The sequence below is a fragment of the Convolutriloba macropyga genome, chromosome 7, assembly GCF_964194025.1.
Source record: "Convolutriloba macropyga chromosome 7, txConMacr16.3, whole genome shotgun sequence".
NCBI lineage: Eukaryota > Metazoa > Xenacoelomorpha > Acoela > Convolutidae > Convolutriloba > Convolutriloba macropyga.
In genome coordinates, this window is record NC_134474.1 from 24,746,922 (window position 1) to 24,819,010 (window position 72,089).

Consider the following 72,089-nt stretch of genomic DNA (forward strand, 5'->3'; position numbering starts at 1 on the left):
ACTACTACTACTACTACTACAACTTCTACTACTACTACTACCACTACTACTACAACTTCTACTACTACTACTACTACTACTACTACTACTACTTCTACTACTGCTACTACTACTACTACTACTACTACTACTACTACTACTACTACTACTACTACTACTACTAATACTACTACTACTACTAGTACTACTGTTACTACTACTACTACTAATACTACTACTACTACTACTACTACTACTACTAATACTACTACTGTTTGAACACTTAAATTCCATAAAGGAATAAAGGAACAATGACAATAAGTACAAACAAGTTAATAAAATGTATATAAATTATATACATTCGATCGTCATTCATCATCAGGACATGGCCAAACGATTTCAACCGTTTAATCATGATCATTGAAGAAAGTGTCGACACACGTGATCTAGCCAGTACTTCTTCATTTGTCACCCGAAAAACATAGTATCCTTCGCAGACAACTGGTGTGGAAGCTCTCAAGTTTCCGTTGCGTTGATTTATTCATGGTCCACGTTTCAGAGCTATATAAGACCACTGATAAAACAAGAGCTCTGTATAACTTGCATTTGAGGTTAATACTAAGCTGTTTGCTTTTCCAAAGCTTCTGAAAGCTCGCAAATCGCTGTCTCCCTTCCGCCAGTTTGACATTGATTTCCTTTATATCACCATGTTGCAAGCTCACTAAAGAACCGAGGTACTTGAAAGCTTCTACATTTTCGAACTCCACTCCATCTCAATCGTGGAGATTGCAGGAGAAAATTCAAGATCTTCCAGCCTTTTCTCTGCCGCAGTATTGTGACTCGTGAATTCGTCGGCCTTTCACAGTCGCGAATTTCCTAGTGCACTTCTGACAAGTGAGACTTTCCTCTAGCCCAACAAACTTTGACGCACTGTCTTTGACACTCTTCGAATTCTTAGACTTGCAGAATCTGGCTTCATGCACTTTGCAGCCTCTTGCAGTGTCGAAGCGGCGTTTACAACCTGAACATACACAACTCTCGTCATCATAGACCGCAGATGATCTGTTGCTCGCCGTAGACACTAGATCAGCAACCACTGACCTCTCGTCACTGCTAACTGTCACAAGCTCAGCCTCCGCTGAACATTTCAATCTCAGTTTCTCGCCAGCTAGTGTCTCGAACCAGCCCGCAATCTTCTTCTTGCCCACCAGCACCTCCCTACCAATGAGTAGTCGGGATTGGTTTTGCGGCCTCAATGAGAGTCCCAAAACGGCCTTTGTGGTTTCCTGTAAGAACTTCTACGTTTTTTTGAGCAATGGTACACTGGCTCCGGGTTTTTCGCATTTAACACCCATATTCTTTGTCTTCCCAACATTGATCATTAGGCCAACAGCCTCGGCTGAAGATTCAATTCTGTGTAGATTTGCTTGAACTTCGGAATCAGAGACGCCCAATAGGACAACATCATCGGCGAAGTCAAGATCAGCAACACAGCGTCCAATGTCAATTCCTCCTTGAACTGAATTAGCCAACACATAGTTTATCACAAGGCCAAAGAGAATAGGCGACCATACATCGCCCTGGCAAACACCAGTTTTTACGTGGAACATTTGGCCCTTCTTGCCCTCTGTCTTGACGCAGCACTTGAAACCTTCGTAACTGTTGCGGATGACATTCACAACTTTTTGTGGGAGCCCGTAATGTTTCATTATCTTGTACATCATCTCGCGGTCCACCGAATCGAATGCAGCGCGGAAACCAATGAAACAAAAACTGACATCCAGTTGGAAGGCCATGCATTTCTTGCATTTGCCTCAACGCAAACAATTGGTCAGTGCAGCCCCTGCTTTTTCGGAATCCGCATTTTTCTTCTCATAGCACTTGATCAAGTGCATTTTTGCATCTATTCAGGATGATTGATGCAAAAACTTTTCCCGGTACCGAGAGAAGTGAAATTCCGCGATAGTTCCCACACTCAGATCTTTTTCCTTTGTTTTTGTATAGCGGGACAACTTCTGCTAACTTCCAGTCTTGTGGAAGATTTTCTTCAGTCCAGCACTTGTTCACAATGTCCCACAGCCATTCAGCGATTCAATTATGCGACTTTAGCATTTCGGCAGAAATATCGTCTGGTCCACTTGCTTTACCGTTTTTCAGTTTACGGACGGCATATAGAATTTCATCAAACCGAATTGGACCTAGGTCTATTTCAAGGCTCTCGGATGCTTCCACTATGCTCAATACAGAATTACCGCTTGTCGTGGCTGGATTTAACAGATGCTTGAAGTGCTCGGTCCAACGTCCCAACCTTTCTTCTTTTGTTTTCAGAGGCTCGCCTGTGGTTGAAACTAATTTACTTATATAAGGACTCCACTTCCGGCATAACTGTTTTGACTCCCCAAACACTTCTTTCAGGTCACCTTTGTCTGAATGATCTTGTATTGTTTCACCTTTGTCTTTCAGCCACTGTCTTTTGTCAGATCTTAACGCTTTTCGTACTTCTTTGCAGCAATTAGAGAACACTAGCAGTGCCTCCGCGCTACTATGCTTCCTCAACTGTAACTCGGCTCGTTTCCTAATCAAAGCCAGCATTTCAACTGTAATCCAGGGTTTGTGCACACGCTTTTCGGGGGTGAGTAGTTTTGTTGCCGCTGCATTAAGAGCCGTTCGGAAATTTGCCCAAAATTGTTCTACGCCTTCAACAATATCGCTCTCATCAAGATAGCGTTTCACTTCTGCGCGGAAAGCTTCACGCGTGACTTCATCGCGCAACTTGGCTGAGCAGACGTTCGGTTGACTGCGTGGCTTCTGTGCCACTAATTTGAATCGCACTTCAGCAATGACCATTTCGTGATCGGTGAGAGTGATTTTTCCCCTCCTTGTCCTAACGTTGCGCAAACAGCTCCTGTGCCTCGAACCGAATAAGATATGATCTAACATCTTCTTTCGCATCTGTTGGTCAAGTGGTTTAAATGTATACCGAAGCACTAACCGGTGTCGAAACCAGGTTCCACCAATCAACAGGTCATGAAAGACACAAAAGGACAACAATGTTTCTGAGTTATCATTCTCCTCGCCCATTCCAAAGGGGCCTCGGAGAGGCACGTTGACAACAGTTTGTTGACCAGGTTCCGCATTGAAGTCTCCGACCAGGCAGACTCTCTCCCTTCGTTGGAAGCTGGATACCAAGCTGCTCAACTGATCCCAAAAACTGTCTTTTGCTAAGTCGTCAGCTTCATTTGTGGGCGCATAACACACAATCACAACAAGGTTAGCTCGTCTCTGAGCTGCAAACTTCACATAAGCCATTCGCTCACTAACAGCAACTTGCTCAATTATGCTACCGGCAAGTCTTTTTGACACTGCAATACCAACTCCTTCTTGTCTCGCTTTTGCGGTCGAAAGCCAAGAGTCAGTGACGAAGAGATTGTGGTCGCCAAGATCTATTTCCTGCTCCTCCAGTCTTGTTTCTTGCATTCCCAGAACGTCCGAATTGTACTTCTTCAGGTCCATTTTCAGGTTTTCTAGTGAACCTGATTGAGCCAGTGTCCTGACATTGAGGGTTTTAATTCTGAGATTTCTATTCCACGGGAGATTCTTCGCACCCCTTAGCCGGGACTCGGGGCCCTTTGTGTTTGAACTCATTGCATTGGGTTTTAAGGCTAATATACAACTAGTCGCGCCACCAACTAGAGAACCCTTGCCTCGTTAGCTCGGTGGTACTATGCATCTGTCCTACGGGCAGCTGCTGCACTACTTACCCCAGGGGACACCACGGGGAGGAGAGGTTGGATATTGCCCCCAATACTACTACTACTACTACTACTACTACTACTACTACTACTACTACTACTACTACTACTACTACTACTACTACTACTTCTACTACTACCACTATTACTACTGTTTGAACGCTTAAATTCCATAAAAAAGGTACAATGACAATAAGTACAAATAAATTTTTGGAATGCGTTTAAGTTTGAGTTTATTTAATCCAGGAAATGCTGTTCGACCTAACTGTTGACGCGGGATTTAGACTCTTTTTTCTTTCTGTCGTAGGATGATGAAGTTCATGTTGTTCCTTGAGCAGTCCCCTTCAAGTTGATCTAGCCACGTCTTGCATTGACCCCCTGGAGCTCGTTTAGCATAAATATATTTTTCTGTCGGATCCCTGGTGAAGGCTCGGAGCGCTAGACGGTCGTCGTTCATCCTCAGGACATGTCCAAACCGTTTGAATTGTTTAATCATGATTATTGCAGAAAGTGTGGACATACGTCATCTATATAGTACTTCTTCATTTTCCAACCTCTCCAGATATGATATACATAGTATCCTTTGCAGACAACTGCAGTGGAAACTCTCAAGTTTCCGCTGCGTTGATTTTTTCATGGTCCACGTTTCAGAGTTATATAAGATCACTAAATACACTAGAGCTCTGAATAATCTGAATTTGAGGAAAATACCAAATTTCTCTACTAAAGTTTCTGAAAACTCGCAAAATGCTGTCTCTCATCCGCCAACTTGACACTGATTTCCCTGCAAGCTCATGACAGAACCAAAATACTTGAAAGCTTCTACATTTTCGAATTTCACTCCACCTCGACGCTGGACTTTGCAGGTGAAAAATTGAGATCTTCCAGCTTTTGCTCTGCCGCAGTATTGTGACTCGTGAACTCGTTGGCCTTTCACAGTCGCGAATTTCTTAGTGCAGTGTTGACAAGTGACGCTTTTCTCTCGCCCAAAAAAAATTGACGCGCAGTCTGCGACATTCCTTGACTTCTTAGACAGGTAGAATCTGGCTTCATGCACTTTGCAGGCTCTTGCTGTGTTGAAGCGACGCTTTCAACCTGAACATACACAACTCTCATTCAATGAAACAGATGAAACTGTTGTCAAATTGGAAGGCCATGCATTATTCTAGTATTTGCCTCAACGCAAACAATTGGTCACTGCAACCACTGCTCTTTCGGAATCCACATTCCTCTTCTTTTAGCACCTGATCAAGTGCATCGTTGCATCCATTCAGGATGCAAAATCTTTTCCAGGAACCAAGAGGAATGACATTCCACGATAGTTTGCACAATCAGATGTTTTTCCTTTGCATTCGAATAGGTTGACAACTTCTGCTAACTTCTAGTCTTGTGGAAAAATTTCTTCAGTCCAGCACTTGTTGACAATGTCCCACAGCCACTCAGCGATTCTATTATGCGACATTACCATTTCGGCAGAAATATCGTCTGGTCCACTTGCTTTACCGTTTTTCAGTTTACGGACGGCATTTAGAATTTCATCAAACCGAATTGGACCTAGGTCTATTTCACGACTCTTGGACGCTTTTATTATGCTTGATACAGAACTGCGCTTGTTGTTGCAGGATTTAACAGATGCTTAAAACGCTTGGTCCAACGTCCCAATCTATCTTCTTTTGTTTTCAGAGGCTTCTCTGTGGTTGCAACTAATTGCTCAGTTCAGGACTCCAATTCGGGCGTAACTGTTCTACTTTGTTTTCTTGTATTCATTCTCCTTTGTCTTTCAGCCACTGTCTTTTGTCAGATCTTAACCCTTTTTTACTTCGTTGCAATAATCAGGAAACACTACCAGCACCAGCGCGCTACTATGCTTCCTCAACTGTAACTCGGCCCGTTTCCTAATAGGAGCTAGCGTTTCAACTGTAATCCAGGGTTTGTTCACACTCTTTTCGCTGATGAGTAGTTTTGCCGTCACTGCGTTAAGAGCAGTTGGAAAATTTGCCCAAGATTGTTCAACGCCTTCAACAATCTCGCTCTCATCAAGATAGCGTTTCACTTCTGCCCAGAAGACTTCAAGCGTGTCCTCATCAGGCAACTTGGCAGAGAAAAATTTTGTTCACTGTGTGGCTTCGGTGTCACTACTTTGAATAGCTTTTCAGCATTGACGATTTCGAGATTGGTGAGAGTGATCTTCCCTCTCATTGTCTTAACGTTGTGCAAACAACTCCTGTGCCTCGAAACGAATAAGATATGATCTAACATTTTCTTTCGCATCTGTTTATTAGATGGGTTAAATGTATACCGGTGTGCTAACCGGTGTCAAAACCACGATCCACCAATCAACAGATCGTGGGAGACACAAGACAACAACAATTTTTTTAAGTTAGCAAACTCCTCGCCCATTGCAAAGAGGCCTCGGCAAGGAACGGTGACACAAGATTGTTGACCATGCTCCGCAGACGAGGCAGACGGTCTCCTTTGTTTGAAACTGGATACCAAGCTGCTCAACTGATTCCAAAAATGTCTTTCGCTAAGTGTTCAGCTTCATTTGAGGGCGCTTTACACACAATCACGACTAGTCTAGCTCGTCTCTCAGCTGCAAACTTCACATAAGCCACTTGCTCACTAACAGCAACTTGCTCAATTATGCTACCGGCAAGTCTTTTCGTCATTGCAATACCAACTCCTCCTTGTCTCGCTTTTGCGGTCGATAGCCAAGAGTCAGTGAGGAAGAGCTTGTGGTCGCTAAGATCTATTTCGTGCTCCTCCAGTCTTGTTTCTTGCACTCCCAGAACGTCCAAATTGTAATTCTTCAGGTCCATTTTCAGGCTTTCTAGTGAACCCCATTGAGCCAGTGTCCTGACATTGAGGGTTCCAATTCCGAGATTTCTATTCCACGGGAGATTCTTCGCAACCCTTACCCGGGACTCGGTGCCATTTGTGTTTGAACTCATTGCATTGGGTTTTAAGGCTAAGATACAACTAGTCGCGCCACCAACTAGAAGACCCTTGCCTCGTTAGCTCAGTGGTACTACGCATGCGCCCTGTGGCCAGCTGCTGCACCATTTACCCCAGGTGACGCCGCGTGGAGGAGAGTTTGGATTTTGACCCCCACTACCACTACTACTGTTTGAATACTTAAATTCCATAAAGAAATAAAGGAACAATGACAATAAGTACAAATAAGTTAATTAAATGCATATAAATTTGAGCTTATTTGCGTTTGTTTAATCCACGAAATGCTGTTCGAAAAAACTGTTGAAGCGGGATTTAGATTCTCTTTTGGTTTTCTGTCGTAAGGTGGTGTAGTTCATGTTGTTTCTTGAGCAATCTTCTTCAAGTTGATTCAGCCACCTCTTGCGTTGACCCCCTGGAGCTCGTTTAGCATAAAGATATTTTTCTGTCGGCTCCCAGGTGATAGCTCGAAGCGCTAGACGATCGTCATTCATCCTCAATACATGACCAAACAATTTCAACCGTTTAATCATGATCATCGCAGAAAGTGTCGGCACACGTGATCTAGCCAGTACTTCTTCATTTGTCACCCTCTCCATATATGAAAAACATAGTATCCTTCGCATACAACTGTTGTGAAAGCTCTCAAGTTTCCGTTGCGTTGATTTATTCATGGTCCACGTTTCAGAGCTATATAAGACCACTGATAAAACAAGAGCTCTGTATAACTTGCATTTGAGGGTAATACTAAGCTGTTTGCTTTTCCAAAGCTTCTGAAAGCTCGCAAATCGCTGTCTCCCTTCCGCCAGTTTGACATTGATTTCCTTTAGATCACCATGTTGCAAGCTCACTAAAGAACCGAGGTACTTGAAAGCTTCTACATTTTCGAACTCCACTCCATCTCAATCGTGGACATTGCAGGAGAAAATTCGAGATCTTCCAGCCTTTTCTCTGCCGCAGTATCGTGACTCGTGAATTCGTCGGCCTTTCACAGTCGCGAATTTCTTAGTGCACATCTGACAAGTGAGACTTTTCTCTAGCCCAACAAACTTTGACGCACTGTCTTTGACACTCTTCGAATTCTTAGACTTGCAGAATCCGGCATCATGCACTTTGCAGGCTCTTGCAGTGGTGAAGCGACGTTTTCAACCTGAACATACACAACTCTCGTCAGCCACGACCTCTGATGATCGGTTACTTGCCGTAGACACTAGATCAGCGACCACTGACCTCTCTTTGCTGCTTAATGTCACGAGTTCTGCAACCGCTAAATTTTTCAACATCAGTTTCTCACCAGCTAGCGTCTCGAACCAGCCCACATTTTTCTTTTTGCCCACCAGCACTTCCGTGCCAATGAGTAGTCGAGATTGATTTTTGGCCTCAATGACTGGCCCAACACGGCTTTTGTGGCTTTCTCTGAGAAATTCTACGTTCTTTTGAGCAAAGGTAAACTGGCTCCGGGTTTTTTGCATATCACACATATTGTTTGTCTTCCCAACATTGATCTTTAGGCCAACAACCGCGGCTAAAAACTCAATAATATGTAGACTTGCTTCAATTTCGGAATCAGAAACGCCCAATAGCGCAACATAATCGGTGAAGTCAAGATCAGCAACACAACGGCCGAAGTCGATTCCCCTTGAATTGAATTGGCCAACACATGGTTTATCACAGGGCCAAAGAGAATAGGCGACCATACATCACCCTGGCGAACACCAGCTTTTACGTCGAACATCTGGTTTTTCTCACCCTCTGCCTTGACGCAGCATTTGAAGCCTTTGTAGCTGTTGCAGACAACGTTCACAACTTTTTGTGGAAGCCCGTAATGTTTCGTTATCTTGCACATCATCTCGCGTTCAACCAAATCGAATGCAGAGCAGCAATCAATGAAACAGATGAAACTGATATGTAATTGGAAGGCAATGCATTTTTCTAATATTTGTTTCAACGCAAACAATTGGTCACTGCAACCACTGTTCTTTTGGAACCCGCATTGTTTTTCTCTTAGCACTTGATCAAGTGCATCTTTGCATCTATTCAGGATGATTGATGCAAAAACTTTTCCAGGTACCGAGAGCAGTGAACTTCTGCGATAGTTCCCACACTCAGATCTTTTTCCTTTGTTTTTGTATAGCGGGACAACTTCTGCTAACTTCCAGTCTTGTGGAAGATTTTCTTCAGTCCAGCGCTTGTTGACAATGTCCCACAGCCATTCAGCGATTCCATTATGCGACTTTAGCATTTCGGCAGAAATATTGTCTGGTCCACTTGCTTTACCGTTTTTCAGTTTACTGACGGCATATAGAACTTCATCAAATTTCCCCTCCTTGTCCTGACGTTGTGCAAACAACTCCTGTGCCTCGAACCGAATAAGATATGATCTAACATCTTCTTTCACATCTGTTGGTCAGGTGGGTTAAATGTATACCGGTGCACTAACCGGTGTCAAAACCAGTTTCCAACAATCAACACGTCATGAGAGACACAAAAGGACAATAATTTTTCTGAGTTATCAATCTCCTCGCGGAAGTTTTCCGGAAGTTTTCTTTTGTTATCGTTCTTTTCGGAAGTTTTCTTTTGTTGAGATCAAAAATTTTTAAACTTTTCTTTCGTTTAAATCATAAATGGTTAATTGAATTAATGATCTTGTACTTTATTGTTGAAAAGTTCTTTATAACTTTATACCGTTTTGTTAAGGGTTTAGAACCTTCCAAAGTGTTTTTTCCCTGTTATGTAAATTTCAAAAAATGCAACACGACTACTGTTACTTAGTTTTTTTAATGTAAACTCTAATGGCTTCTGTTTTCTTGTGTTCAGCAATTGATTCTACTGCGCTATATGTATCGCTTTGGGAATCTAAACTTTTTATTTTATTGCACTAATCAATTTTACGCCAAACAAATGCGCGTGAGGTGCCACAACATTGGCTTGCGTGCTGACCTACAAAGGAATCTCTTTTTAAAAACGCGTTGTCAAATGTGTGCAGATTTGCCCGAAACTGTTGAAGTTGCATCCACCACAATTAATTTTGTACATCCAGTGCAGTTTTAGATGCCGAGCGAAACTAGACATTGATGATGATGAGCAGCTTTTGAGCCTCCTTGTTGTTTAAATCACTCTAATATCGTTTATTTTCCAGCATAATTGGCCTCTATGTTGTAGAAAAAGTCAGGGCATCTTCTTTCGAATTAACCTATTTTTTCCACGTGCTTTCGCTCTAATTTTTGCGGTACTTTTTGATTCGCCTACATTTTTCCCAAATTTCTGATTTAAAATGCTTGAGATCAATTTTCTGGATAACTATTTTCCGCCATTTGGATTTGTTGACTTTAATTTTATCATCAAGGTGTTGCCAGTTGCTTGTAAATAAAAAAAAAACGATAAATAAAACACTTTCAGGCTTGATTGGTGCGTAGGAAACTTGGAGTTGTTTTATAATCTGTTGGCTTCTGGTGCCATTCACTCGAGACCTTTCTCGGTTCGTCATTGTATGCTAATAATATCGAGCAGAGTATCTGCCAATATCAGTTCATGTTTTTGTTCTTTTTTTTCTTTGTGAACTTCAAAATTTTTTGCAAGTTATATCCTAGTTGGATTAAATGTTTGTGTTTGTCTTATACTATGCAAAAAGTGTCGTCTACATATCTTTCAAAAAATTTTTCTTTTCCTACTTTGTTTTCGGCTAGTGTATTTTCAGATTAAAAAAATTTTCAAGCAACATCCCCTTTTTCATAATGTTCTTTACATGTGATTCGAAAATTCATGTGATAGATTCACATTTTTCGCAATCAACCGCCCTGCTATTTCGAACCTTTTATGTACGGCAGTCAAAGCTTTTTTGCAGTTTTTGTCTCTCCGGGGCTAATTTTGTTTTCAGCGCTTTATTGATCTTCAAATGTTTCAATCCAATTTTGGTTAAGATGACTGCAGGGAAGCGCTCATTGCCATACTTTCTTTGTGACGGTACCAGTTACCATTGCTTTTAAAATAAACGTTTTTGACTATCAGTTTAAGTAAGAGCTTAAGTGTTGATCTTTTAGTGTCGGGAGGATTGTCACATGAGTAAAGAAACCAAAAGCAAATTCGATGGCTTTCAAGAAGGGACATTATTAGATGAAATTTTAATATCTAGAGATAATAATTGCACATTTTCATCAACAGTTTCAAGTTTTCGTTTCGCTATCAGACTCACAATTTCTATATTAACTCCCGGAAAGTTCACGAAAAATGGAGTAGAAAATTGGTTAATTTGTGATAAGGACTTCTTGGAAGAGAGCAAACCGGGTGCATTGGTGTGTAAAACTGCTAATTTTGTTAATCAATTATGCAACTTCTGGTTGATTACATGCGTTTGCTCGCGTTGTTGAGATTTTGGTCAAATATTACTTAAATCACCTTCATAGATGACTTCTCCCCATTCTTTCAAATTGAGGGCAGGTGAATTGTAAAAGAAGTTAACTTGAGAGCTGATGATAGAAACTGCTGTTGGATTTCAGAGTGCAGTTCTGCGAAGCTATCGTAGCTAGTTTCTGGCAAGCGCCCTAATATATTGGTGATTGCGTGTTTATAAACGCTACTTGTTTTGCCATAGATATTTTTTAGTTTTATAGAAGTCAGCTTACAATTCAGTCTGTTCTAGAAAATTTGTGATCTATAAGATCTCTTTAAACGGACAGGATTTATAGTTCAAAGTAAAATTTTGACAATAAACAGACTGCGAACTACATTTAATTCTTGTCTCAAAAAGCGAATTTCATTAGATCATACTATCGTTTGACGTAACGAAACCAAAGTGACCAAATGGTCTCCCTCCAATGTCCCTTCAGCTCGTCAAACCAATGAAGATCTGCATAAACTGCTCAGGTTAAATAGAAGACTGAGAAAAATTCCGACCAGTTGGAAGGTGGCCATGATAACGCCGTTTTACAAGAAAATAGATAGGAATTGGGAAGAAAGCTATAAGCCGGTGTCCTTGCTGAATACTGGCTGCAAGGTCTTGGAGAATTGTATTAAAGCGTCATTGTATAATCATTTTTCATGGCATCTTCTCGCATGGTTTGTTTACGCAAACGCTCGCTAAACTCAAACAAGTTGTGATGTCTACAGAAAATTGATGAGGCATTGACAAAACAGTACAAAGTACCAACCAGATCGTGGCCTTTTAAACAGATTTCTCCAAAGCTTTCAATCGGGTGCCTCAGTTGGAACTCCAGAAGAAAATTCTACAAACTGATGTAGGGGATGTCTTCTAGGGATGCTAATGGACTATTTGTCAAATTCGAAACCTTTTGTGTGAGTGGATTTTGTCAGATCAGCGGAATGAGAAATCACAAGCAGGATTTAAACTGTCAATAGTTTCAGTTTAAATATGATATACGGGGCAGCCGTGGTGGCCCCCTGACTTTGCTGATGATCATATTTGGAGCAAGTTCACTGCATCAACTTATTGTAGCGACACCAAAAGACACCCGAAAGAAGCTCAGACGTTGGGTATTCACTAAGCCTGGCCTGAGTCTCAATATCAGAGCAAACAATCAGAAGAAAGTTGTTCAAAATATCTGGCAATTAAACGTTTTTCGAAAAGAAAAAGCTGTTATTTGGCACGATACGATCAACAACTCAATATCCCCGCATTCCAGCAACAACTATCACCCCCTCACCACTGCTGAGCTCATTGCCGATCTCAAGATACTTAAGCCCCACATTGCCGCAATATTATATGTCCAACGCGAAGGAGTCCCGAACATAAAGGAGGAACTTTGCAAAACAGGAATCCTTATTATCGACATCATCAAACACCTGCTACCGAAGCGGCAGGCTAAGAACCCCATCTTGACTAGGCAGTACCGACAACTGCACATTGGCCGTTTCTTGGAACAGAGACTCTCTGGAAAAGTCTTAGCCCATCTTCGACAACTCCAGGATCTTCGTCCCCGCCGAAACAGGAGGAGGAACAACCTGTCACTGAGACGACGGATTACAAGACAGAGACAACAATCGCCCGAAAACAGTGGACTCACAATCACTATTCAAAACCCCTGAAAAGTTTTAGCTGCTTACTCTTAGTCTTTCACGTGACCGTCTCTTAAGTGAGTTCGTGTTACCGAAAGGCTTTTTCTTTTTGAGCAGTCTTTCACGTGACCGTCTCTTAAGTGAGTTCGTGTTACCGAAAGGCTTTTTCTAAGCAGTTTTCTTTTCTTTTTTATTCTGTCCTGCATCTGTTCTCTGAAAATTAAACTTTTCATGTGAAGTGAGTTTGAGTTGTCAGAAAAGCTATACTTTTCAGAGTTAAGTTTTCAGTTTCACGTGACCGCCTCTTAAGTGAGTGTGTGTTACCGACACTGCCTATTAAGTTATTCATCAACAATCCGTTAAGACGAATCAAAATCTTTTGCATGTGCTAGCCAAAATGTCCTCAAGAGTTATCACGTGCCAATCTTGCAATCACAAGATTGCAAAGAAGGAAGCAAAATTCTCATGTGCCTACTGCAGCAAAGAAATGCACATGACACCCGACTGCACAGGCTTCGAACAGTCCAGTATTGAAGTCCTTGTCAAGTTAGAAGCAAATCTGCTTCACATCTGTAACGAATGCAGTGAAAATAAGACACATAAGTCCATCTTAAAACCTGCTGAACAGTCGAAATTGGAAGGCGATCTAACAGACCTCCGAGAACAAATGAAAAAGTTCCAGCAAATCATTGAAAACTCAAATGCAATGATCGAAAATGTGAAGAAAGACTTGACCGAATTAAAGTCAACTGCGCCCAAGAGTTATGCACAAGCTGTTGGAAAACTGCCCGGTAGCACAATTCGCGACGTGTCAAATGCAATCAACATTCCCGGTCTGGGAATTCGAATAAGAGGTATACCTGAGAGTAGAACCAAAACACCAGACGAGCGTATGCATTCCGACATCGAATCGGTTGAGCAAATCCTAGACTTCTTGAAAATCAAAGACAAACGCATGAGCAAAATTCATCGTCTCGGTAAATTTGACCCTGACAAAAAAGGGGCACGCACTATACTTGTTTGCATGGAAAACATCATAAGTAAAGACCTGATTCTGAAATCAGCTCACCTGCTAAAGGCCTACGAACAACCAATCTTCATAAGTCCTGAGCTGTCTGCAACGGACGCGAAAAAAGAAAATGAATGTCTGCGCATTCGCCGTGATCTCATTGACAATCATAATTACAATAGCAGGCAAGTTCGTATTAGAAATCTCAAGGTGGAGCATAAAGTTGGAGACAATTGGGTTGTCTTTGAAAACGCACAAAAAGAGAATACTGGTATCAACTGGTGACTATACACACTCGAAATGCTTTCGTTCAATGTAAGGAGTCTGATGAAATTTGAGCGTCGCCTGAAGTTCTCAGACTGCTTGTCAACGCGAAGCTATGACATTTTATGCCTCACTGAAACATGGCTGACTCCTGATGTTCAAAACTATTCGCTCTTCCTACCTGCATACACGATCTACCGAAATGACAGAATACCATGCGAACACGAAACGAAACACGGTGGCGTACTTATAGCAATCAGATCGACTAATATGCACGAACAAATTTTGATTGACCTACATCTTGAGGATTTTGTGGTGATTAGTGTACAAACAAAACCACAGCCGACTCTCATATGCTGTTTGTACAGCCCCCCATCAGACAGCGACTACACCTGGTCGCCGCAACAGTTAGAAATTCTGCTCTCCAAAATATCAAATCATGCTAAAAGAATAGGCTACCAAGGCGTGTTCATTTGTGGAGACATCAACTTCTCCAAAACAGACTGGAACAACATGAGCTCCAATTCCGAGTGTGAAAACGCTGTTCTGGATGCTCTTTCGGAATACAATTTCCTGAACTACTCAAATCTTCAGTTAGACGTCATTCTGGCCAACAACCCTGACCAGATTGTCAAAACTGATCTTGACACCAATCTTTACAACTTACGCACTAAACGGCAAGCCATGTGCTGATCATCTACCGGTCAGTGTTACAGTAAACGCATTCCATAGCGAACTATACATTCCTCATCAAGTCAAATATGCCTTTAAGAAAGCGGATTGGGACGAATTGAATAAGGCTATAGTAGACAGTCCTTTCAACCCTTACTGTTTCAGTAATCTCGATTTCCTTGTCAAAAAATGGTACGAATGGATCTTCAGCCTCATCGATCATTTCATTCCGAAAGTTACAAGACACAGGTTAACGCTTCCACCTTGGGTATCCAGCCGTACCTCACACCTGATGAAGAAGTTAGCAACAAAAAAGAAGCAATGGGTCTCTCCGGTCTTGTCAAAACTCCTGAAAATGAAGAAAATGGAGCGTCAAATAAAAGAAGCCACAAATGAAGATTTGAAAATGTTTGAAACCGAAATCTTTCAAAGTCGACAGTTCAGCAACATCCAGAAGTACCTACGTTGTGTTCGCAAGTCACCAAACGTTCCTCCTGTTGTCACTCTGTCCACTCAAAAAGCCGAAACTGACCAAGAAAAGGCCAAATTATTCAATCAGTTTTTCCAAAGTGTTTTCAACGAGAAGCAACATCACTGCATAACTTTTGAGAACAGAGGCCTCAATAGTCTCCTTTTCTCCGAAACCGAAATCCAGCACATATTGGAACACTTAACTCTGAACAAGTCTACGGGACCTGACAACATCGGAAACATTGTTTTGAAAAAGTGCGCCTTCTCACTCAGCAAGTCACTTCTATTCCAAACAATCTCGAATAAAGGAATCTTCCCCAGATACTGGAAAATCAGTCAAGTTACGCCAGTGTTCAAAGGGGGAAACAAATCAGACACTACTTGTTATCGACCGATTAGTTTACTCTGCTGTGTGTCAAAAGTCCTTGAGCGTCTCATCTTCAACACACTATACAAGTTTTGCCAACACCGCCTACACGAAAACCAATATGGATTCCGAAAAAATAGGTCAGCAGTGGTACAATTGTTGGTCTACCTTGATTCAATTTACCAAAAGTACGATGACTCCACAGTAGACAACCTGACAATTCTGTATCTCGACTTTGCTAAGGCCTTCGATAAAGTACCGCATGACTTGCTTATACTGAAACTCCAGTCCTTCGACATTGGCGGAAAGTTGTTGCAACTCATAAGCTCCTACTTGAGCGACAGGGAGCAATATGTTAAAATAAATGCGGAAACATCCACTCCAGTAAGTGTCAGCAGTGGAGTTCCACAAGGCTCCATTCTCGGACCACTGCTCTTTCTGCTGTTCATAAATGATCTACCAGCTTCAGTGTCAAATTGTGAAAGTTTTGGATTTGCCGATGATTTCAAGATAATTGCACTGACTCAGAGCCAACTCATGATTGGTGCCATGACTATACAGAATTGGTGCTCCGAAAACAAAATGCAACTGAACACCTCTAAATGCAAGCTCCTCAACATAAAAGGCACTTTGACAGCAGCAATAGACAACCTTGAAATTGAACCGACGAATCTTCAGCGCGACCTAGGACTATGGATCACCTCAAATCTCACGTGGAACGATAACTGTACCACGAGAACGAAGAAGGGATTAAGTGCACTGTTCCAACTGAAACGAAACGTGTCTACAAACAGCACGCGAAACAGCAAGCTAAATTCTTACGTTGGTTACGTTGTGCCAGTCCTGACCTACTGCTCTCAAGCATGGCAGCCGAACAAGTCGAATCTTGCGAAGTTTGAAAGGGTGCAGGAAATTGCTACCAAGTGGATACTGAATGCAAGTTTTGAATACAAAGATCGACTTCTACAGCTAAAGCTGCTGCCTCTCAGCTTATATGTCGAAATGCACAATCTCCTGCTTCTGATATCATTGGATAGAAACGAATACGACGTTGTTGTTGATCTACCTAGAGTCACCGAAGATAAAACTCGACAGCATACAAGAGGAGAACTGACGATCGGAACGAATCGACTCTACAAAACCGATGAAAACTTCTTCCATCGTACAAAATTATTATACAATATTATCATCAGAGTGTACACCAGCTACGGAAAATATCTCAATAAAGACACCATCTCCAAAATCTTCTGGGACTACTTTCTGAGAAAATATGACAAGAGGGACAAATGCACTTGGCGAATTGTTTGCAAATGTGACCACTGCAATAACTGGAAAAAACTAGACTAAACTAAAACTACCTTTGGACTGAACTCATGTGGGCCGAACAAACCCTTGGATTTATGTTTAAATCCTAAAGCCTTTACTACTACTACTACTACTATTGTCCTAGGGTAAGGGACAACACGGAGGAGCTGGTCAACAGAGGCAACAAACCTACAGACCAGAATACTCGAACTCGAACAAGCAGTGTTTAGCTAGTCAAGGATCGCTCTTGAGTCTTTGTTTGTTTTGCGTACGTATCGACGACCGTCCAGACGTGCGGATTCTCGGAGCCCCTTTTGCGGATAACCTAAAAATCCTTTCAATCAACAAAATGGCAGAAGGGATCCAATCTGAGATGCAGTCGAGAGAAGTAGGTTGAAGAAAACAAAATCAAGCAGTAGAAAAATGAATGAAAGCAGCATTCAAGGGCGGAAAAGAGGAGTTAATATTGAAACGCATGGTTACTAATCATGGTAAGGAAGTCCTAGATTTGTGAGTCCTTGTGGAAAAGGACAAATGAGAAAAAGACAAATACAGTTTTGGAGGAATGTGGCTTCTACAGTTAGCCGCGAATTGAAATTCGAACTGTTTAAATCTTTTGGAGCTAGTTCAAAAGAAATTGCTAAAAGTGATGACAAGCTAGAATAACATTGACTATGCAATTAAACTGAAAGAGATAAACCTGCTAGCACTGAGGGTGTTTATGCAATATTCTACTTCTCAGAAAACTGGACTCTGAAGAAATCCCAATTGATCTGCAATAAATTGTGCAGAAAACGAGAGCCTCTATTGTATTTAACTTAAAGACGAAGGGAACAGAAATGGAGAGAAGTAAATTTCTGTTCTGTGTATGCAGATTTCAGAACAAAAGTGCTTTATTACGTCGACATATTGGACACCAACGGTCTGAAAAAACTATTAATTGGTTACCGAGACAATGTGGAAGATCTTGAGAAAAAAAATGAAAAGCAACAATTGCACTTTTGCATCTTCTGTGACTGCAATGAGTGCAGAGAAAAGTGCACCTTTTTCTAGACAGCCGATTGGGGTCGCGTCGCTCAATTGTGAATTCTCAACAACAACAATGTTGCGGTCAGAAATTGTTTCATTTTATTACTCTAATTTAGAGTACAATTAAGTGCTTTATGTGCTTATCATTTATATAGCTGATAAGTATTATATTAGTTGTCATTTTTCCCAAAATGTGCTGTTACTTTACATGTGATACCCTAACCTTTTCTTCAAAGTGAAATTTGACCTTGAAGATAAAGTTGAAGTTGAAGATGGCAACATAGGGGTGGGAGGATGATTTTGACGCCGATTTGCGACGAGCTGCGCAATAATACCATTGCATTGACCAGACTGCAACAAAATTTTTTGAGAAGAAGGCGTATGCGAAAATCTTAAAATCCGTTAAAATTTTGAAATTTTTAGCTGCGACGCTAAAATTTTTCATTTTTATTTCATTTTAGTGAACTTTATGGGTGCCAAATTGTCACCGTCAATTGTGCCAAATTTTACATTGAAGTTTCCGGTGTTTGACATTTGCTATTGGCTACTTTTAGTCTCAGACAAATTTAATTTTTTTAATTGTGTTCAATTTCATAAAAATTGTTCAAATTTTTAATTATGTTTAACCAACCAATCCGATTATAAAAGTTATATCACCGATATTTTGGGCAGTTTCCATTCTAATACCATACCGTGCTTTCTGTTGAATTTAGTAATGTTTGTTTATCCAAAAGCAAACTGTTAAAGTTTTACGCTGTTGTTAAATTATATTGTAAACATTGTTCCGAGTCTTTAAAATTAAGTTGTTCTGATTGCCGTAAAAATCGGTGCCATTGTTTCTATGCAATTGGTGGATTATTAAACAAAACTTGAATACAATTTCAATTAAAATTTTTTCCAACGAGTTCTAATTTGCAGCCGAGACAAAAATCTGAAATAATGTTTGATTGATTTTTTAGTCGAAAATCCTGGACCTAGAAAAGTTACGAACCAGCGGCTTAAAGTTCTTCCGGAAAAGAAGTCGTAGGAAACAAATTTACTTTCAAATTTTGGAAACAATAGTTTATGCTGAAAATAAAATCAATTCAAAAACTTGCTATTAAGTTTCAATCCTGTTGATGCTGATCTTCCGCCTTCTGACATCTTCCGCATTCTGACGGAGCATTTCAATCAGCCCCGATTCTAACGATAGACGTAGTCTATGGGAGGCCTGTTGAGAACCTCGCTCCAGTACTACCAATTGAAGAACGTGCTTTCTCGGAGGAAAACGGGCCGGCGATGAAGATGAGCTTTCGTAACTTGCGTAGGAAAAAAACATCAGCATGGAAACTGAGATAGGGAAAACTCTTGTGTAATGGGCGATTTTCGTCATAGTGATAGTCTAACTTTTAGTTATAGTTTCTAGTACAGTTATAGTCACGTGGTGTGGAGAAAAAGGGGGAAATAACCTCCTGCAAACCAACAAAAGTCAACAATTTTAGCCTTAGCAAAAGGCTTTTCTAAACATCAGCAAATTATTGCAAAAATAAGCTAACATGAGTAGTAAATAACGTGTTACTGTGTCCTGCGTTTTAAATATTCGTGAGCAGTAAATTGTTACTGTGTCTTGTTTTTTAAGGTGATTTTGAGCAGTAAATTATTTTTTACTGTGACCTGCATCCACGAATTATTTAAGCTGCAATTCAACTGTTACGAACCCTGCTTTTCAATTTCAACTCATGAGTACAAAATGCAAACCCAACATAAGGTTTAAGTTCAAATAATTTTGCATTAATAGGTGATATATCTTTGTGTTCGTTTTGTTTCCCTATTTGATTGAACTGGTATACATACCTCATTGTGTGATATATAGCAACCCAGTCCGATTCGATGTTTAAAAAACTAATTTTAGCAGGTTGTCAAAACGAACATAGCGAATATATAGTTACAAAAAACTGAACAGGCGAAATATCTGGACAGATTTTAAACCGCTGAAACGAACTGGGCGGTGTAATGTTTTCCTCGTTGCAACCGATTGGGAGAGCAACCGTTAAAAATTGACTTAGATTAAAGTTATAAAGCTTTATCCATTTAATTTGCATTAAAGTCCTATTGCGATTTTAATATATTGGAGCTGTATGAAAGTTCAAAATTGGAAAGAGCTAATACGAGCTAATTGGAAAGTTGAAAATCAAGAAAAACAATGTCCTGGAAGTTAGAGTCGGCTCTGGCACAAACTCAACGTTTTTTTGGCATTTGTCTGGGGTCCTTTTGTCTGAGAGTAATCAGTAAAAACTGCTGGATTTTCAGCGCTGTCTGCCTACATTTGGGGTACAGTTGAATAGCATGCTTCTCCATGGGCCATCTGAACTAGTGTAGCTTGTGGTTTTTTTCAGATTTTTGCGTCTTTAAAAATCCACATCATTCAGTCAAAATGGTGAAGGGAGACAAGCGAACCTGGAAAAATGAGCGATTCAGCAGGCTGAACGAGTGCTTTGAAGAGAATGACCGATTGTTTATTGTTGGAGTCGATAATGTCCAGTCAAAGCAAATGCAGGATATTCGTTCTAAGTTGCGAGGTAAACAAACTCTTTTATGCCTTTGAATGTTTTTTTTTATCTCTATGAAGCCTATTGCCGGTCAATTTAGTCGGTGAATTTAGTAGACTCTAAATTATAAAACTTAATTTGTTTCTAGGCAAGGCTTTTCTTCTCAATGGAAAGAACACCATGATCAGGAAAGCACTGAGAGGTTTGATTGCCAACAACCCGTCTCTGGAGAGAATGCTACCGGCAGTCAAAGGAAACATCGGGTTTGTGTTTGTCAAGACCGACTTCATTGACGTTCGGAAAGTGATCACTGACGAGAAGAAACAGGCGCCAGCTAAAGCTGGAGCCATTGCTCCGTGCTCAGTCGAAATCCCGCCTCAGGCAACCTCTCTGGGTCCCGAAAAGACCTCTTTCTTTCAAGCATTGAACATCCCGACGAAGATCACCAAGGGTTGCATTGAAATCTTGAATAAGGTTGATCTGCTCAAGGAAGGACAAAAAGTGGGAGCGAGCGAAGCTACATTGCTCAACATGTTGAATATTTCACCCTTCTCGTATGGTCTCATTATACAGGCTGTATATGACCAGGTACAAGATTCATTTTCCTTTTCTATTTAATCGAAAGAAAAACACTCGAATGTTATCTCATAGCTTTACAGTGTTATCTTAATGTTTCTGATTTAAATGCCAAATCTGAACTGCTGATTTACGCAATGCTATTTGCCATTTTAAGGGATCAGTGTACGCTCCTGAGATTTTGGACATCACCCCCGAAGACATTGCAGCCAAATTTGCCGTGGGTGTTGCCAACCTGACCAGCTTATCCCTCGGAATGGGATACCCTACCAAGGCTTCATTGCCTCACTCAGTCGTTAATGGCTTCAAGAATGTCATTGCTGTCTGCCTGGAGTCAGAGTACACCATTAAGCAGGTACAGTTTTAGAGTTGTCAGATCTGTCACGCGAGTTGGCAGAATTTGAGATTATTTATAATTATTATAACTTCCACAAAAGTGAGGGACTGCTCCCGCAAGGTAAATAATATAGATGAATCATACTAGTTTAAGTTAGTTTAGTTTATTTCATTCGAGGACCGACATTTTTCGCAGAGACAGATAATTGTTATGGAACACGAATTTCAAGTATTTTATATTAGGTTTAATTTTCGATTTTTGAGGTCGGCACTACCGATGGTGTTTGTTCTGTATGTAGCTTGATAGACAAAATTCGCCCGTTGAAACTCCTTTTTGATTTTAGGCAAAACAAACTGATAACTTGATCGTCTTTGCACAATATTAATATGATCGCTGATACTGAATGCATAAAAATTGTTTACTAATTGATAGCCGCAAAGCGATAACTGGGTTTGTTATTGGTTTTTTTGCGATCAAAAGTTTGGGGATTCAATTGTGTGCTGCCTTTTTACGACTCGAAGAGTAGTATTGGTGGAGCGTCTTCTTTTATCGATAATTTTTTGGAGTGTATTTAAAACAGGATGAAACAGTCAATGCCGCACGTGAAAACTAAGTGTTTAGGTCAAACGGCTGAACAAATTGTTACTTTTTTTCGGTAAAATGGTTGTTCTAAAGCAAATTAACATTGATTGTTGGTTTGGGAGTTTTTTTGACCATCGCAATCATAAATTAAATATTTTTTGTCATTTCGCCGTTTTGGACGACTTTTTTAGCGGTTTTTGTACTCTTTTCCAAGTTTTTAGTGCTAGGAGTAATTTTATTTTCGTTGAAATTAGCTTTCCATGTAGTTTTGCATGTATTTGTGGTACTTATTGCTGTCTTATCACTTATCAATAATGACAGGTATTAAAGGTTGGTTATGATGATATAACAATTCTTTCAGTTCGTAGTTAATGCTTTAGGTGGCTATTATACTGTTTATGTTTAAAAAATATGACAATTTTTGCCAAAGTTAAAATTTTGATTTTTTTTTGTGTTAGTGTTTTTTGTGTTGTGTGTTAGTTTATGCTTTTTCATTGTTTGGGTTTTCTGTGTCAGTGTTTCTAATTGTACTACACTTATCTTTCTAGAATGTGAAGAGTTTTTTGTCTGCCTAAAAAAGACAGCATATTTTTTGGTTCAAACAGTACAGGTAATTTTCCCCAATGCATACAAGCTGCTTTCGTTTACTCACGACAATTTCTCAGACGAAATGTAATTGTCGTTTTTGCAACCTTGAGAGGCATGTCAGAACGATGCACCGCAAGTTGTAACTCCCATGCACCACAAGACTCGCGCGACCCGTCTTTTGTATCGAGCATTCCCTTCTTTTAACTGTTTGTCTTGATAGTTGATTCAAATCAGTCTTGGCTTTTAACAACTGTAATCTTATGAGATTGCTAAATATTGGTGAGATTGAAAAATTAAGAATGGAACTTAGTGAGGTTAACTTTCTCTAGAGTGTGATCTGGTTTCTGTCCGGAGTCGTGTTTTAAGATTATTTTTGAAGCCTGATTTTTACAAGTTTATTAATAGCGGACGTGGTCACGTACGGCTTTTTCAAAGTAGTTTTTTTTTAGTTTTAACTCCCTTGTTTCTGTTGAAAGATATTTAATAGCGGTGTCAGCCTCTCGGCGGCGATTATTTAGGCGCTTTCCTTTTTTAAAAAATTGACTTTACCTTTTGATCATGTTTTTCAGTTTTTGGTTTTACATAAGTCGCGTTTTTCACGTTTAACTTCTGACTTACCTCACTCATTGTTTCAACTGAAAGGATTTTGAATTCCATCACGCATTGAACTACGAAATGCAGTGAATACTGTCTAAGTCAAGAAGCGTGTTAACCGATGAAGCCCGGTCCTTAAGTCAGTCCATTAGGTTATAAAAGTTCATTAAAGCGATTGCTAGCTGGCATTAGTATTATGCTTATTAACCTTCAGTTTAAAGCTGAAGTGTAACTTCAGGTTTTACCAGAATATGCCGAATTTAGAAACCAAATAAGATCACTTTGACACTAAAGAAAATTTCTGTCAATTTCTATCTTTAATTTTCTGTTTCAATCCCAATGTGCCTCAAGCGGGTCAACGGTGGCTATTTTTGGGCAATTTGCCCGCTATGCCTCGAATTGGTTTATTTCGTCTTATTAATTAGCCTTTAAACCGTGTTTTTTTTGCGTTTGTTTAGTTAGACCTGTTTTGCTATATTCCTTTGCTCATTTAATTAGTTTGGACGGGAAATTTGCCATGTAGCTCTTGCCAAACAGCCGTTGAACTTTATGAGTCATCATTTAGTACCATCATCAGGATAGTTTCATGTATATATGTCTGATTAATTAGCCTTTACACCGTAAATTTTTTTGCGTTTGTTTAGTTTGACATGTTTTGCTACATTCGTTTGTTCTTGAACTAATTTGGACGGAAAATTTGCCATATAGCTCTTGCTAAACAGCTGTTGAACTTTATGGGTCATCATTTAGTACCATCTTCAGGATAATTTCATGTATATAATGTTTCTAATGCAGTTTTGGACCACCGATGTGCAAAGTAAGTTGTTACACAAGTAAACAGTAACAGATATTAAATCAGTCGAAATCTAATGGCAATCTAATGACTTTGCGTCCTCTGAAAGGATTGCTTTAAAAAGAGTACAAAAATTCTTATATCAAAATTTTGTTGATTTGTTTTAAAATTTTCAACTCTGCGTCTTGTCAACTCTTCCCTGTACTTTAATCAATTTGTGCATGAAAAACATGTTCCCATAAAGCAATTCAATCGAACGTCTGACAATTATCCAATTAAATACGAGAAAATTTCTGAATTTTTGAACTTAAGGCTTGAAACGTTCGCTTGAGTTGTGCAGCTCTTAAGGTGCATTGGAAAATTTTGCGTCATGTGCTGTATTTCGGGGTGGAAAAGAATTCAGTTATTTTTTTAAGTGTAATTGCGAGCTTTTTCTCCTATGCAAAATCTGATTGTCGTTATTTGTTAGGAGCTGTAGACTTTGAATTTTTGTAAGAGTTCGTACCGGCAAAGCTTTAGATAAAAATCTTTTAGAGAATATTAATATGATTTTGATAGAATCAAACAGGTTGATGGGGATGAGAAGAATATAGCCACTATTTGCTTTACTTCTGACTCACCTCACTCGCTGTTTCAGCTAAATTGGTTTTAAATTCCATCAAACATTGAATTACGCAATGCATTGAATACGGTCAAAATCAAAAGAAGCGTGTTAACCGATAAAGCCCGGTCCTTAAGTCAGTCCATTAGGTTATAAAAGTTCATTAAAGCGATTGATAGCTGGCATTTGTGTTATGCTTAATAACCTTCAATTTATAGCTGAAGTGTAACTTTAGATTTTACCAGAATATACCGAGTTTTCAAACCAAATAAGATCACTTTGACACTAAAGAAAATTTCTGTCAATTTCTATCTCTAATTTTTTTCTGTTTCAATCCAATATGGGTCAAGCGGGTCAACGGTGGCTATTTTCGGGCAATTTGCCGGCTATGTCTCGAATTGGTTTATTTAGTCTAATTAATTAGCCTTTACACCGTATATTTCTTTGCGTTTCTTTAGTTTGACATGTTTTGCTACATTCGTTTGCTCTTGAACTAATTTGGACGGAAAATTTGCCATATAGCTCTTGCTAAACAGCTGTTGAACTTTATGGGTCATCATTTAGTACCATCTTCAGGATAATTTCATGTATATAATGTTTCTAATGCAGTTTTGGACCACCGATGTGCAAAGTAAGTTGTTACACAAGTAAACAGTAACAGATATTAAATCAGTCGAATTCTAATGGCAATCTAATGACTTTGCGTCCTCTGAAAGGATTGCTCTAAAAAGAGTACAAAAATTCTTATATCAAAATTTTGTTGATTTGTTTTAAAATTTTCAACTCTGCGTCTTGTCAACTCTTCCCTGTACTTTAATCAATTTGTGCATGAAAAACATGTTCCCATAAAGCAATTCAATCGAACGTCTGACAATTATGCAATTAAATACGAGAAAATTTCTGAATTTTTGAACTTAAGGCTTGAAACTTTTGCTTGCGTTGTGCAGCTCTTGCGGTGCATTGGAAAATTTTGCGTCGTTTGCTGTATGTCGGGGCGGAAAAGAATTCAGTTATATCTTTTAGTGTAATTCCGAGCTTTTGCTCGTGCTGAATCTGGCGTTCGTTATTTGTTATGAACTGTTGGCTTAGAATTTTTAAGAGTTCGTAGCGCCGAACCTTTAGATAAAAATCTCTTAGAGAATATTAAGATGGTTTAGATAGAATCAAACCGAGGTTGATGGGGACGAGAAGAATATAGCTACTATTTGCTTTACTTCTTACTTACCTCACTCACTGTTTCAACTGAATGGAGTTTAAATTCCATCACGCATTGAAATAAGCAATGCAGTGAGTACGGTCAAAATCAAATCAAAAGAAGCGCGTCAAAAAAGCCCGGTCCTAAAGTCAGTGCATTAGGTTATAAAACTCATTAAATCGATTGCTAGCTGGCATTAGTATTATGCTTAATAACCTTCAGTTTAAAGCTGAAGTGTAATTTTAGATTTTACCAGAATATGCCGAATTTACAAACCAAATAAGATCACTTTGACACTTAGAAAAATTCGGTCAATTTCTGTCTCTTTTTTTGTTTCAATCCCAATGTGCGTCAAGCGGGTCAACGCGGATTTTTTTGGGCAATTTGCCGGCTATGTTTCGAATTGGTTTATTTAGTCTTATTAATTAGCCTTTAACCCGTTAAAAATTTTTGCATTTGTTTATTTTGTCCTGTTTTGTTTAGTTTGTCCTGTTTCGTTTGCTCTTTGAACTAATTTGGACGGAAAAGTTCGTCATGTAGTTCTTGCCAAACAGCCGTTGGACTTCACGCGTCATCATTTAGTACCATCTTCAAGATATTTTCATTTATATATTGTTTCAAATGCAGTTTTGGACCACTGATGTACAAAGTAAATTGGTACTCAAATAAACACTAACAGTTATTGAGAAAACAGTAGAAATCTAATGGAAATCTAATGACTTTGCGTCCTCTAAGAGGAATGCTCTAAGAAGAGTACAAACATTCTTATATCAGAATTTTGTTGATTTGCTAATTCTAATTTTCAATTCGGTTCTGCGTCTTGTCAACTCTTCCCTGTACTTTAATCAGTTCGTGCATGAAAAAAAGTTCCCATAAACAAGTCAAACGTACGTTTGGAAAACTCCAAATATGCAATTAAACATACGTGAAAATTTCTGAATGTTTGAACATAAGGCTTCAAACGTTCACTTGCGTTGTTAGCTCTTGCGGTGCATTGAAAATTTTGCGTCGAAAGCTGTTCATTTCCGGGAGATAATGAATTCGGCTATTTCTTTTGAAGGAATTCCGAGCTTTTGCTCCAGTGCAAAATCTAATTTTTGCTGTTATTTGTTATGAGCTGTTGGCTTACATTTGTTGTAAGAGTCGGTTGCGCCGAACCTTTAGATAAAAATCTTATAGAGAATATTAAGATGGTTTAGATAGAATCAATATAAACACTATTTGCTTTTAAAAATAAATTTAGAATTCATAAAATGACTTGGAGTGAATTGTTAAAAAGTATCAACATCCATTACAATAGAGAAATGCGTTCTTTATTTGTTGAAAAAGGTAAGTCCAGATTTGAGCTCATTGCTTCGGCCTTCGCTGATTTCTCGAAGCTTGAAGTAGATGGAATTTTCCCTGAATGTGTAATTTGGTCTTCACTGTTTCTCAAAGAGGGTGATTTTCTGATGTTCGAAACGGAGGTAGACAAAGTGTTCTGTAGACTCTTAGCCTCTGAAATGTTGGTGTTTGCTTTAAGTAGTTGCAACTGTTGGTTTTGAGTGGTTGCAGTGTTTACGCCCTGTTGATGAATCAAGTTGAGCATCAGGTTGTTCAAAGTAAGTGCTGCGATGTTTGGGTTCTGGTTGGCGTATAGTTGGACTAAAGTGTTTTTCTGCTGGGCGCACAATTTAGTAGCGGCTATTATGTCTCGATTGCACTGGTTGAGCACATTTGAGATGTACTCTTTTGGGAAGAATGGGAACATTTCTCCGAGTATCTGTTCCTGGTAGCCGAAGGGTGGTAAAGCCGAAGAAGAGTGAGATGCATGGCTGCTGCCGATTGTTTTAATTTGTTGAAATTGGTGAGGTAGAGTTGAGAGTTTGTTTGCAACGTCACCTAAAGTGAAATTCTATTAGGACAGAATCTATTTAAATAATTCTACTTCCTGTTTTTAATTGCTCTTGAACGTAGTTCATAGCAATTATTGTAAACGTGTGTGTCTTTTTCTTTATGCAAAATTTTCGCTTGACAATTTTGACTTTTCGAGTGACTTTTACGGCCTTGACTTTTTGCGTTTCGCGTGACTAAAATTCTCTCTCAATCACAATTTCAAGCAGCTGAATTCAATTGGCGGCAATTTAATACTAAAAGTCAAATAAAAGTGCACCGAAATTGGCGTCATTTTTACTTTAAGTCTTTATAGTGGTATATGTTAACCTCTAATGTGGTTATTTGAAGCCCACTATTGAACTTCTTAGTCCCATTTAGGCTCCCAAATTCTCCCCCCCCCCCCAATACTTGCATATGAATGCTTTCGTTGGGATGTATAATCTGCATATTCGATACAAATTTTAATGAAGGTTGTACAGACCTAAAGTTGTGACCGCTCCCACATTGATTGCGCCTGTGTTTGTTTGATTGCGCAAGGAGTGTGAAGTGAAGTCACCTCCTGGTACCATTCGGTTCATAATGAGGTCGTTCACACTCGGGTGGTGGTGAATATTATGATGGGTGTGGTGAGGGTGTCCCAGTGTGGGGTGTATGTGCACTCCATTAGTTGTCCCCATTTGGGCCATTTTGAGAGATGAGGAGGGTGATTGAAGTCCGAAAGGAGCAGGGTTGGAGTTGGTTGGACCTCCGCTAGAAAAAAGACTGACATGAGAATACCACCAAAAGCTACATATGTATGTAGAACTTTCAAAGTGACAAGAATACAGTCTGTGCAGATGTTTGTAATGACGAAATGAGAAAAACAAACATTACTTGGTTGAAACTCGGTTGTTTTGGTGTGAATTATCTTCAGGCACTGCTCTTCCGTTCGTTTGATGAGATCAGCAGAAATAACCTACTCTCCCCACGGTAGTGTGAGAGCGATTCGATTATTTCTGGCTATTGTAATTGCAGTTCTCAGATATCACTATTTTACAAGTGAAATGAATTGATAGATTTGGGAAGTCTTATGCAATTTTGCATCGTACTCTAACCTTATAGGAGCTGTCTTCTCCTCTTGTGCTTGTTGCCGTCTCAATGCGACTTGTGCTGCCATCACTCGTTGTCTCTCAGCTATGAGCATGCACTTTGCACACATGCAGTCCTTAAAAGGGCAGAATCTCTTGTGACCTTTCAGTGCACTGATATGGCCGTGGTTGCGACACCTGGCACATTTGGGTGCGCGCATCTGTTGTAGCATTGCGGCTGAGTTTGATGGGCTGCCGTTGTCGGTGTCGACTGATTTGTGGTCAGGTTGTAAAGCGTCTTCCAAGTGTTGGTTCCTGTTTTCAACAGTAATTTTTTGAATGTTGACTGCCTATCAACCACCTTTTTTGCAAATATGTATTGCTTTGTCAAACTATACCTTTGCATAAAACTGGAACTTCACCTCGTAATTTTCATCTTTCGTTGATGTTCAACCCGATAAGGTATGGAACGTTTCACATGCACATTTTTCTTTTATTTATAGTGCAATAATATTAGATACCGATTTATCTCAAATTTGCGATAACCGAATTCGAATGCCATTTATTGACCGATGAAACGTTTATGAGCCGATTTGATAATTGCAAGCATTGTATTTACTTGAATTTTTTAAACAAAAAGGCAACTAAAATGTGCTGTGATTTCTCTATTGACTGCCTGAATGAGAATTATTGTAAGAGATTTTTTTGGAAGAGTACTCACATGTTTGTATCTTCTATGACATCAGTGCAATTGTTCGCTTGTGCTGTCTCTGTTGTGATCATACCCTTCCGGGCTTTTTTGGACTGAGAGGCGAATGAATCTTGCGAGTCATCATCGTCGTCTTCATAGGGTCTAAATGGTGGTCTATGACGAGTAATTTGGTGTTGTTTTTGTTCAGAAGTTTCTTTCCTGTCTTCAGATGCACTTCTGTTCGATTTGCCTTCAATTGCGTTCATTTTCCAGAAGTTTTTTTTCTGTTGAGTTGCAACCAAAATTTTTAAGGAGATCTTTGTAGTTATTCTTAAAGCTTGTTATTTTGACTTCTGTTTTCCTGTTCACGTTATGATCGAAAATGTAATTTAGGCGAAGTATAAAATTGTTTTGATTACGTTTTGGATAATAAATTGGTTTTCTTCAGTAATTAAAGGGAACAAATTCCTAGAAGTTTTGAATTGACATGAGATAAAGCATTTGATAGTTTGAGGATTTTATGAAATACTTGGAATTTCTCAACTTCACTTTGTGGCTCTTCAATATCAATTTGCCGAGTTTAAATTGGAAGTTTGTTGTTGTTGAGAATTTGTGCTGATTGATAAAATGGAGAGTTTTGGTTGGCTTATGTCTCTAGCAATGAAGTTGCAGCTAGAGGGAGATTAAGTTGGAAGGATCCCGTTGGTTGTGGTCTGTTGGGAGATTAGTTTGAGGTACCTACAAATGGCTGGGAAATGTTGATTGCGGGGAGTAAAGGAATAATGATACTAGAGCGATAGGGAGAAAAAGAGAAATGGGAGCGAATTAATTTTGGATTGGTTTGAATGTGTTTAGGATAGAGAATAGAAGAGAGAGTGTTTGAGATTATTTGCACGATGGTTGATCATATATTTTGTTAATAATAATGTTATGATAGGTGTTGTGGCCACGTGCAAGCGAGGAGTGAAATCAAGTCGCGTTAAGGACTCTTCAAGCGGAATTTTTCTGGGAGGCTTTTGGACTGTTTAAGGTGCCAGATTTTGTTGAAACAAGTTAAGCGAGTGATATTATAAATGAGCAAAGTTTAACTTGCCTTTGAAGTTTCAAATGTTGGCCAAATGTTATTTTGTTATTTAAAATATCAATTTACACCTTGTTAGCGCCAAATGATAATAATTAGTAACATTGCCAGCCGCACAACTCACAATTTATAACTGAGCCCAGATGTAGGGAGGGGTTTAAAAGTCAATTCCACTGGTTAAGTGCCCTTATTATAACTAAAGTCCAAATTATAAACTGTTATTATAACTGGCTAAACTAACTATTATCATATTTCACTTCCCCCAACCCAAACCCGGCCGCAACGTTAACAAACATAACGATAGCATATTTCCTAAACTCCTAATTAGATCCATACACCCTTCTCTCACTCGGATAAATTAGCCCCCAACACTCGCCTTCCTTCTCCTAACCCTCTCCCTATCTCCTTTTGAGGTGTCCTGATTAGGCCGTCCTGCCTGCGTGTGCCCTCCCCTAATGAAAACAGTGTCGACTTGTTGCCTTTTGACAAACTCAAACCAGATAGCTCCGAATTAAGCGGGAAATTTATTAAAAATTAACCAAGTGCAAAGTCAGCATCTGCTCAGTGTACTTTTGAGATTAGAGGAGGAGGTCTTTTTGAAACGAGGTCGAGATTAACAACAATACAAATGTGATAACCACTTGTCCTGAAATAGAGTATTTTGATAAGTCGCGTTATTTTGCAAAGCCATAGAGTTAATTTGACGTTTACTTTTTCTTCGTTAACACATTTTTTTGAAAAGTTTTTAGCAGTTTGATGCATTGCTACACTGAGCTTATTTAACACAAAATTAAAATCGAACCCGATGTTTTGTAGTCATGTACAATATCTAATTCGATAAAAACTGGTCATTTCATGCATGATAAACGCTTCGTAATAGGAAAAACATAAATGTTTCCTTTTAAAACTGCTGCGGGCGTTAGTTTCAGCGGATTGCCTCCTGAAGAATTTAAGTGTTTAAAATAAAAACTGTTCGAAACATTCAAGGTCTACAGCGGTAAAACTTGTGATTAATTGCTCTTAAACAAAGCCGCTGAATCTTCGAACAAGAGGAGTATTGTTTACTGGTGGTCATTTCAGCAAGTGTTTGTTTTCATGCGTGACTTGTAGACATGCTGTTTACAAGTTATGTATTAAATTGCGAGGTCTTGGTTGATTCGGGCCTTCGCCATCAAGATCATCCACATCGATTAAAAGCCTCAAATTAATACTGGATAATTTTTCTGTATGTATGAAAATCAATTTGTTTGAAAATTTTTATTCGTAATTTTCATAGTTCTTTGCTCGTCCATGTTGTACTGTTATTTTAACGCGTTTATTGTAGTTAAGTTAATTAAGTTTTTTGCGCTTGTTTAATAAATTTGCAGCAGTCAAATAAACCAAACAATAGACGGCTGTGTATATTTTCCGTTGTCTCAGTTTTCAAATATTAAATATAATTTGGCTTTGCAAAAATTTCACTTATTCCAAATTTATCTGGGGACTTGGAACTTGCGAGACTGGAGCTGTTACATTTCATAAATGGAAAAATGTTGGTTGTGTTCAGTTTCACAGGTCTAGTGAATCTGAGCAATGAAATGCCCTCCATTTTCAAAATGGGTTTATACTATGCATTGATTTCTGATTTAAGAAAACCGCACATAAAAAATGAATGCTTTTTGAATTTTTAATTGCTCTCAAACGAAGTTAACAGCTATTATATTAGTCCTGTGGTCTTTTTTTCGCTAGACCAATTTTTCGTCGGACCCTTTTCGTCCTCAAAAGCGGGATAAACAGGTAGCGCCCGGAGAGCATTGAGGGATCTAAGAGGGTCTAAGCCAATCGCTGGCCAGCCGTTTGAGAGCAATTTGCCCGATGTTCGTCGGTTGCTTATTATTTCAATTATGATTGGCCCCAAAACTATAACTGAGATTTTTATTAATCTCATTTCGTCGTCTACATCAATTTTTTGTGGCCATTGATTTTGCTCCAAAACCTAAAGAGAGCAACTTTAATTGATTGTCCCTCTCAGTGGCTGAGATTGTGTTTAATATGTCAAATTTTTATTTCTTCGGCATGAGTTTCAGGTCAATTTTTCAATGCGATGCATGGGAAAAACTTTTTCTCACGTGCGTCACTCGAAAAACTTACTTATTTGCTTTTTCATAGCCACAGCCAGCCTCTCAAACCACTATTATTTAGGCGATCTTCATTTTTACAATTCAAAGAATTTTAATTGTATTGGGGCGCTGTCTTTAAGATGTTTTTGAAGTCTAATTGGAGCAGTGATTTTGGTCACGCCGAAACAGGAAGTTGAGCGAAAAAGCGAGTGGTTTTGCGGCGTGCAATTTTTTCGCTATATTTTTAGAGTAGAGTGAGAAAACGGCGTCTGAGCAAAATTTGGCTTTCTCGCTAGTAGTTTTTAAATATGCGGCAATTCTACTTTGATTTTTGTTTTTTTTTTTCGATTTTTTTGATCGCATTTTTTTCAATGGTTTTACCAATCCATTCATAGTTCTTTTTAGGCCTAGTTTTTTGTTTGAGCCAAATTTCAATTTCTCGGTTGTGGTTTTTTGTTCACATGCGGAATTTTGACATTGATTTACTGGTTTATTATCCGATTTTTTCAGAAGTTGTTTTCTCAATTCAATCAAAGTCTGTTCTGGGATTAGTTTTTTGTTAATTCAATGAAAATTCTTTGAATTGTTCGTCAGGACGTGTCATGCTATGTTTTTTTAAATTCGCTTTACTTTTGTTTATCGTTTTACATAAGTCACGATTTTCACGTTTGACTTTTGACTTACTTCACTCCATGTTTCAACTGAATGGATTTTAAATTCTTTCAAGAATTGAATTACGTAATTCATTGAATTAGGTTATTCGAGTTCGTTATGGCGATTGCGAGCTGATATTAGTGTTAAGCTTAATACCCTTCAGTTTAGAAGCTGAAGTAAGTATATGTTTAGAATCTAACTGAAACTGCACACTGGGTTAGAGCAATTTTTGAGACTTAGGAAAAAAATTGTCAATTTTTATTTCTTCTTTTTCTGTTTCAATCCCGATGCGTGTCTAGCGCGTCAACCGCTACTTTTTTTCTGGCAATCTACCGGCTATATTATAAATTTAAATTGAGAATTCAGCAAACTTACTGAAGATGAAAAGAGGTAGCTCAAACTTTAGAATATTGAAGGCCTTATTAGGAATTAAATGGCTGAAACATGATTTGAACATGGCGATTAATATTTTAGTTTAGATTTTCAAGTGTTTTCCAGCCGCTTTTCACAAGGGTATTAACAATCGATCTCGGGTCTATCATCCGGCAATTTGTTTGCTATATTAGTTTTCCATCACAAGTGAATGAATGAATGAATTGAATTTCTCCATATATACATATATATATATTATATATATATATATATATATATATATATATATATATAATATATATAATATATATATATATATATATATATATATATATATATAAATGGAAATAACGAAACGTTTTAAGCCTTATCCGATCATTTAAAGAATACTATCAGGAGTGGACGTTTGGCGATACTCGTACCTTCATAAAACGCCCCAAAAAATAGAACAAATATCTGTTTTCTTGAACACAAGTTCTTTGATTACAGTGTTCTGCAATATCAAACGGTATTGGAGACGGTTTACATTTTTACGCGAAGTCATTTTTTTGAGCATTTGCCACGACCTTTTTGCAACACAAACTTCAGTAAAACTCGACCCCTATGTTCAAGTGAAAGACCAAATCGGCGAACCGCATCAGTCATTCGTTTTGATCATTACAATCTGGTCTGTGGTCAAAAGCAGATTTTCATACCAGCGAAGCAAAATTTCCGGTTTATATTTGGCTTTGTAAATTAATTGACGATTGACTGATGAAATAGGGTCTGGCTATTCATGTTTCTCTTCTGCTATGTTTTGTTCACTTATCGTTTATTTTGATTATTTTTGAGAGAAAGCTGAATTCTAGTTTTGTCTCCAGCAAGAAATCGTTTCTGAGATGTTTCTCTTTTCTTTGTTCCTTTTGCTTTATTGGAAAATGTCTAACAGTTGGTGTTAATTGAAAATGAAGAAGAAAAAATTGAAAAACATTTCTTCTCGAGTTCTTTGTTTTACGGAAATTTGTTTTGCTACTCCATGTATTCTTGAGGATTATGACTTACACCACCTGGTCAAACTTTGCAGCATTTATTTGATTAGCAGCATTTTTTAAGAATTTTTTTTTAAAAAAAATGGAAATGCATTATTAATAGCCGCCCTCATCTTCTCAGCCGGCTATTATAGCGCTCCTATTTTTTTTTTTTTTTACTTCGTCGAATAAAAAAATGTTTCGCTTTACCTCATTTTGCCGCCTTTTCAACATTTTGCGTGAAATCTTTTTGACTTCTCTAGGCTAGTTTCTCTCTTCTCTCATTCTGCTAAAAGTGATTTTGAACATCAGTTGCTCAGCAAAGCAATTCAAAATGAACAGTCAGTATAAAAAATTGAAGTCAGAAATAGAAACGGGATAAACCCATAAAGCCCAATTTTAGATGCCCGCTATTTGAACGTCGGTCCTATAAGTATTAGTTACCTCTCTCTAATGCTGATTGTTATTGATAGTAGCCCCTGTAGCCTCTCTCTAAGAAACAGAAGTATGTTCAACTACGAAATGCCATCAAAATAAATCGGACTTAAAAAAATGTTTTTGTACGAAAATCTTCTTTTTTCAATATCTTCTGTTATTTCAATCCCAGTCATGCTTATTGGAATCAACGGCGGCTATTTTCCGGCAATCTGCCGGGTATGTTCTAATTTTACAAAACTTTTAATTTTCGCATAATTCAAAGTTTGCGGCCTTTTTTGCTAAGCGGTAACAACATTTCGCGGCCTTGTTTTATTGAAGAGTCGACCAGGAGACCAGTTCAATTGATATGACGAAGATTTTCACTTCATCTCTAGAAGTTTTCATTTTAACAAGGAGGATCGTTAATGTGCGTTTGCACATGATGCTCCGACCCGCGCTCATATACATTTTTAACTTAACTGTCAACCAAATGAAAAGAAAATCATAAATTGATCTTAACATAGAATTTAAGAAAATAGTTACACAAACTACTCAATGAATTTTAAAAAAATGCCATGCAACATATCAGGGCTCACGAGATCGGCCAATAATAAGACTACGGGGAACAAAAATTAAACTACACAATGAGCAAAAACAAAAACATTTTGCACGGCAAAGATTCATTATTGATACTTAAGAGCACCTAGTAACAACGTCGAAATACAATCAGATAAAACCTTAGCTGCTCAAATTTACTTTTTGTTGCTACAAATCAGAGGAGACTTTCTGTTAATGAGACTAGGCCAAAAGTTGAGGAAAAGAATGAATAATAAGGTGAAAATCCAAAATAAACCAATTTTTTTTTTTAAATCAAATATTTTCAAACCTCTTAAAAACCATTAGCTATTAACCAAAAAAGTCTTGATGAATTTACTAAGAAGTCAATAACCAGCCGATAGGACCTGTCGTTGGTTAGACTAAGCCGCAGAAACAGACTAAAGATGAATAAAAACTGAAAATTTACAATTTGCAAAAACACATGAAGCCATTAAAATCTTTCGTATCTGAATTCGTTTTTGATTTCAAATATTTAAAATAATTCAAGTAAAAATATGCTGAAAGGTTGAAAATGTTCACTTGGGCTTTATTTGAAAATCATTGAGATATATTTTTACGCGAATGTGCATAAAGAAGACAAAAGAAACACAAATATTGACCACGGACAAAACCACGGATTAAAACGCATACTGTCCAGTAAACAAAACGATAGTTACGACATAATATCAATTGACCCGCTATTATTCAAAATACAAGGAAGTGGACGAGGCCTTTCGATGCTGAGTAATAGATACAAGTTGACAAATATAACAAAAACTAAAAAGTTTGGAAAAAATGGTTTGAAAAGAATTGAAAAGTTAAGGTAATTTGCTTTAAACTTGCTGCATTGAGTAATTTCATTTTTTCAACCCTCGCTTAGAAGCTTTTGAGAGCTCTCAGCAATTAAAAACTACTTGAAGAATTTAAAAAATTAAAGAACTAAAAAATTGTAAAAAATCAGTTGAGAGAGAAAAAATTTCGAAGCCGTTAAAGAATGAACTATTCAGTAAAAACTTCATTTTCAAATAATTTTTCATGCGCAATGGAATTCTTTTTTTTTTGGAAAAGTATGACTTCAAAAAGCAAAAAATATGAACAATTATTTTGAAACCACGTTTTTTTTGAGATAAGCCCTAATATCAAAATCATAAGATTCAGTAGCTTCCAACGGAAGTCAATGAATAAGTTATAATCTATTTTGCCTTAATGGGAAGGCAATAATTTTTCTCGTTCTTAAGTCATTAATAAGTCATCAAAATAAGTCGTATGACTCTGAGAGCGACAAAAATTATAGGCAAAAACCAAAGAATCAATGGAAAAGTGCAGGAATACAGCATCGAGGCCACTAAAACCATACATTTTTCTTTGAAAAATTTATATATGATAATTTGAACGTCTTCTCTAAGCACATGGGAAATCTCAATAACAGAAAAATGTGATAAGATTTCAAAGGGAAACAAAATTATGAAAAAATAACCAAAAAGTTACAAAAAATGACGGAAAGAAGTGGACCCTGTCAATATTGAGACTATAAGTTTAACATCTGTTAATGTTCAAAAAAAAATTTCGAAAAATTATTTTTAAAGTCTTAAAAGCTACCAGCTGTCCAATCAAAGTACCACATAGGCTCACCTACTGCTCCTCAGGAAGCCTATTGCACTTTGAGTCAATGAGTTGATGCCATCGGACTGCAAAAAGAAACCAACAATTATTAACAAATAATTTAAAACCACGAAATTTTTTGTGAAAATCCTTGATATCGAAGCCATAAAATTCAATCGCTTCCAACGGAAGTCAATAAATAATAAGTTATAATAAATTATGCCTCAGTGGGAAGGCAATAATTTTTGTAATTCTTAGGTCATCAATAAATCATCAAAGTAAGTCGTATGACTCTGAGATCGACAACAACTACAGGCAAAAACCAAAAATCAGTAGAAAAGTGCAAGAAGACAGAATCGAAGCCATTAAAACCAAACGTTTTTCTCCGGTCAATTTATCTAGGATCAATTAAAGGTCTTCTCTAAACCAATGGGAACTGTCAATAACAGAAAAATGTGATACGATTTCAAAGGGAACAAAATTATGAAAAAAATAACCAAAAATTACAAAAAAAAATTATGGAAAGTCGTATAATCTAAGTCATAAAGACATTAGTTGGAAGATAAAACCGCTAAACATATTAGATTTGATTGCAGTAGAAAGGAGTTGGGCCCTGTCAATAGTGCGGCTATTGACAGTTACAGTTCATAGAAGCAGCTTTAACATCTGTTAATTTTCAAATAAATTTGTTCGAAATTTTTTTTCAAGTCTTTACAGCCATTAGCTGTCCACTCAAATTACAGCATAAGTTAGTCTACTGCTCTTCAGGAAGCGTATTGCACGTTAAGTCAACGAGTTGATGCCACGGGACTACAAAGTTTAATTAAAATCTCAAAAAGAATCAAGATTTAAATAAAAATTACGAAAACCCATAGTGGGAGCCATAAAAAACATTAGCGGTTCCTTGAAAACGAATTATTTGTTCATTGGGCATTCTTGAACTGTAGTAAATGGGGTTTTTCATCAACCGAACTTTGATTTGAAAAGTGACCATCCTCTAAGTGACTTGAAAAAAATACGAAATGGTTTTAAAATAACAGCTTTCAAATAGAAATCAAATTCTTTTTAATAGTAAACTTCCCCATGAGACGAAAACTAGACTTTTTTTAGCCTTTGACCTGTAAACAAAAATGTTTCATCTGCATTATAAAATGTAATTTTGAATTAATATTTTTATAGAAGAATTCCTAATTTATACAAAAATGACGCTAAGTCACGCTAAACTCATGCCAAACATCACATGTTAACAGAAAACTTTAAACCTCGATAACTCGTCGAAAAAAACAAAATTCAAAAAAATCTTTTCAATTCTGAACTCTACGCTGGACGAGCTTTTTAGTGACACCACGCACATATCTCTACGATGAATATATCGATCGGCCAAAATTCTCTGATGGACAAAAAAACCCCCATTTGAGTATATAGTTCCTCTCCCCACAAACGGGATCTGAACAACACTGCCGTGTTTTTAAACCCTAACGATCAGTCATATGATAAATTATTGACAAGATGCTTACAGTTTTGACGTTAAAATTTTGTCCATGTTTTTGAGTTCTGTAAAATTTGAAGATATGTTTAAAGTATCTTTGTTTCATGCTTATGATATATCTAAAAGCTTCTAAGTGTCTATGAAAGATTTTTTGTTTTCATCTTTAGTAAGCATAAAAAATTCATTGACTCAGTTTTCAAGTGAGTCAATGAATTTTATATGTGTTTAATAGCCGCTGTCAGCCTCGCAAAGGGCTATTATTTAGGAGCTCTCCTTTTTTAATTCGCTTTACCTTTTGATCACGTCACTTTCGTTTTTCGTTTTACATGAGTCACAACTGTCACGTTTCACTTCTGAATTACTTCACTCACTGTTTCAACTGAATAGATTTTAAATCCATTCACTCAATGAATTACGTTAGATAGTGAATACAGTCTAAGTAAAAAGAGCGAAGTCAAAAGAGACAGGATAAACCGTTAAAGCCCGGTCATTAAGTCATTTAGAATTAGGCTATCAAAGTTCATTAGAGTGTTTAATAGCTGACATTGGTATTAAGCTGAATAGCTTTCAGTTGAATTAAGTATAGTTTCAGAATCCAACTGAAACTGCACGCCGAATTAGAACACTTTTTGACACTGAAAAAAATAGAAAAATTTCGGTCAATTTTCTGTTTCAATTCCGATGTGCATCAAAGACGGCTATTTTCCGGCAATCTGCCGGCTATGTTTATTAAATTGTTCTCGAACGATGTTCGAAGCAATTATTTTGAACGTGTATTTTTTATGCAAAATTTTTGCTTGACCGCTTTCGTCATCCTTTCGATTTCACTTCTGAAATGATTTTTCACGCTTGACTTCAATTTTTTGAGTGATTTGTATTGCGTACATTCAGAAATTAAGTCTTTTGCTAAAATAAAACCGATTGTGATCGAAAACAGTACATAGCCCGTGGAGAATTCTGGGAGATGTCACCGACCAAAAATTTTAAAAAAAAAATGGTTTTTGCCTATTACTTTTTAGATTGTGTGCATCTTGCTCTGACAAATATTCTTAAAATTTTCTGGAGGTTTTCTTTTTTCATGAATGAAGTGTGTTTATCTACTACAGGTCTTGAGAGATTATAGCTGCACTCTCTACTTGTAATTAAATAACGCAGATCTGACAAGATGGTTTTTGTTTATTGGTAAACGAACATTCCCGTATTCCCTAATCTTCCTTGCTATTATCGTTGTAAGTTTAAATTGAGTTTTAATCGGTTAGTATCACTGCCTTGACATTATTGTCAATTTTAGTGACTTCATGTATTTGTTTATTGTTCCATCATTAAACATTACTTGTAAGGGGGAGCTATATTGCAGGCCGTCGATTTTTTTCTCCTGCCGATATTGAAAAATTTGCTATGAATATTGGGATGACAAGCGTGGTACGATATGAAAGCTCATTTTGGGCAGAATTCAAATCCAAAAAACTTTAAATTTATCCCAACCTGTCTCTCCTGGTGGTTCCTTCCATTTTATCTGTTCTAGCCTTCTCGACTGCTTAAGAACTTAAGCCAATCTTGCATATACACATATTTACGCACACACAAGAACATGGCACGCACGCACTCATACTTCATATAGGTCTTTTGAGTTTGAAAACATTTTTGGGTACCTAATTTTGTGATATATGTATTGGTATATGTATCTTTGTTTTTGATTTTTTGGCTCCAACAAAATTCAATAATGCTTTAAATTGTATGTTCCCCTGTCCTTTGCTCTAGTTAAAAGGTTCCCTAACGGTGCTTGGGCATTTTATCGTCAATGTGAATGTGCAACCGTTTCCCCATTATAATTTTAGTACCCATTGTATCATTGTCATATTCTCCGGATTGGATTTACGATGCGCCAGGACGGGTAACCTATGCTCAAGGTGTACCGTGAACCAAATACTCCCTTCTAAATTAATCGAATTAATTTAGCTTAGAAAAGTCTTGCCTTACCGCTTTTTTTTGTAAATATTTTTTTTTAAATTTGGCTTTCTTAAATTGTTTTATGAGTTACAGGACAGCATCACACAAGCCTTAGAAGGCTTTCTGCTTGTCCTTTCTTGAGTATATCTTTGATGATAGTCCTTCCTTGTTCTCAATATGTGTATTGATTTTAACTGAAGATAATTTTTAACTGATTCAATTATTATTAGACTTGCCTTGGTTTTCAGCATAGTGTTGGGTCTTTTTAATTGCGCTTGAACGGAGTTCATAGCAATTATTGTAAACATGTGTGTCTTTTTATGGAAAATTTTTGCTTGACGGTTTTGACCTTTCGAGTTACTTTTTGCGTTTCGCGTGATCTAAAATTCTCTCTCAATCACTATTTCGAGCAGCTGAACTCAATTGGCGGCAATTTAATACTAAAAGTCAAATGAAAAGTGCGCCGAAACTGGTGCCATTTTTCACTTTAAATCTTAATAGTGGTATATCTTAACCTCTAATGTTGTTATTTGAAGCCCACTATCGAACTTCTTAGTCCCATTTAGGCTCCCCCCCCCCCCCCCCCCGACTGATGCAGGTTGCAATTGATTAGAGCTCCCATTAGTCGTTCGAGAGCAATTCTTCTGACGTTTAGTCGGTTATGTTTACTTCATGAGTTTTCGAAACTGGGCTTGAACTTTCGTACTTGTTTTTAGGCGCATATAATGCGTTTTTTAAATGCTCTTCAACGAAGTTCATAGCAATTATCGTAAACGTGTTGGTTTTTTTGCACATTTTTCGCTTGACCATTTTGCGCTTTTCTTCTAGAACGTTCTATGACTTCTCAAGTGATTTTTTCACGCTTTCGTTCTTCATTTTTGAGTGATCTCTATTGTTCTCACTCCGAAGTAAAGCTTGTTGCTAATATAAAGTCGGTTACAGCGTAGCAAAACAATAGCCTGATATCCCAGTGGTCAGTGCATCTGGTTAAGGATTGGGAGGTCAGTGGTTCGAATCCCGGCGGGTTCAAATGTTTTTCTTCCCGGCTGTCGTTGGAGAGCAATTCCTCCGACATTAGTCGGTTTATGTTTTGTATTGTAACGGGAAAAAATATACCTGTTTTTTCGGCTTTAAATTTCACATGTTGTAAAAAGTTCTTGAAGCGTAGCGTAGGTTCATTCCAGCAGTACATTTTCTGGACCTGAACATGAACTTTCGGACATCCGTCTGACCTCAATACGACATACTAAGTTACCGTTTCCTTCGATTTTGAGGTTTTAACTCTCATTTCCTCTAAATCTGATACTTTATAATAATACATAATTTCCGGTTAATCCCATCTAACTCAATTATGGCCTATTTTACGAAAAGCTCGTCGCATACATACATAAGAAAATAATTTTAATAATTCATGATGATCTCTTTTTTCCGGATCGTTCACTTCCCTCGTAGGGAAGTGAACGATCCGGAAAAATATATTGCCTTAAAAAACAACTTCTTTTTCCCGTTGCAATGTTAGTAGAATTTGATATTAGCCCGGCCTTAAGTGGTCAATACAGATCATCAAATCGGGTATAACTGACCGATTTGTGCAAGTGGATTTTACACGGAATCTTAATACCTTAACTCCGTGGAAAACAATTATGTTGCAAAATTGGCTTGGATTGAAATATTTTGAGGGGATTGAATCAATGTTGTCCACAAACGCGTTTTGGCGAATACACTGATGATTAGTGTAAGTGATTTTCAAAGGCAAATGTAATTAGATTTGACTATTTGAGTTATTAGATTTCGCGATTTGCAAAAATCAGAATTAATTGCCCTTGATTATATAAATTGATCTCAATTATGGGAGGGAGGATATTTGTGCATTCAATCATCGATTAAACATAGAAATAATATTGGAATAATTTTTTTTATAGTTGCTTCATGCTTTTTAAGATCCACTGACAAAAATCTAGGCCATTTTGGTATCGTCAAACTTTGTATCGACAAAACCGCTCTAAACGCCCTCTGTGGGCAACTGATGGACTAGTGTAAGTGTTGCTCAAGTTTCCTTAGGTCAAATCCCTTGGAGAATTTGAACCAAATTAAGGGGTCTGTTTTGACCAGTAATGACCAGCACTCATTTTTGGTTTACTCATGAACACATATACATTTAAGACATAGTTTGATGGCCAAGTTGTTGAATTTGCTGGAATTATTCGGGTGATTCGATTTGAAGATTATTTCGTTGTGTCAAATTCATAAAATAACCTTTTATGTGACGATTTAGAGTTACTTTTAGCTGAAATCAGATCAATCGCAATGACATCCTTTCAGCTGGTGTAAAGTTTTATTAAAAGTCTTAAATGGCCAATCATAACCAAGCGTTGAATGTAAACTTAGCAATCGTGGCAATCTGTTTTGTTTTTATAAGTAAGAAGTCATTTGTAGGCTAAATCGGAGACCTGGTGTGGACCCTTTGCTCAGAATTTGAAAGGCCGATTGTTTGTTATAAACGGATAGTGAATTGTGGTGAAATAAAGTAATTAAACGAGATCTATTTAAGAAAGTATATGCCCGAATTTTATGATCAAAGTGTGAAATTGTTTCTTTTTAAGTTATACTTGTTTATTAATATCTGTAATTTGTTAAACTTGCTTTTGCAATTGACATTCAACTCTAATGGGGTCTCGCCAATTTGCCAGGGCTTGTTTGCTTTCGGCAGGTCGTATTTTGCTCAGAAAATGTTATAAAGCCTTTTGAAATAATTTTGCAATTCGGGGCTACGGAAATTACGACCCCTTTGAAAGCGTCAGGAGTTTACCCTGAAATTGGGGTGTCAACTCACAAACAAAGGTGCTTTATGATTCAATTGGTAACATTGAGCTTTTTTCACGCTTTGATAGTTGAAACTAGCCGTTTATAGCTTAATAAATTTTTGAAGCTTTCCTGTAGACATAACAAGAGCTCGCTGTTTCTGTCACATCAAAAGAAGCGTTAATGTGCACGTTAGTTTTGTCATAATTGATACAAGTTGTGTAATGTTGTCGAGAACAATAACAACACCCACCAATTGTTCTCTGATCACAAGTAAAGACCTTAACTGTTTCCCACTCTTTCCCATTCTGTCACGCCGCCAAAATAGTGCCACATTTAGTAGCTGTTTAGCTGTTGGCATGTTTAGTGGTACCAAAAGAATGCCTTTGATTTATGCGTGGTCGATTGTAAAGAGCGCTAGTTAATGGAATTAGTTATTAAAAACATTTACTTTTATTAATTTTGAGAAGTGACTTCCGCTTTGTCGGAGTGTGAATTAATTGCTGATCAAGTTGCCTGTTTAGAATAATAAAGGATTGTGTTCTTTAAAGTGGCATAAATTTATTAAACATCTGGCCCTGATAAATGAGCTTGTCTAACGTTTTATGGTCCGAAAAAGTTGCTTTATACAATTTAGCGACATTAAAGTGAACAAGTTGCAATACGCTCCTCAATTTGAAGTAGTCAACTTGGCAGTTCAATTTGTCTTCAATAATGAATGACTAAAAACTCTTGAAATGTAGAAGTCAAGATTTTCCTAAGAATATTAAGCTTGTGCTTGATTTCTATATTGCTTTAGAGGTTCAAAAATGAAATCAAAAGCTAAATGTCTGAAACTTGTTTTGACGCTCTGCTCTAAATTTGTTCGGAATCTATACAGAATTCAATATTAACGTAAAAACGAGAGCGATGCTACTACAACCTTAAGTGAAGCCATTCATTGTTTTACCTACATTTGATGCTTTAGAACCTTATCTCGAATCATGAATGAGCGAAACGTTAATCAATGGAAAATGTTTACAGGAAACTTGTGCTGTTTCATTTTTAATCTGCGAACAGTTTTTTGCCACAGCAAGTTAAGTATGTAAAGTTAACATTTTTTTGATCTCGTGCAACTGCTTTACGGGAACTGTTTTTTTTTGTAGAAGTAATAATCAGTTTAGACCTAATTGATATTTTCTATTCGGAAGAGTTTTTATTACAGGCCGAGGGACTTCTAACCCTTCTCTCTGACCCCGAAGCGCTCGCTGCAGCACAGGCAGCCTCAGCTGCAGCTGCGGGACCTGCAGCTGGCGAGGAAAAGAAAGAGGAAGCAAAGGAGGAGGCCAAGGAGGAAGAAGAGGAAGAATCCGACGACGACATGGGATTCGGTCTCTTCGACTAGAACTTTCCTCAAATGGAATATTCTAGAATGTTTGATGGCAAAGTCACGCATACTTTACGAACAACTCTGGCTGATTAACTTGATGCCTGCTTGAGCTGATGTGTACGAAAGATGTTTTCAGACTAGCAAGTTGTTTGATCGAGTGTTTGCAGTGATTTTGTTCCAAACTGTGATGGAAAATTTTAATCAGTTATATGAATAGAGTTTTCCGTCTTTAGCGTGTTTTGTTCAACTTTAACCTATATAAAACAGCAGTTTTCAGATTGTTTATTTGTTGCTAAAATAGCAACAAGGCGGCTCGGTAATGTGCGATGGCACATAAGGTTCCGACCCCGTCCATCCAAAAATTTGGCATATTTGTCTACCAAATGAGGAACAGATAGAACAACCCAAAAATTATTTTTTGGGAATCCCAAAAAACCCCCAAGTATTTTTCAAAAAAAAAAAATGTGTATGAACGATAAGATAGCCTCCAAAGCAATTAACTCAGAGGAGTAAAAATTGAAGCCTTAGATTGCAGTGAGATGCCAATATTAAGAAAGCGAGTCAAGACGAACAGCAAAATCAAACAACAACAAACATTAATTACTTCAAAAACTTTGTCCGTTTTAAAAAACAAAATTAATAGCAAAAGTCAACATACCGTCAGATAAACCTAAAACTACACAAATTAACTCAAAAATCACCAGAAAAAATATGGACCAGTCCATAAAAAGGTTTGGTAACCATTAGACAGAAAAAAAAACAAAAACAGCAAAGTTAAAAAATTGGCATTTTTTTTTAAATTAACTTCAATGAAAACCATAAGAAATCATGTAAAATATCCCAAAGGTTTACGATTACCCATGATTCTATAGAAGGGCATTAGGACCTGTCCTTATCAATTTTTTTGAGCGGCTAGAAAGAACAACAAAAAAACAACAAACAAAATTTCAATTGAAACTTGCCAGAAAACGCTGTCAAAACCGTCAAGCCATATTTTGGCCCTCAAAATATATCTGATTGCGCTTTCTTGAAACGTCAGTGGTGTAGTATGAGGCCATTTATTAGTGAGACTAGCTAACAAGTAGACAAAAAAGAGAAAATGGCAAAAGTATGTAATAATTTTGATTTTTTTTTCGAAACAAAATTATATCCAAAGTCATGAAAGACATTAATTACAAAATGAGATATTTAAATAGGGTCATTTATTCATCCAAAGGAAGCCATTGAGACCTGCAATTATCCAGAATATGTCTGGCGTCTACAAAAAGAACGTCAAATATGACAGAAATCAAATTAATTTACTTTTTTTTGTGAAAAACCGGTGTCGAAATCAGTAAGAGCATAACGCATTCGTTAAAAAATTAGATTTTGGGACATCAATACCTTCTGACACTTTTTCTTGACACCCATAATGTCAAATTTGACCTGTGATTGACGAGATTAGGAAACAAGAAGTAAAATAAAAAGAACAAACTTGCGAAATACAAAAAAATTAGTTTTGGAAAACGATTGTTTTCAAAGTCATGAAAGACATCAGCTATCTACTAATATCAGAATATTGGCTCATCTATTCTTCCATCAAAAGTCAGTGAGGCCTATCACTATTCAGGAAATTTCATACGACCAAAACGACAAAGTAAAAATGACAGTTGGACAAAATTAAAAAATTCAATTAATTTCTTCAAGAAAGAAGGGTCGAGGCCGTTATAACGATAATCTATATCTTTCAGGATTTTAATATGCTAAATTGTGCTTTATTTTGAACGCTAATATTGTGGTATGAGAACTGTTAATAATAAGATAATGTGACTAGAAAAAGTGGAAAACTTGCAAATATCTAAAAACAAAAAAAATCTGAAATCTAGTAGTATCAAAGCCAGAAAACACTATCGAGGCTTAAAACCGCTATCTAGACTAAATTTTAAATCAGTGGAATGATGAAGCATTCTTTATTTGCTGACACTGAGCTACAAGTTGACAAATTAAGAAAAAAAAGAGGAAAAGTTCATTAAGCCATTGTTTTAAAAGTCGAAACGATCATAAACTTTGAAGTAAAAAACTAAATGCATTAGCTTGGAGCTGCTTAGGAAGCCAATTGAAGCTATCACTCCTGAGCTTTGATTTGATATGTTCTGTTCTTTATCATTAAAAAAAAAAGGTCTTTTCAAAAAACGACCGACTGATTTCAATCCGAATTCTTTTTCGATTGTAAAAGTTTAAGATTGGCCCAAAACTAGCCCGCTAATTTTATTTTCCGTTAGGTACAATTGATTTTTCGAAAGTTTTAGATTTAAATAATTTCTTAGTTGAAAACTCAAAAATAAATTCTGCATTTTTGATAATCAACGAGTAAAGTTAACAAAAACGGCAAAGTTTTAATTACAGAGCACTCTCAGCGGAAATTTAAGTAGAAATAACCCCCCTATGAGTCTACAAAGATTGTATTAGTGTTGTTTTGGGGTGTACTGCCGGCAAACTTAATCAAAGTAGACTAAAGTAGCTTAATTCGTGCTGTTTTTTGATGAAAAGCTGAATTTTGAAATATTTAGAGTTTTTGACCGAAAAAATTAAATCAGAATAATCAACAATGATTGTTTGTCTTTGAAAATAAAATCAACGACACTATTCTTAAATATTTTTAAATTCTTAAAATTCTTAAAATTGACGAAAATTTATGCAAAAATTTCGGAAAATGTGAATAAAAACATCGTGAATTCACTCTACTTTTCTCAGAAGTTTAAACCTCGATAACTCCCTGCAGAAAGCGAAAATTAAAAAAACTTTTTAATTCCATTTTCTACGCTGGACGAGCTTTTAATGATACCAGTCTCAACTCTCTACGATGAATATATCGATCGGCGAAAATTGACTGAACAAAAAAAACCCATTTGAGTATATAGCTCCTCCCCCCCCCCCCCCCCCCCCCCTCAAGAGGGGTCGGAACAATGACGTCATTTAAGAAGCTGAACTAAATCAAGCAGCCAATCGACAAGTTAGCTCAGCACTGCTATGCCCTTCATGTGCGCTAACTTATCATGCAAATCTATTGACGAAGCATGGCTGGTTCTAAAAGCCTCTCTATTCTTTATTTGGGTGATTAAAGGCTAACTTATGAAATCTTGTGTTCATCTAAAACAGGCTGTAAAAATGGGGGATGAGAAAACTTTAGCATTCCAGTTTTTAAACGGATCATGCATCGGGTGCCATTTTTTTCATTAAGTTGTTTGATGGCGTTACTATACTTGGCTTAGTCCACTTGCAAATTGCTATCGTACGAAGTTTGAATTGGTTCGCGTGTTTTTATACAAAATATTTGACTGACCGTTTTTGACTTTTACATCCTTGTTTTATTCTTGTATCGCGTTATTAAAGTAGTTCTCTTAATTAATTGCTCTCAAACAAAGTTTCAAGCAATGAGTCTTGTGTTCTTTTAATGCGATTTTTTGCTTGACCGATTTTTTGTCGGACCCATTTGACTTTTGTCCTCAAAAACGGGATAAGCAGTTGAAGCCGGGAGGGAATTAGCTGGCTGAGCAGCCATCTTAGAGCCCTGCTCCTTAATAGTCTCTAAGTATGCGTTTTACCAAATCAATTTTATGGTGTGAAGGGTGGTTCTTATTCTTAAAATTTTGAACAACCCCTCTCATCCTCTGCCCGATTTGACGGTTTGAACCCCCTTCTCGTCGGAACCCTGCACCCAACACCACCAGCACCATCGCTTGTACCCTCCCCTGATGCTACTATCCCTTAGCCACAGCTGGGTACTACCGAAACCAACCGCTGGCCGGTTTTGAGAGCAATTTGTCCGACATTGATCGGTTATGTTTAATGATTTTCAGGAGCTGAACCCGAGTAACAGTAGCTAACCGCCAAAAGTCAAAATGAAAAGTGCACAAAAATTCGTTTAATCTTGATAGTGGTTTGTTTTAACCGGTAATAATGGATTTTGAAACCTTTTAGTTAGCGTATTGCTCACCCCTACGACAAGGTCTTCAACAATTAGTCAGCGTTTGAGAATATGCTGAAAAATTTATTGTTCGTCCTGCACCAGTTATTGTTGCCCTAAAATTTTCAGCCCCATACACTCAAGCAACTTTTTTCAGAGATTTTTTAATACCCGCCCTCATCTTCTCAGCCGGCTATTATAGCGCTCCTATTTTTTACAATTCAAAGAATTTGAATTGTATTGGGGCGCTGTCTTTTTTTTAAGATCTGTTCACACATTTTCATGATTTTTGAAGTCAAATTGGAGTATGATTTTGGTCACGCCGAAACAGGAAATGGAGCGAAAAAGCGAGTTGTTTTGCGGCGTGAATTTTTTTCGCGCTAATTTTAAAGTAGAGTGAGAAAACGGTGTTTGAACAAAAATTCGGTTTCTCGGTAGTTGTTTTTTGTTCACATGCGGCAATTTCACTCTGATTTTTACTGTTTTTTCGATTTTTTGGATAAGATTTTCTAAATGTTTTTCCCAATCCATTCACAGCTCATTCTAGGCCTAGTTTTTTGTTTGAATTAAATTTTCATTTCTTGCTAGTGGTTTTTTGTTCGCATGCGGCATTTTGACATTGGTTTTCTGTTTTTTTTTTCTTATTTTTTTGATATGATTTTTTTTAAAATGGTTTTCTCAATTCACTCATAGTCCATTGTAGGTCTAGTTTATCTGTTTAGTCAATGAAAATTCTTTGAATTGTACGTCAGGACTTGTCCTGCTATGTTTTTTTACTTCGTCGAATAAAAAAATGTTTCGCTTTACCTCATTTTGCCGCTTTTTCAACATTTTGCGTGATATCTTTTTGACTTCTCTAGGCTAGTTTCTCTCTTCTCTCATTCTGCTAAAAAGGGATTTTGAACATCAGTTGCTCAGCAAAGCAATTCAAAATGAACAGAGTCAGTATAAAAAATTGAAGTCAGAAGTAGAAACGGGATAAACTCATAAAGCCCAATTTTAGATGCCCGCTATTTGAACGTCGTTCCTATAAGTCTTAGTTACCATCTCCAATGCTTATTGGTATTGATAGTAGCCACTGTAGCCTCTCTCTAAGAAACAGAAGTACGTTATGTTCAACTACGAAATGCCATCAAAGTAAATCGGACTTAAAAAATGTTTTTGTACAAAAATCTTTTTTTTCAATATCTATTCTTTTAATCCCTATCATGCTTTTTGGAATCAACGGCGGCTATTTTCCGGAAATCTGCCGGGTATGTTTGATTAATTGCTCTCAAACGAAGTTTGTAGCAACTAAATTAGTCCTGTCGGTCTTTTTTACGCGATTTTTCGCTTGACCAATTTTTCGTCTGACCCCTTTCAGCTCAAACTATTTTGGAGATTTATACTTATGGTGTGAAGAGCGGTTCTTAGAGGTTGAAGACCCACTGTTGACCCCTCCCCCAATTTTGCACCCGCCTTAAGAGCCAAGAAACTTCCTCTACGGTTTGATTATAGGTTAGTGCATAGTTTCTAGTTTTAGTGGAATGTTTTAGTTGGATTTTAAGGGATTTTAATATCACGAATTCAACCAGATTTTTTTTTGAATATTTTGATTTTTCGTGCACCAGGAGCCCAGGGAACTCCTCCGATATTTGATAGTAAGCTGCTGCATAGTTTCTAAAGATACTGGAATGGTTTTCAATATTTTAATGGCTCGAGTTTTAGCAATGTTTTGAAAATTGTCGAAAAGTTATTATCATGTTCCAATTTATGTATCTTTGAGCAAGTGAAACTGTTTAAGGCTTGAAGTAGGAGTACTGGATTATTTCTTGAGACAATGATATGGTTCTTAAGATGTTAACACGAATTTTAGCAAGTTTTTGTTAAACTTTGCAATTGTTTTTAAAATTTTTGAATATTTTTGTTCTTTTCAACGATCATTACTGGCCAACAAAGCTTTTAAAGTCTTGCAGATGGTTTACATGACAGAAATCTAGAGACAAAACTGTTTTTGAACATTTTCTTTACTGCGAAATGTGAAAGCTTTCCTTTTGAATTTTGCACTTTCAGTTTTTTATATGATTTATTACTAACAAGGCTAGAAAACTAGAAATTGCAGAGTCAAATCTGGTCATGGAAAGTCAACTGCTCGCCAGTCGTTTGCTAGCAATTCGCCCGACTTTAGTGAGTTATGTTGTAAAAATGTATAAACTCCAACTCAACAAATCTTGATTATTTTGCTTAACTTATTGTAATTTTAGTGAACTCATTATCATGTCGGAGGTGTATTTCTAGATTCTGTTTTACTTTTTTAAGAATTTCGAGGCTGATTAAAATTTTTAGAGCATTAAGTTCAAATTATTGAGGTAGGAAAAGCCTTTGTTCTTATGTAAGGCTTCGGTTTCTTAACTAGAGAACAGTATAGCCAATTGGCGCAATGAGTCCTTAACTGGCTTTAGCAGATTTTTGTTGAATGTGTCTTATTTTTACGTTGGTAATCATTTCATAAAAGTCTTGTTTTTTCTTCTAATATTTGGGTGTGAGTCATAGGTTTTGTTAATGCAACTTAAACACGAAACATGGAAAATAATTTTTGTTGAACTGTAGCAGTACATAATTGTTTTCGAGGTCATAAGCTTCATGACACTCGGCAAATTTTTAGTAAAGTGATCGTTTTTTGATTTTTACATTTTTTCGTCGTTTTGCCTTCGTTTGTCTTTTGTATGTGCAACCAGGTTTCTGCTAGCTTTTGTTTTCTTCAGTTTTTGTTTTTTTTTCGTCTTTTTTCACGCCTTTGAGCTCAAGAGGTCATTTAGCTGTTTTTTGAACTTGTAGTTTTGTTCTTCTGTTTATTTTAGCAATCAAATATTGTATGCGAAAGACTTAACTCCCAAATATTCTGCGAAATCTAAGATCTTTTTAAAGCTTCAAGATGTAGACAGAATTTGTTGTTTTTGCCTGTACTCGATTGTCTTTTACATGACTCATAAGTGCTCTCCAACGAAGTTTTTAATACTCATATCATTCCTGTTTGTCTCTTTTTATGCGATTGTTCTCGTGTGAGTTTTTTTCCGTCAGCCCAATTGACTCTTCTTCAAAATTAGGATAACACATCTATCCCTGAGGTCATTAAGGACCTCACAGCTCTTTTAGTCTTTAAGTGTACAAATCGCAGAAGCTAATGATATGACATCATTTTTTAATTGCTCTTGAACGAAGTTCATAGCAATTATTGTAAACGTGTGTGTCTTTTTTATGCAAAATTTTCGCTTGACAATTTGCGCTTTTCTTCTAGAACATTCTTGCACCTATAAAAGGTTTTTTGCACCTATAAAGAAAAATTGATTTAGGCTACAGCCCTTGAATTAAATTGCCTCGCCTGTCGTTCAAGAGCAATTCTTCCGACATTTGTCGGTTTATGTTTTGGATTGTATTTCAAGACTTGTCATGTTTTTTTTTGTCAGATGTGATTACACATTTTTGATGACTTCTTTAGAAATCGGGATAAAGAGGCAAAGACTGGGGAGCATTAAGAAGCAATATTAGGCCTAAGCTGGTTTGGGCGCTCTTGTACCTAATTTTACTGCGGAAAGACCAGTTTTTGAAGACTTCGCGCCAGAATGAAGCAATTTTCAATTGCTTTTGTCCAATTTCCAAATTTTTTGTTTTCGAGAAAGGTTGTTCATAATTTGTACGGGTCATATGCTTTAGGGAATTAAAACATCGAAGACGGGTCAAATGGTTGATTTTAACAAGGTAGAATGTATTGTGTGTGTATTGATCTTTTTGCCGGTTTTAGTAACTTTTGCTGAATATATCAACATCTGAATGTCTTATTAATAGCCGCACAGCGATAGCTGTGGCTATTATTGGCCTTCTCTTGGTTTTTTACAATTCAAAGAATTTGAATTGTATTGGGGTGCTTTTTTTAAGAGCTGTTCACACATTTTCATGAATTTTGAAGTCAAATTGGAGTAGCGATTTTGGTCACACCGAAACAGGAAGTGGAGCGAAAAAGCGAGTGATTTTGCTGCGTGCAATTTTTTCGCTCTAAATTTAAAATAGAGTGAGAATACGGTGTTTGAACCAAAATTCGCTTTATCGGTAGTGATTTTTTGATCACACGCGGCAATTTCACTTTAATTGTTTTTAAATGTTTTTTTTTTCGATTTTTTGTATCGGATTTTTTTTCTAAATGGTTTTCCCAATCCAATCATAGTTCATTCTAGACCTAGTTTTTTGTTTGAACCAAATTTCCATTTCTCGCTAAAGGTTTTTTGTTTTCATGTGGCATTTTTACTTTGATTTTGTTTTTTTTTTAATTTTTTTAATCTGATTTTTTTATTAATGGTTTTACCAATTCACTCATAGTCCGTTTTAGGTCTAGTTTTTTTTGTTTAGTCAATTAGAATTCTTTGAATTGTACGTCAGGACTTGTCTTGCTATGTTTTTTTATTTCGTCGCTGCGATTTTTGTTACGACCATATGTCCACTTCAAATCTGCTTTTTGTTCATTCGTTCATGCAATTTCAACTGAAGTGCGTGCGTGACCTCATTTTTCGCTCTTAGTGGGGAGAGTTTTTTTGTTCATTCACGCGATTTTTTTTGGGTCACACTTGACTTACTTCACTCTCAAAAATAACTTCCTCACTTTGAAATTGACTTTTATTTATTTTAATTCAAAGAGATAAGGTCAAGTGGGTGTGTGTCATTCTAAATGAAGGTTATTAGAGCTGCTAATAGGTGCAGCAAAAACTTACACAGATTTTAAATAAAAATATAACATTTCAGCCTTCAATGAAAAGTCGATTTTTTTGGTCTGTCTTTTTTTACTGAGACTACAGATCTACGAAGCTATTGTTTCTGACCATCTGCCAGCTATGTATTTGCTTTTCGTTGTCGGTTTGTCCTGCCATCTTTCTGTTAATCTTCAATTTTTATGTTTTGCTGCTTTGGTAACAGCGAGGGGATTTCAAGCAAATTTTCATGAAAGATTTCAGATAGTTTTGTAATTAATTTTGCAGTTTTTAAAAGTTTTAAATTTTTTGTTCAGTCGATTGAATTCCTCAGTTGAAGTAGTCCTGTTGTTTTTTAATTCGTAGTTTTCATCAATGAAATCTTGCGACCATTTGAATTTTTCACATTCGGCAACTCAGCAATTCATCTTCAGTGACTTTTACAGCTCAGCAATTCCAAAAGCGTTTGTTACATAGTAATCACCGTTGGACCAATGCAGGCTATAAAATGTTTTTGGCGCAACTGAACGTGTAATCTAAGAAAAACACCTTATCGCAACCCTTATTTTGAGAAAATTTATCCACCTCCTCAAGTTGTCTCTGGATCAAATTAATACAAATATTACAAATCCATCAACAAATTTTTTATTGATAGTAAGTTGAATAATATTCTCTGTTAATAATGGAAAATATGTTGGCATGATTTTAAGCTATTTTTAGAAAATTCAAAGTTACACAAAGACTCTTGCACAAACCATCTTGTCACAGTTATACTGTCGATGTGATTGGATTGCATCTAAGATCTGAACTAAATGTTTTATATAGAGAGCATTTTCGAAGTAAACCTGACCTCTTTTTACTTATTTGTTAACCATGAACCTGCGGTTGGCGTTCAATTTGTCGAATTATGTTTTCTATGCATTTCAGATTTTGCGTTTGTACTTCAATCCACAGTCAAATTTTTCATCGACTTTTGTGAAAGTTATTCGACCTCCACGAATCTTTTTTTGTTAAGCGATCATTGCAAAATTTCATTTATTCTTTGGTTCAGTTTTTATCTGAGAGACACAAAAGCTGTGTTCAGGAACGAATTGTTTCATCTGTTTTAAATGAAGATTATTTTGCAGAAAACTATTCTGACTGTTATAAATTCAGATTTTTAATGAATATTATTTGAATCTGAGGGAATATTTTCGAAAACCAGTGTCATATAATGCATATGCACACCAGTTGACTTCTTCCAAGCTTCGTTAAGAATGGACACACCATTTGACTTTTTCCAAGTTTCGTTAAGAATTATGCTAAAGTAATGAAATGTTCGGGTGGTGCGAAAAGCACTCTCCTTCTTAACGAAACTATTTTGAGTGCTTTAAATATGAAAGATTTCATTTTAATAGCGAGTCTAAAAACTTATGCTAACTTCTGTGTCGGTTAAACTAAATTGCGTCCAGTGAAACAGCAAGTATAACTGGTTAGTGTGTGTCGAACTTTCTCAGTTTCAGAACTGTCAGAATGCAGGTAGGAGTGATGCCCCCTCCCACTGTAGGGTACCAACCCCCTCATCGCCAGCAACAGGGCCTGAACAGCAGTAATGGAAGCCATGACGTGATGCGCAATACGTGCAAAGTAGCCTTGATAGGAAGTAAAGTTCAGCGACCTCTGATGAACTTCTGCAGAAAGTGCAATTCACCAATCATCATACATGGAAGATTTGTAAGTTGGACAGAGAAAAAAGCGGAAATTTTTAATGAATCCTTGTCTGAACATTTTTGCTCTGTTGAATGATCGTACACGGGTGTTAGTACTTTATTCCCTCTTAATTTTGAGCTGGTGTGAGAAATATTGTAAGTTTCAAGATGTACCAGACCTGAACGGCCTTTAGCTCAAAATACAGCGCGAAATTTACGCTATTAATGTGAATTCATACTGGCTGTAGTTGACCTGAAAGCTGAGTGTAGCTGTATTGTGACTGTACCTGTTTCGATTAATAGCCGCCCTCATCTTCTCAACCGGCTATTATTACGGCTCCATTTTTTACTACTTGAAGAGAAGTTTTGGCGGAGCGTCTCTTTTTAATCGGTTATTTTGGTGTATTTGATAAGGAATGAAAACGCGTAAAAATAAAATGGTTAAATGAAACTGCTGAAGAAAACTGAAGAGCAAAAAGAAGGGTGGTCTTCTGTTCAAGCCTCATTTTTTGAGAAAACGAGAAAAGTAGATGTAAAAAAATTTTGGCGAGAAATTTTGATCTTGTGCGACTTTTTCGAAGCAGTTTTTTAGTTTTAGCTCGCACATATTTGGCCATTGTACTTGATCGTACTTATAATATCAAGCAATTGTATGCTTACGAGCAGTTTTGACCATTTTAGTAATAGATTACGTTTTAAGAGGCACTTTTTGAGCTACTTCTGTTATTAATTGCTCTCGAACGAAATTCAGTTATTGTTAACGTGTTTTTTAAACAAAACTTTTGGTTGACAGTTTTTGTAATATTTCTGTCTCGAGATTATCATTTTTGAGTGATCTAAGTTGCTCTCTGTCTGAAAGAAAGTTTGTTGCTAGTATAAAAGCAACGGTGTGCGAAAAAGAACCAACGCCACTCTAGCTGAGTGGTTTGAGTTGATGGACTGGCGTCCGGGAGGTCTGGGGTTCGAACCCCTGTGGGGTCGGAATTTTTTGCAACCATAAAACATATTTTTAAGCTAAATACATTAAATTGCCCCAGCTTCTTATTAGAGAACTGTTCATTCGAAGTTAGTCGGTTTGCTCTTTTGCTTTTTTAAAGAATTTTTAAATTTATCTTGTCTGCAGGGAAATTTCGGCTGCAATTAGATTTTGTATTAATTTTGTTGAACTTCTGGTTTGGCTTCATTTTAAAACTGGATATCAATGGAAGTTGATTAAATTCTGTTAATTTGTGGCCCGTCTTTGTTAATAGCCGCGAAGCGATAGCTGAGGCTATTATTGGCCTTCTCTTGTTTTTTTTATTGCGTCGTCAATATTTTTGTTACGACCATATGACGTCACAACCACTTCAAATCTGCTTTTTCATTTTTCCATGCAATTTCAACTGAATTGCGTGCGTGACGTCATTTTTCACTCTTATTGGAGTTAGTTTTTTTTTGTTTATTCTCGTGATTAAATTTTTGGTCACACGTGACTTAAAAATGACTTCGTCACTCTGAAATTGACTTTTCTTTGCTTTAATTCAAAGAGATAAGGTCAAGTGAGTGCTTGTCACTCTAATTGAAGGTTATTTAAGAGCAGCAAATAGAAACAGCAATAATTTATACAGATTCTTAATCAAAATTTAACATCGCAGCCCTGAATGAAAAGAATAATTTTCTTTTTCGGTCTGTGTTTCTTACCTTCTTTTTGAGACTACAGATATATGAAGCTATTGCGGCTATTTTCTGGCAATTTGCCAGCTATGATCTAATTTTGAAGTTTTTTGCCTATTTTTTACGTTTTTTTTTCTTTTGGCATTAGTTTTTTGTTCAATCATAAATTTTTGTCCAATCATGAAGTCACCGATTCCGGAGACTTCAGGCCTTTTTTTCGTTAAACAATTTGTTTCGCTTTATCTTATTTCAAAGCTTGTTCAGCCTTAATCTTTATGTCTGCTTCAGGATAGTTTCACTCTTCTCAATTTGTACTCAAAATGATTTTACGTAGCAGTTGCTCTGCAAAGGCATCTAAAACGAACTAAGTCAATTTCGAGAAACGAAATCGAAAATAAAAACGTGATGAAGCCCAGTTTTACGTGGCAAGTATTTGGACTTGTTATTATTAGTGTTCATAATCAGGTCTGATGCTTATTGCCAATGATACTAATCACTGTATCTTTCAAAATTGTTTCAGCTTAAAAAAATATTTATAGCAAAGCTATCAATTTTTGCTTTTGATACCAATTGGACTATGGATATCAACAGTGTCTTTTTTCCGGCAACCCGCTGGGCATGTTTCGTCTTACGCTCATTTGTGTTTTAACATTTGTTGGCGGCGGAAATCGAAAAGAGCGGTTTTCTATTTTCATTGGTCTCTCTCTTTTGCTTTTAAGTGCGTGCGTTATTTTTTTCGAAGTGCTAGGATTCAATTTGAATTGCGTGTTCTCCAAAATATGGACAATAATACTAACAAGGCATCTCGGCCGAAATAAACTAAGGAGGAACGGTGAAGTGCGTCCGCCCAGTTTTTGTTCCAACCCAACATTTGTTATAATTGTTTGTCGAGTGGAAAAGCTACGCAAACAAGAAGAGAAAATCAAAGAATTAGTCCAAACGACATGGCACTGGAGAAACGAATATTTGTTTGACTTGATTCGTTTTTTTTCCTTCGTACAATGGGAATCAATTAAAACGCCAGATTTTGAATAACCGAGAGATTAGCACATAATATCAACACGGGAGAAAACCTGAAAAAAAGTGATACTGATAAAAATTTATAGGATTAAAAATCAATAAAAATTTAACGTTTTGCAAAAGAAATTCTTGTAATATATAGTGGCTATTTGAACCTTTTTTTAACCTAGTCTCACCAAACACCGGTCCCATATACTTCTTGACAAGTACGCGTGTCTTTATTTCTGGAGCAAATAAGTTCTTATCTGATGCTTTGTCGGATGCTATTTTGACTTTGTTGTTAAGTGTTTGTAAAAAAATAGATCTTGAGTTTTGATCATAATTAACGTTTGTTTTTGTTAGTGCATTTTGTCGTTTGTCTTATCCCCTAATGTCATTAATGGCAAGTCTTATTGACTTTATAATGGGCTTTTTTCAATTCATTGTCTCACCAATCACCGGTCCCATTGGCTTCCTAAGGTTTTATATAAGAATCTCCAGTATTTTTAGTTGAAAGCTGATTGTTTTAATGAATTTATTCTTTTTTCCTTTTTGTTGTTGACTCCTTTGGATGTCGTTGAGAACTAATCCCATCTACCTTGAAATGAAATACAAGTTGATTTGTTAGGTTTAGGTTTTATCTGATAATATTTTGATGTTGTAAATCATGTGTTTTTTTAAAAAAAAAAGATATTGGCCCTAATTAATGTTTTTGTTGTTTTGTTTTCCTGTTTGTCCTGACTTTGTGTTATTAATGGCTGGCATCATCGGCTCCCCCATGCGGTATCATTTAGTCCATTTAATGGTTCGCGTTTAAAAGAAAATTTAAGCTCATTTACATAATAATAATAATAATAATAATAATAATAATAATAATAATAATAATAATAATAATAATAATAATATTAATAATAATAATAATAATAATAATAATAATAATAATAATAATAATAAATTGTTTCCAAGTAAGTTGGCATTGCTGTACAAACTAGGCCGCACAGAACCGCCACTTACTTGATAGGTCATCAGAAGGTCCGATGGTCCTCGTCAAGTGATGCCAGTAGCAGTACTAAGAAACTTTAAAAGACAGATTGTCAGATGCTAAAGATGCTAAGGATTTGAAATGATCGGCTCAATATATTAACGAAACTATTTGTTGGTTATTGCTAATGTAATTGTCTCTAAAACTATACTGATAACGTTTCAATTCTTTTTTACTCAAGATTTGTACTTCTGAAATGAAATTGGGGTTAAATTTTAATATAAAATTTAACAATTTTCCTATTCTTACTCCTAGTCGTTTAGGGCTAAGTCCACTAACCTTGTTTGTACTTTTTAACTGACGGTATGATGTTCATTTTAACTCAACTGACTCTATTTCTTTCTTTGTTATAAGCAATTTTAGACTATTTATTTCGCATTCTGATCTAAGTATCTCTGTTAGTTTTTTAAACAGTTCAAAAATGTGCAAATCTTTGATCAAATGCATTTTATACTTTTCTCGATTTTGCAGTGTTGATTCCGTTTTTCTCTTTTTAAAAATGATTCTGGCAATTTGTTTTACTTTTGCTTCTAGAGGCTGAAGTGTTGTCTTGCTACTGGTTCCGTAGACTAAAACACCATAATTTAGTATTAGTTGTACGTAAACTTTATATGTTACAAGAAGCTGCGCAGTTGTTAAAATTGATCTCAATTTATAAAACAATCCAGAAAATTTGGACAGTTTCGCACATAATTCGAGGATATGCCGATTAAAATTAAGTTTTTCGTCAATATGTACTCCTAAGTATTTTAAAGACGTTTTTTGACAGATCGCATCATTCTGCAAAATTATCTCTTGTTGAGAAGATTTTCTGATTGCGTTCAAAATCACAAGATGCGTTTTTTCTAAATTGAGTGTCAGTTTGTTTTGCAAAAAATAGTCGGCTACCGATTCTAATGACTTCTCAAATTTTTCTTTACTTGAATACACATTTTGCTTCAAAACAGCGTCATCAGCAAACAAAATTGCAGTTGAGTCACCGCAGAACTCCTGAATATCATTTATATAAACTAGAAAGAGCATTGGTCCTAGCACCGAGCCCTGCGGCACTCCATATTCTATTGGTAAGAATTCCGACCTAAACTCAACCGATTTGACACATTGTTGTCTGTCACTCAGATAAGATTTCAGTAATTTATGTACAGGTCCTCTCTTTCCTATGTTTTCTAGCTTTTCAAGGAGCAAATTTTGTTCAACTGTATCAAATGCTTTCTTCAGATCTATGAAGACAGCCTTCACTTCTTTAAATCCATTTTCCCAGTCTTCTCTGATTCCCTCGAGGAAATTAACTAATGCATCAGTAGTCCCTCTTTTTTGTCGGAACCCAAATTGATTTTTATTAAGCAAATCGTATTTCTCGAGGAATGCGGTCATTCGATCACAGAGTAATTTTTCTAGTATTTTTCCAATCGTTGGTAATAAATTAATTGGCCTGTAGTTCTGAGCTTCGTAAGCATTCCCGCACTTATGTATAGGAATTACTACTGCTTTTTTCAAACATTTTGGGAAAGTTCCTTTTTCGAAACACTTATTGACTAGAAACGTCAATGTAGGAACTATAGCATATTCTATTTTTTTAAGTTTAAAGTTGTTGAGACCGTCACAATCAGTGCTATATTTTTTTTTCAATTTTTTAATTTCTAGTGATATTTCGGCTTCATTTGCTGAGGTCAAAAACATGCTGTTTAAAGTTCTTTTTTGTCTTCCGTTTTTTCCAGGATCAATTAATTTATTCGATAAAATTTTTCCGATAGTTGTGAAGTAAATGTTGAAACCTTCAACCTGTTTCTCTGACAACTCTTCTTGTTCTTTTCGCGTATTTCCACTCGATGTTCTCATTGTATTAAAAAAGCTACTGGAATTCTTTTGTGCGTTTCTGTGCAACATTTTCTGATAATAGATTCTTTTGTTTTCTTTTTTTCAGCTTATTCCTGATTTTATCGAACTTTTCCTTGTTTTTATTATTTTTGTGTCTCAAGAACGTCTGGAATAAGCTCTGTTTTTTTGCTGCTAAATTTTTACTGTTGTCAATACAATTTGGTTGCTGAGAAGGTTTTGATTTTTTCAATGGAATGTAATTGTCAACTTCCTCAATGATAGCCTCTTGAAACTTTTCAAAAGCAAGATCACAATCCAAAGCAAAAAAGTGCGACATAAGTCTGCCTAATTTGTCTCTTATTTTAAAAACCATTTTTTCTAAAATTATGTGGTTTTCAAGAGCCGTCCAATCCCTGTAAACTTTGTTTTTCAGTGGTACAGTCTTTTCCACGTAGTCAGAGAACACGATTTGGACAGTATAGTGATCCGTTACAGCTGACTTGATGATTTCAATTTCTACTGTCTTCGAGCAGTAAACTACGTCAATATTAGTTCTCGACTTTGCGCTTTCTCTAGTATACCCAACGTTAGACATATTCCTTAAGTTGTAAGAACTAAAAATGTCTTTTAATTTTGTAAGCTTGATGTTATTGCTACTATGGTAAATGTTAAATATTCCGCAAACAATGTGTAACTGTTCCGGTTCCGGAGTTAGTTCTTCAAAAAACATCTGCAAAGTTTCCGATATTTCATTTATACTTGTATTTGGTTTGATATAGATCACTGTTAATAAAAAACTTTTGCCATTTTTTGTGTTGATTTTTACAGTTAAAATTTGAATACTGGTACAACCAAACTTTTTAATAATTGTTTGTTGTAAATCCAATCTTACAAAGATCCCAACCCCTCCTCCTTTAGAGGTATTTCGGTTGCTTGTAGCAATCTCCTGGTAGCCATCAAGGTTAATGCACTTTGTGTTAGATTGGTCCTTGAGCCACGTTTCCGTCAAACATATTGCTAAAGGTTGACTCTCCTGTTGTTTTATCAACACTTCAAACTCGTTCAAATTTTTGTAGATCGATCTGATGTTTTGCAAGATTATTTTGTTTGCACTCATTTTGAAATTTTTTTTTTCCCTTGAACACATTACCAATTTTTAATTTTCTATCAGGGTTTCAAATGCATTTTTGTCAAACCTAAAAAAGAGAGAAATCTAAAACTTGTAAATTTGGACAAAAGATAGAGTAAAAAGAAAAAAGAAGAAAAAAAAGAAAAAAAAAAGAAAAAAAAATCAATATGAATGTATGAATTTCGAACATGGTGTGTTTTTGAATGTTTTTGTTCTATTCCTCATTTTGTTGATTGAAATATTCCACCATATCTTTAAGTATTTTCTAACTATTGTCCCAAATCATCGATCCACAATGATTGTATCAATTTTATATGAGGTAGAAGTTAAACAATTTTTTTTCATTAGGTTTTCGTCATTTTTTCTCATAATTCAAAAATGTTTAGTTGTTTAAACAATGTTTTGGTTAATTTAGTCCACTTTTAGTATGCTTTAGAGTCTTTGACTTTTTCAAATTATTATTATACGGTCGGTTGGGGTTTTATGTTCAAGAAATCACTCGCCAAAATTACATTTTGACGAATTTCCGATGGATTCTGGGCAAAAGGATGTCGAATGTGTCTGTTATCGTTTTCTCACCTAGCTCTTTTCCCAATCAAGATCGAACAGATCAATTGCGGCTGTTATTTGAAAGCATCTTTACATTAATTTTACTTAATAATGGACGCTCTCATCAGCCGGCTATTATCGGTCACTTTTTTCATTTCAAAGATGTGAATTGCTGTGGAGCTCTTTTAAAAGATGTGTTCACACATATTGATGATTTCAGTTGCCAAATTGGCGTACTTATTTTCATCATACTGAAACGGGAAGTGGAGTGGAAAATCGAGTAATTTATTTGAGGTGTGAATTTGTCTGATTCTACGTTAGAGTGAGAAAACGATGTTTCAACAAAAATTCCTTTTCTAGGTTGTGATTTTGTTGTTCGCATTTAACTCCTTTTCACTTTTTTATTGTGGAATTTTTTTAAAATTCTTCAATAATTTCTCTCATTTTCTCAAATCTCATTTTTAGATCTGTTCACGCTTTCGGCGTTCCACGTCAGCTAGAATTCAAATCAGAGTAGTGGTTTTTATCACGCTGGAGAAGTAAAGGGAGCGAAAAAGCGAATAGGTTTGAAGCGTATTTTCTTCAAATTGCTTTTGAAGTGGAGTGAGAAATTGGTATTTGAACAAGTTCATGGAAATTGCTAGCAATTTTTTTTCTCCGATTTTTAAGAAAGGCTCCAAAAGCGATGTAGAAAACTATAGACCGATCTCTATCCTGTCACGACTTTCTCTTGTATTGGAAAAAACCATTTTTGATTACTTATAGTGCGGTATTCGCTCAAAGCTGAGCGCTCGGCAGCACGGGTTTCGTAGTGGGCATTCAACTATCACACAACTTTTAGTATGCCACCACGATATCTATGAGAATTTTGATAGTAATTCCGAACAAATAATAGTTTACCTTGACTTCTCTAAGGCTTTCGATACTGTGAATCATAACATACTACTTTGCAAATTGGCATACTTTGGACTGGACGAAAATTTTTTAAAGTTGATGAAAACTTATCTCACTAACAGAACTCAAAGAGTGCAGATCGTTGGATGTCTGTCTGACTGCGAGTCTATCTCAAGTGGTGTTCCCCAAGGGAGTGTTCTTGGCCCTCTCCTCTTTTTAATCTATATAGTTGACATTTTGGCTTTGCCTTCTTTTTTAACTTGTTTTTTTACGCCGACCGTACGAAGTTGATATGCTCCTCTGAAAATATCTTTTTTATCTGAAAATATCTTTTTTATTTTGCAACAAGATCTTGAGCGCCTCTCACAGTGGTGCATGGACAATAGCACGATGTTCAATTTAAACAAATGCGTCTTTTTACATCTCTCAGAGAAGACAACTGGCAGTCTTTTTATTGACGATTACCAGCTCCAGAGAGTTGATTCAATATGCGATCTTGGATTACAAGTATCAAAAACACTCAAATGGGAAGTTCACATACGTGGAAAATTCCTGAAAGCGCGACAGAATTTTAATTATCTCCGACACTCTGTGCCCTATTACCTTCCTTCTAAAGTAAAATTCAACCTTTTCTCCGCGTGCGTGATGTCGCTTCTCTATGCTTCTCCAGCCTGGCATGTTGACGCTACCTATTTGCGACTCTTGGAGAAGTTCTATTGGAAGGGGCTATGCTTGTGTTTTGGTTATAGTGAGTTTAAATCTATTTTGTCTCTCTCAGAGAGCCTCCCTTTTGCCTATCAACTTATTGATCGTGATTTGAAGTTCTTCATCAGCATTGTTCAAGGCAAAAGTTGTATTCCCTTCAGTCGTGCACGATCTAACAGATGTCTCCGCAGCGGCCCGACATTTCATCTCGTTGTCAATGCATGCGCCAAGAAGCTGACCGCCAAGTCGTACTTTAACCGCTTTCAAACTGTTGTAAATGATTTTAATGATTTGGGGGATTTCGATTTACTCTCCATTGTATTACAAAAGTCGCTTGCGAAAATTCTTTAGTGATCGGCGAGACTGCAAATTTGAATTCAATCAAACCTGTACGTGGTCAATAAAGTGTCGATGTCCTATATGTGTATCTTAGTATCCCTTCTTTTGTACTGTTTTTTACTCAGCTTTATGTACATATCTTAATTTGTTAATGTTAAATTTCCATCAATTTGGTATATTGAAGTCTTTTGGTATATTTGAACTACTACTACCTTCAATTGCGGCAATTTGATTTCTGTATTCAGTGCTTCTTTTCTTGAATGCTAATAATTTGATGCACACGTGTTCTAAATACGGCGATCTGCAATTTTTTGAACTCATGATCAGGCAGCTAATGCTTTTTACGACGTTGACACTTTGTTGGCATTGATTATTAGTGAACATTTGATTTTTGTCCATTTTTCTATTGTATTTCTGCTATCTTATCAATTAGTATCATTAATGACGGGTCTCTTTGGTTGCCAATGAGGCACAGATGAAAGTAATTAATGACTTGAGTTCATGGCTTGTGGTTTTCATGTCTTTGACTTTGTTTTCAAAATTTTTTAAATGAAGTTTTGAATTTTTAAGTATTTATTATACTTGTTGATGTCTTATTTTTTGTTCTCATTATTGACTGGTCTCATAGATTGCTAATAGGAATCGTTTTAATCGATGAGATTGTTCAAGTTTACAGTTGATGCTTTCTATGACTTTGACACTATTTTTTTCAAAGATTTGGCAGTTATGAGTTTTACAAGTTTTCATTGTTTACTATTGTCTTCTCATAATTTCATTATTGACAGATTTCATCTGTTGCCAATGATTCTGAAATAAATCGAATTACTCGGTTTAGTTTATTTTCATTGGTTCCTATGACTGATATGCTGTACGTTTTCAAAAAAATTTGGTTTTTGAGATTGTCTTCGTTGACTGTTTTAGTTTTGTCTTGACGTTAGGTTGAAAATGTCATTAATTATTTCAATTCTTTGGATGGTAACTGTGGACTTGTCCTGTTATTTTTACGGTCCAAAGAATTTGGATTGTTTTGGTGCTGTCTTTTTTTTGTAAGATGTTCACACATTTTTCCATGACTTTCAGCTTTTAAAATGGAATAAACAGGTAAAGCTCAGCAGGCATGAAATTTAACTAGAAGCCCTTGGCAGTTTTAGTAGCTCTTTAACTGCTAAGAGTAGTAAAGTTGCGTAAGTGAAGACCGTAATTTAAAGATTAAATGTCTTTTTTAGGAGTTTCTGAGCCCAAAATGGTGCAATTCTTCACGTTGTTTCGTTATTTTTCGAGTTTTTGTTTGGCCAGTCTTGAATCGACGTTTGTAAAAGTTGTTACATGTCTTTTGCAGGACGTAATTACTTGATACTGCAAGTAATTACGTCTGTATACTTTGGTACTGCAAACATAAACACGCAAAATTATACTAATGTTTGCATTCTTCAAGTTTTTTGACAGTCCTAGTGGCCAAGGAACCTCCTCTAGGGTTTGATAATAGGGTATTGCCTATGTTTAGTGGCAAAGGAATTGTTTTCAGCCTTTTTATATCACGAGTTTGATGAGTTTTTCAAATATTTCTGAAGATTTTAATATCACGATTTTTAGCAGCATTTTATTAAAATTTGCAGTTGCTGTCAAAATTTCGAAAATCTATTGTTTTCTGAATTTATCGATCTGCTATTTAAGTTTTTTCGAGTCTGACAGATGGGTTACTGGATAGATTCGAGAGGCAGACAAAAATAATTTTGAACATATTAAGATTGCGAATCATCTTGCAAATTTGGCATTTCTCGAGTTTTTCCGTCCTTGGTAGCTTTTTCCCTCTTTCAAATTTTGTGCGTGGGTTAATGGGCGTTTTTAAGCGGATAAAATTTTAGCTTCATGGTAAAAGCTGTAAGAGGTTTAGAAATGTTTATATTTGTTGGTTTAGCTTGATCTGTTTAGTTTCTCGACTTATGAGACTGTTTGTCTTTTCGGCCGGCATTGTTCAATTGATCTGGTGGTCAGATACAAAAGTTCAAAGTTATCCATTCAGTTCTTGCACTGTATTCCAGGACTTGTCTTGCAATTTTTTGTAAGACGTTTTCACATATTTTTCATGACTTTGATCTTTCAAAACGGGATAAACAGGTAAGGCCCATTGGGCATTAAGTTTCATTAGAGCCCCAAGGCTAGCTTCAGCACTCCAGCAAATGATCAGTGGTGCAGCTGCTGCGAAGTCTAAAATTCAAGATGAAAAGTTCATGTATGTTTTGATCTTCAGAAATGGTGCAATTTTCACGGTTTCTTTTATTTGATCAGTCTTGTATTGTTAACGGTTGTCAATGTTTATAAAGGTCTTTTGCAAGATATAATTACTTTATAATTATACTATTTTTTTCCCGATTTTTTCAAGTTTTTATGTACGTTGAGTGTTTCTCTACCAAGTGGTCAGGGAACCTCCTTTTGGGCTCAATAGTGTGTTACTGCATAGTTGTTAGGGGCAATGAAATAGTCTTCAGAGTTTAATGTCACTGCATTTTTTAACAAAATTTGAAAAAAATTCAAATTTTCTGAAGATTTTCATCATATTCTGGATTTATCTATCTTTATGAGACAGTGATACTATTTTAGGCTTTTAGGCTGGAAATTGGGTTACTGGATAGTTTCTGGAGACAATGCAATTGTTCTGAAGTTATTAATATCACGAATATCAGCAACATTTCATTAAATCTTGCAATTGTTTTAAATCTTTGCAATTTTTGTCATTTTCTGAGTTTAACAACCTTTACGAACACGGAAACTTTTTAAGTTTTGCAACTGGCTAACTTGCCAGTCCGTAGAAAATGGTTTTGAACGTTTTTCATTGCGAAATTAAGACAATTTCTCCATATTTTGCGATTTTCAATTTTTAAGTTTTTGTCATGTTTCTCGATTTCTTCTATCTTCATTGGCCAGTAAACCTCTTTAAAGGCTTGTGCGCGGGCGAATGGGTGCATTTGGCTGGTATTGCCCAATTGCTCTGCTGTTCAGATACAGTAGTCCTACGGTTTTCTTTCAATTCTTTTGATTGTATTTCAAGACTTGTCTCCCTACGTTTTTTAAGATCTTTTCCGACCTTTTTTTTTACTTTTGAAGTCAAATTGAAGTGATGATTTTGGTCACGCCGACACACGAAGTGGAGTGAAAACGCGAGTGCTTTTGCGGCGCAATTTTGTCCCACGAATTTGAAAGTTAAGTGAGGAAACGGTGATTGGGCAAATTTTTTTAACCATGGCTTTTTCATGTAGAATTTTACTGTTTCTTCAATTTTGTATCAAATTATATTTTAAATGGTTGTTGCAATCCGGCCATAATACAATATATGTCTTGGTTTTGTGCTTAGTCGAATAAAATTCTTTGGATTGTAGGTCTTGATTTGTCCTGCTATGTTTTTTATTTCGTCGAACAAAACTTGTTTTGGTGTACATTAGTTAACAGCTTATACAACAATGATTGAAATATTAGACATCTGTAGGCTAGTTTTACTCTTCTCGAGATGCTCAAAGTTCATTCAAGCAGCAGTTGCTCAGCAAATTAATCCAGAATCAACAGAGTTAATATGGAAAAACAAAATCAAGAGTAGAAACTATAAATAGGATATACTCATGAAGACCACTTTTAGATGGCCGCTTCTGGTATATTCTTATGTCTTATTTACCATCTCTAATGCTTGTTATAGTAGCCGCTGGGAAAATTAGTATGTATAACAAGAAATGCCATCAAAATAAATTGCATTTTAAAATGTTTAAAACAAATTTTTTTTCTGTTCTTTCCTTCCCAATTGTAGTTATGGGAATCAATGGCGGCAATTTTCTGATGATCTGCCGTGTATATTTCGCAATTCACTCCTTGTCATATCTAGGTCTAGTTTTTAAGTCAGTGAAGTTTTTGATTTCAGCTTCAAGACTTGTCCTGCTACTTATTTTAACTCAGGCAAAGGCGTTTATCATTTATTAATAGCTGCACAGCCATATCTGGGGCTATTATTAGCTTTCTCTTAGTTTTTTTATTTCGTCGTCATTATTTTTGTTACGGCCATTTGACGTCACAATTGGTTTTCCAAATCTGCTTTTTGTTCATTCGTTCATGCAATTTCAACAGAAGTGCGTGCGTGACGTCATTTCGCACTCTTAGTGGAGCGAGTTTTTTGTTCATTCGCGTGGTTACGTTTTTGGTCATACGTGACTTACCTCACTCAAAATTGTTTTCCTCACTCTGAAATTGACATTTCTTTACTTCAATTCAAAGAGATAATGTCAAGTGAATGTGTTTCACTCTAAATGAAGGTTATTTGAGAGCAGCTAATAGGGGCAGCAATAACTTATACAGATTCTTAATCAAAATATAACATCTCATCCTTTAATGAAAGAGTAATTTTTTGTCTGTCTTTACTGATTTTTTTGAGACTGCGGATCTACGAAGCTATTGCGGCTATTTTCTGGCAATCTGCCAGCTATGCCAACTGGTAACAGTGCGTTAAGTTTTAAAGATCTCTCGCCGAATCACGAAGTGGAGACAAAATTCAAGTTTTTGCGGCTTGAATTTACTCACTCTAATTTCCTCATTCTAAATTGTGTGAGAAAACAGCTTTGGAACAAACAATCGCTCTCTCGCTAGTGATTTTTACTGTTTTTGAATTTTTTTATTTAATACTTTTTTTTATAAGTGGTTTTTTTGAGCCCACGTTGAGTCCATTCTGGGTCTTGTCTTTTAATTCATTAATGCAAATTCTTTGAAATTCAGGTCAGGACTTCTCCTGTTATATTTTATTAAATCCCAAGTTTTTGGACTGTATTTTTGTGCTCTTTTTTAAAGATTTGGTCACACTTTATCGGCTTTTTCACATCAGTGAGATGTCAAAATAGTGGTGATTGTAATCACGCTGGAGTAGTAAAACGAGAAGTTGAGTAGATTTGAGGCAGGATTTTTAATTCAAAGTACCTTAAAAATTGAGTGGGAAATCGGTATTTGAACAAATTTTGGGTTTTTGAAAGAATTTTTTTTACGTGAGGCAATTTGACTTCTGCTTCCGGTTGTTCTTTACTTGGGAACTTTTAGAATGATATATTTTCTGTTTGCGCCTATTTGTAATTGCTTGAATTAATCAGCTGGCAGTTACGTTTTTTACTGACTTGAAACTTTTTATTGCATTAATATGTCAGTGAATTTTTTTATTTACCCTCTTTTATCAATTTTTCTTTTGTCTCACGGCTTTTTACACGTCTCATTGGTGGCTAATGTGGCTTTAACGAACCTAAACGACTTCATGAGTGGTCGTTTTCATTACTTGAGAACTGTTTCACGGTTTCTCAAAAATTTTTATTGAATTTTCGGGTTTTGATCTTGCTGTTAAAATGTGAATTGTCGGTTCCTTAATGCTTCATTTTTTTTTGGATTTTATATCAGGACTTGTCCTGCAATGTTTTTTAATTCGAAGAAAATTTTATTTCGCTTTACCTTAGTTTCCAGCTTGTTCAACATTTCAAGTGCAATCATTTTGACTTCTAGACTAGTTTTATTCTTCACTTATTCTGCTCAAAGTGCATTTAAACGGCAGTTGTTCATCAAATCAGTCTAAAATGAACAGATTTAGTATCGATAATTGAAAGAAAAGTAGAAACAGAATCAACCCATAAAGGCCAATCTTAGTTACCTGGTATGATATTTATCGGTTTGTTACCAATCACTGTATCCTCTTATTAAGAAACCGGAATATGTCTAGCTGTGAAATCAAATCAATATGGCTCGCACTTTAAAAACGTTGTTGTACCACAATCAAGTTCATTTTTGTTCCGTTTTTTTTTTCAATCCCAGGTGAGGTTATGGGAATCAAGGGCGACTATTTTCCGACTATCTGGCGGGTTTGTTTTACAGTGACTATATTTAGATTCCCTGTAAGCACGTGATGTGTGTAGCATGTGCCGCACCCATGTCTCAGCCGTGTCCAATTTGCAATCAGAAATTCGACAAGATTGAACAGAATGAAACCGTCTACATATGCCCCTTTTTCACGTCCGACAGCAAACCATGTGAAAGAAGCTATCTAAGTGAGAGAGATTTAGTTGCTCATTTGAAAATGCGACATCAAGAAATAGACGTCGACAAGTTTTCATCCGGGAAACCGTTAGTTCTCCCAAGTAAAGAATCTTACGTGGATAAAGCTCTACCGGTACCGGAGACATTGCCTAGTCCGGTTAATCAGAGTGCAAATGAAGCTCCTCAAAATCAACCTATCAGCACAATTGGACAAGATGTTGATATGCGGCAGAATTCAGGTGGTTATAGAGGGTATCAACCGAGACATTTTTCACCGAGAGGGGGCCTGTATCACCGACCCGACTTCCATGGGTCACCGCGGGGGAGAGGTGGTGGATTTAGACCTCGTTTTCCTTTCAGACCGAGAGGAAATTGGAATCAATAAAATAGTTGATGAAGTTTCTTCGTTTGCCATTTACGTTTTATGTTGTTCCCCACATTCTGCGATAAATAACATTTACAGTTCGCCGGTGTATTTCTTCATTATTAGCACTGTTTTTGCTGAATAAAAGTACGAGTAAATCTTTTTCAGAACTTTCTGATAAACAGCACTGTTTTGACTCGCACATTTTACTACCCGTTTGGGCGAACTTAGAATTGACTGCATTTAAATTAATTCAGCTCGCAGAATTTGTTGGTACATTGTTTTTGGTTGATACCTATATGCGAAAGCGTTTAATAGTTATGCAAAATTGGCGGTAGGTATTGGGTTTGAACAATTTTTGCCTTGTAATTTTCCTTTGTCTTTTTCCTTTGTCTTTTTCCTTTGTCTGTTTTTACAATATTTTGAATGCATTTCAATCACGATATCGCCCAGCATAGAGAAGTTTGTGTTATTTTTTAATGCTATGACACCAAAAGAATTGTTCAATATTTTCTTCAAGTCTATTTTTTCTGTTATGATTATCTTTTATTGCTTTATATTTTTCTTTTATAGTTCAGATCAGTTTCGAAGAACTTTATCAGCTCTATGCTTTCCCAATGTCTCTTATGGGTTGCGGAGCTAATTGAGGAGTTTGGAGTTGTTGAGACTGATTATGTCGCGAGAGTTTTTTCATACCGGTCACTTTTCCAGCTCATCAGTTTTTGTGTCTATCTTTAAAAAGATTGGTTTTTCAACTAACCGGAATTATAAATTTACCAGATATACTTCCAAAAATACAAAACTTTGAAGTTTCAATATTTCAGTGTTTTGTGTCATAAGTTTTTCAAGATATTTACTTGCGAGGATCTTTTTTAGGCTCCTTGGCGACGTCGTAGTTGTTTTTATCTTTACTGGTGATTTTATTTTGTCATGATTTCGTCATGGTGTTGTCATGATGTCAATGTTAAAATTCTTTTCCATACTAAAAGTTTTTTAATCAAATGTTATAGTTAATTCGGGTAAAGATTGTTGTTTTTAGAGAAATGATAATGGCTGGGAAGGTTCATATTGCTTCCCAAATTCTCTCGGTTGTTTTTTTTAAAACTTTTACACGAAAAGTTTTGCTCTTGCGGCATTTGACCGAGTTATGAAAATGCCACGTTGAGTAAGTCTGGGTTGATTATGTAGCGCCTTGATGTTTGAATGACTTTTTGATCCTGAACTGTTTTTGACATTATAGTGGTGTGCGTGCAGCTGTTTTTTGCCCTTTTTGCTTTAATTTTAGAGAAAAGATATATGCCGAAATTGATTGTGACGCGTTGATTTTGAATTGACTTTTTGATTCTGAAAAGTTTTTTCATAGTTGTCCGATATTAGCTGTTTTCGAGCTTTTAGCCCCTTTTTTCCTTTTGCTTGGGTTTTTAAATAGAGTGTGTAATTTAGTTGAGTGGACAGACTTCTCTAATTGTAAACAATTTATAATAGTGGGAGTGCCTATTAATGTGCTTTAACTATCAGCTTG

At 36.5% G+C, this 72,089-nt stretch overlaps 3 protein-coding genes across 3 annotated transcripts; 2 read left to right on the plus strand and 1 right to left on the minus strand.

The window, feature by feature from the left end:
- The first annotated feature begins 20,184 nt into the window (after nucleotides 1-20,184).
- LOC142342716 (large ribosomal subunit protein uL10-like) lies at nucleotides 20,185-44,910 on the plus strand. Its single transcript, XM_075394236.1, has 4 exons — nucleotides 20,185-20,370; nucleotides 20,489-20,928; nucleotides 21,074-21,271; nucleotides 44,514-44,910. Exons 1-4 carry the CDS (start codon nucleotides 20,226-20,228, stop codon nucleotides 44,691-44,693), a joined length of 963 nt encoding a protein of 320 aa, XP_075250351.1. The 5' UTR covers nucleotides 20,185-20,225; the 3' UTR covers nucleotides 44,694-44,910.
- Nucleotides 26,827-31,440, minus strand: LOC142342169 (uncharacterized). The gene is made up of 4 exons (XM_075393378.1): nucleotides 29,270-31,440; nucleotides 28,576-28,863; nucleotides 27,963-28,231; nucleotides 26,827-27,487 (listed from the first exon to the last, which is right to left on the minus strand). The coding sequence occupies exons 1-4, from the start codon at nucleotides 29,503-29,505 to the stop codon at nucleotides 26,898-26,900; spliced, it is 1,383 nt and encodes a 460-aa protein (XP_075249493.1). The 5' UTR covers nucleotides 29,506-31,440; the 3' UTR covers nucleotides 26,827-26,897.
- A 9,923-nt stretch (nucleotides 44,911-54,833) lies between the features above and the next one.
- On the plus strand, nucleotides 54,834-70,733 carry LOC142342170 (uncharacterized). Its single transcript, XM_075393379.1, has 2 exons — nucleotides 54,834-55,055; nucleotides 70,055-70,733. The coding sequence occupies exons 1-2, from the start codon at nucleotides 54,855-54,857 to the stop codon at nucleotides 70,586-70,588; spliced, it is 735 nt and encodes a 244-aa protein (XP_075249494.1). The 5' UTR covers nucleotides 54,834-54,854; the 3' UTR covers nucleotides 70,589-70,733.
- The last annotated feature ends 1,356 nt before the right edge of the window (nucleotides 70,734-72,089 follow it).

What these genes read in the sequence shown, in the direction of transcription:
- LOC142342716 (XM_075394236.1), top strand. Translation starts at nt 20,226, where the DNA reads ATGGTGAAGGGAGACAAGCGAACCTGGAAAAATGAGCGATTCAGCAGG. An exon ending in TACAGGCTGTATATGACCAG is followed by an intron (nt 20,929 to 21,073) that starts GTACAAGATTCA and finishes TGCCATTTTAAG; the next exon opens with GGATCAGTGTACGCTCCTGA. An exon ending in CAGAGTACACCATTAAGCAG is followed by an intron (nt 21,272 to 44,513) that starts GTACAGTTTTAG and finishes TTTTTATTACAG; the next exon opens with GCCGAGGGACTTCTAACCCT.
- LOC142342169 (XM_075393378.1), bottom strand. Translation starts at nt 29,505, where the DNA reads ATGAACGCAATTGAAGGCAAATCGAACAGAAGTGCATCTGAAGACAGG. An exon ending in GTCATAGAAGATACAAACAT is followed by an intron (nt 28,864 to 29,269) that starts GTGAGTACTCTT and finishes TGTTGAAAACAG; the next exon opens with GAACCAACACTTGGAAGACG. An exon ending in GAGAAGACAGCTCCTATAAG is followed by an intron (nt 28,232 to 28,575) that starts GTTAGAGTACGA and finishes TCTTTTTTCTAG; the next exon opens with CGGAGGTCCAACCAACTCCA.
- LOC142342170 (XM_075393379.1), top strand. Translation starts at nt 54,855, where the DNA reads ATGCAGGTAGGAGTGATGCCCCCTCCCACTGTAGGGTACCAACCCCCT. An exon ending in TCATCATACATGGAAGATTT is followed by an intron (nt 55,056 to 70,054) that starts GTAAGTTGGACA and finishes GACTATATTTAG; the next exon opens with ATTCCCTGTAAGCACGTGAT.